Genomic DNA, 55,293 nt, shown 5'->3' on the forward strand with positions numbered 1-55,293 from the left:
ACTTTTACGGGTTTGGCTGCTGCCTAACAGCATCGGATTTTATAGTTTGCAACTTCGAGGTTTTTTTTTTTATATTTTTTTTAAATTCGGATCACAACAGCTGAGCGGGAGATGCGAATCGCGTGATCGAAGACATCATTCAGCTCACTCGTTCACCTCCCGAGCCAGCGAAGGACATGGATACACTGACGGGAAAGCCGACTGATGGGAAGCACTTTCTCTCCGAGTTGAAGTGAGTTTGCTATTCGATGATGGACGGCGGACAGACGTCGAGGACTTTCGCACCTGACTGTGCCGCTTCTTTAAATACATGAGAGGAAGAAAAGTGCTCGGTCCGATGAAATCTCGGGGCTTATCGGGCGGCGGCGGCAGGGCTATGGGGCTCAGAAATGGGGCCAAGAGTCACTCCAAACCCATCTCCAAAATGTACTTCAGATTCATCCTGCTCCTGCTCATTTTCACCCCCAGAGTGGATTCATCGTGGTGGTGAGTGTCGTCTTCGAAAGAGCATTTGCTGTTTTCTTGAACTGATCACCAGGAATTTGTTAACCCATCTATAAAAAAAAAAACATGACACACACATGGCAAACGAAAAGCCACAATATTGGTGGGAAAATGTAGATAAAACGTGGTTTTATTCACTTAAATGTGCACCTCTGTTTTTTTATTTTTCACACTTTTAACTAAATTCTGTCATATATCAGTGTTGGATTTTAGTGTTATGCCATAATGGTTTCCAAAATGGAGAATTCTCTTCTTTATGCTTAATTTCCACCTAAAATATCCACTTTACCAAAAGTTCACCTCCACAAATGATAAGAAACACTTTCATCTCCTTCTGCCTCTGTGTGGGAATTTTCTGAACGTGCTCCGATGGGATTCCCCCCCTTGACATCAATGCAAAATGAGATGTTGAGCACAGAAATGCGTGTCACCAGTGGATGAAGATTGATGGTGTTGCTGGGAATATCCCCTATCCATCCACCTCGCCCAGAGTAAGTGGCAGGTGCAGGCGTTGGTGCATGAATAAATGCCCCTTGATGATTTCTCTTGAGGTTTTTAAAGGCCCGGAGGAGAAGGAGAAATAATAAAAAAAAAAATAAACATGCTGGAGATTTAGCACTCCCTCCATCCTCGCGTCACCTGAGACTGTTCTCAAGTTTCGGGTTACAGGTAAAGAAAATGCATTTGATGTGTGTTTTCTGCATTTGATGTGTGTTTTCTGCCTCTGTCTCTTCCGTTCCTTTAACCCTGGACTCGTGTCATTAAGTGCATTTAAATTGAAAAAGCACCCTGTTTAAATAATATCACAAATGATTCATTTCCCAAGAGAGCCAAAATGCCGTTATTTGTGCAAACCCGTTCTTTCTCATGCTAATACACTATGAATAAACTGTGATCAAATTGTTTAAATTTCTAAGAAAAAGAGAAGGACTTCAACAGGAGATAGCTGGACGCTTTGTGTCAGGGTGATTAATAGTTATTTAAAACCAGTTTGTGTAGTTTGGGCCTGTTTTTAGCCATTGTAATAATTTAGATGAGCGCCACTTCTCTCCCTCTCGCTCTCTATGTGTGTGTCCTCTTGGAAACAGTCAGGGGTCCTTTGGCTCAGCCGGTATGTACAACACACAATAAACACAAGCGGTGCTTCTGTTCTGCTTTACTGCTCAGGCAGATAGTTGCAGTTAACAGGACTGGGAGAGCCATAACAGGAGTGGAAACTGCCCGCTACGTCTGTTTCTGTGTCGGTGGCCAGGCGACACAAATGGGGCTGCGATTAGGGACTATAATGATATCCGGATGGAGAGTGGAGCGTGCAGGCTTAGGGAGGTTGGTTAGGGGGAGCAATGGCGAGGAGGGGTCTGCGCCATCATATGGTTGCTCTGTGAGGCAGGGAGGAAAAAAAGGCTTGAGTGCTCACTTGTACTGTAGATGACCGTCCTCATGTCCCGCTGATAAGAGGCCACCCCAGCGTCACAATGCCGCCAGCATGTGATCCACCTTCACAAAGTTAGAGATTAGGAAGCGAAGGCTTTTCACTGAACGTGAGGAATTTAATAATCTCCGATTCTCAGAAAGACAAAGGGTACGAATGTGAATTAAAACAGACACACCAGCAGGAGCTCCATCCTGACACTACGGGGAAAGTCTGTTTGCTTATTATATGTTGATAGCTAGAAAATGTATATCTGGAGTCAGATGTGAAGCCTGATGCCACTCATATCAGTACTCTGATTATGAAGGTAATGCTAGCAGCCGGATAGCCTAGCACAAACACCTGAAGACACTGATGGTGGAACAGCTGGTCTCTTTCTGTCCAAAGGTAGCTGATGTTGTATGTTTGTTGTTTAAGACACTTATTGGATAATCTTGATACCAACGCATATTCAGTCTGACACATAAGCCTCCATAAAAGGCAAAATTGATACTTGATTACCCTTGATTTTGTACAAACGGCAGTCAAAATCCAAACAGCAGAGGTGAAACACTAAATTTTAGTCCACCAAAAACATTACGGCTGCTATAGTAGAGTACCCACAAAACAGGGCCTAAGATTTTATTAGATCCTCCACGTCTGGTATAGTCCACCAGCTTTCAAACCCCATGTCCCCCATTTGCCAGACTTTCTGTTGGAAATGTGGAGCCTGTGACACTGCAGTCAGATTTCGCTGAACTGAAAGACAAAACCTATGGTCTGCCTTAATACTCCATTCTGATTGGTGGAAGGTTTATTTTTACATTTATTACAACATGTTCACGAGCTAAGACGAACACCATAGGATGCCAAATGTAACACGTGAGGGGAAAAAAAAAAAGGCCTTTGGAACTTACCAATAGTTGGTATCACACAAAGGATCATATCCCACCCCAGCATCTACTCAAGTCACTACTTTGGGATTCAGGGGAAAGTACAGTTGATACTGATTCAGTAAATGGACTATAAGCAAAGTAATGACATTCGTGGTGTCCATAATCAGAAATTACAGGACTCTGCATGTCATCCATCAATTCCTGATAATGAGCATTATTGTTTACATACACCGATCAGGCATAACATTATGACCACCTTCCTAATATTGTGTAGGTCTCCCTTGTGCCTCCAAAACAGTTGTGACTCATCAGAGAATGGACATGGGCCTTCTGAGGGTGTCCTGTGGTGTCTGGCAACAGAATATTGTTAGTGGGGACCTTTGGGTCCTGTGGGTTGAGGGGAGGGGGCCTCTGTGGATCAGGCTTGTTCCAGTGCATCCCGCAGATACTTAATCAGTTTGGGATCTAGTGAATTTGGAGGCCAGGTCAACACCTTCTGCTGTTCATGTTTTTTTTAGTTGTTCCTAAAGCATTTTTGTGTGTGTGCCTGTGTCAGGCTGCATCCTGCTGGGGATGGCTGCTGCCATCAAGGAGTGTCATTGCTATGGGGTGGGGGTGCCTGGTCTGGTCTAGGTGGGTGGTATATGTCTAAGTAACATCCACACGAATGCCAGGTCCAAAACTTTCCCAGCAGAACACTGAATTGTCACAAGATGGTCAATGTTATTTACTTCTCCTGTCAGTGGTTTTAATGTTGTGGCTGTTCGGTGTAAACTTTGGGATTGAGGCCCTCTGGTTGCTCTAATATAACCCCGGCACTCATCATAGCCAATACTTTCGTTTCTGCTGCTTCTATTATTTCCACTGTGCAGTGAAGTAATCAAAAAAGACCATAAACAAACTATATTTCTTGAATGAGCAGTCAGTCTCCACCCTCTCTTAAACCAACTGAAGTGCCTTGCAGGTCTGTGTGCCAGAGTTCACTATGATTGGAATAGTCGGTTGAATCTGTGATTGAAAGCAAATGTGTCTGGCCTCACTTTATTTAGAAAAGAATGGGACGACCAACGAATTAACTTCTCGAACGTGGCTCATTCCGTGTCCCTTTAACTTATCATCAACACTGTTCGCTGGATCTCTGCGTGCAGGTACATCGGCGCACTGGGTGCTCGGGTGATCTGTGACAACATTCCCGGCCTAGTGAACAAGCAGAGGCAGCTTTGCCAGCGCCACCCGGACCTGATGCAGTCCATCAGCGAGGGAGCCAAGGAGTGGATCAGAGAGTGCCAGCACCAGTTCAGACACCACCGCTGGAACTGCAGCACGCTGGACCGGGACCACACGGTGTTTGGCAGGGTGATGCTGCGAAGTGAGTCTGCACATGCGCACCCGGCGATCTGTGTGGTTCTTTGTGCGACCGTGACTGTGTATGTCAGTGACACTCGAGTTAATCATCCTCGTAAATGTCTCTTCTGTTACTAGATAAGCGCAGAATTAATAGGTGTCCCATTAATTCAACTTTACCCTGGAATCCAAACAGAAAGAGAAAGTGTTTTTTACCTTCTCAGGAATGAGGGAAGATTGGGAAAGTGGATGCTCTCTGAAAACAAGTAGCAGATTGAGAGATCCACACTGGTGATGTATAAACAGTAATAGGAGATGTAAATATTTGGGTAGATGTTTCTGGCAGCCAGACAAAGCTTTACTCCCTGACATATCGCCTGTGTTCTGCTTCATTGCGTGAGCAGGAATGAGAACAGGAGGAGGGTGGGACAGCCAGACCAAATAACCCCCAAAATCTCCTCTCGTCTGAAATGAAAACACAGCTCAGTGACGGAGAAAGCTGCCATCTGTGCAAATTAAAAGGTGAAAGGAGAGTCGGCTGGACTGTGATGTTATAGCTGCTACCTCTGTCCGGACCGTCCACCATAAATGGACTGATTTCGGCGCTCTGTTTCACTCGCAGTGAACATGGGCATTAGAAGGAAGGCTGAAATCTCAACATATAAAGTAACAAAACTATGAGTTATGGCGTGACAGTGGCATTTACAACATGAGATCTATCAAATGAATCTGTCTTTTCAAACAGTAATACATTATTTCTTATCTTTTTTTATCTCCCCAGGCAGCCGAGAGGCGGCGTTTGTGTACGCCATCTCTTCAGCAGGAGTGGTCTACGCCATTACCAGAGCCTGCAGCCAGGGGGAGCTTAAGATCTGCAGCTGTGACGGTCACAAACGCGGGCAAGCCAGCGACGACAAGGGCAGTTTTGACTGGGGCGGATGCAGCGACAACATCAACTACGGCATAAAATTCGCCAAGGCCTTTGTAGATGCTCGAGAGAGGATGGTGAAGGACGCTCGAGCGCTGATGAACCTGCACAACAACCGCTGCGGTCGGATGGTGAGTGAGCAGCTTTAATTTTAAGCTTGTTGCTTTAAGTTTGAGCTTAAGCGCTGCTGTGTTGCCGTCAAATTTACCCCCTGAACAGACATAACTGATTATCTGAATATTACAGAAAATTATATTTTAGTTCGGTTTAGGTGGTACATTAAGAGGTTTAAGAGATTTTAAGAGATTTTTTTTCTGTTCAGTTTTACTAAAGGCAGCCATAGTTGCTTTAGAGCAGTGGTTCCCAGTTGGGAACCATGGTTTTAAATTATATAAATGAGTTGCATCTTTACAGAAAAATATATTTCATTTCCAACAGATTAACTTTGCGTACAATGACTGAAACAAGAACAATCAAAAATGCCCAAAATTTCTTTTGAAATTTCTTCTTAAGTGTCCATGTTTAAAATTCAAAAGATATTCAGATTGAAATAAGGCAACAATAAACTGCAAATTCACACATTTAAGGAGCTGGACAAGCAATTTTGGAAAAATAATATAATTCTTTGTAATTTTTATTATCAGTTATAAAAATTGATAGATTTCTGATTAACTACCTTCTTCTGGTGGCTCCAGTCTCAAGTGACGAGATATATTGTTATGAAATATGCAACAAAAAGGTACAATAATCTCAAACACAACTGACAGTTACTGACCTGAGAAGACCTCCATAAAGACAACATGCAATAAAACAACCTTACATTTGAGTTTTTCACTAAATGTAGCATCAGGTTCAACTCTTTGGCTGTTAAAAAAGTATCTGGAGGAACATAACGTACAACGAATGAAGTATGAAGCAGGGCTGATCACATCCACATCATGCCACGGGCAACATCGTAGCTTTAACACCTTGTGACCTCTGACCTCTGCTCTAGGCAGTGAAGCGCTTTATGAAGCTGGAGTGCAAGTGTCACGGGGTCAGTGGCTCCTGCTCTCTGAGAACCTGCTGGCTGGCTATGTCTGACTTCAGGCGAACTGGAGACTACCTCCGCAAGAAGTACAACACAGCCATCGAGGTGACCATGAACCAGGACGGGACAGGCTTCATGGTGGCTGACAGGGACTTCAGGGGAACCACCAAGAATGAGCTGGTCTACGTGGAGAACTCCCCAGATTACTGCCTCATGGACCGTGCAGCAGGTGAGAAATCAATGGACAATAAGGTTTTACCACTGTAACTGCAGAACAAATCTTGTATTGACACTTTCAATGCGTGTAAATATTACATTTTTCGAATTTATATAATTAAAATTATTTATTTTTTTTAAATAATTTTAAAGGGTTAGTTCGCCCAAAACACACGTAAAAAATATTTCCCCATGCTCCCCTTTTGGTACTTGGTCATTGCAAAGATATTCTCTCTCTCTGACTAAAATATGAGTTTAAAAACTAAGTGCTGCGTTACAGCGTTAAATTATTCCTGTGTTGGAAAAATTATGCAATTACTTCCTTGATTTTAAATTACCTATTTTCTTAGCAACTTGTCAATATCAGTTTCATTTATTAACAGCAAAAGTTTACAACAATTGCTTTGCAATCCGAAACAAAAAATAAAAATAAAAAATCAAGACAGTCAAAAGAAAAACAAAGAGGAGGAAGAAATTAAAAATTCTAATTTAAAGAAGACAGGCAGGTGCTTGACTCAATGTGTCATAGTTTTACAAAAATCAATGAGGATCTCGTCCACTGAGGGCTTGCATTCCTTCACAGCTTAAAGTTCAATGATTTGACCTTTAACATCTCCTTTAATTCCTGATGTTTGCTTTGCCTTGTTAGGCTCTGTCTCTCTCCTCCGATCCAGCCCCTTCAGTAGAGCGTGAAGGCGCTCACCAACTCACTGTTAATGGGTTAGGCAAGTTAGCATGTGCAGGGGGACGTGACGGTACCGACTTAACAACTTCTGGTTACACAACTGAAAGGGTAATGAAGGTGTGTTCACTCAAAGGAAAGGCTGGCCTTCCTTGTTAAAAGGTGATTTTAAAAACGCCTATGACCCTCCTCACCACTAATCTCCATTGTATAGGAATTCACAGCCTTGGGATACATGCGGGCTTGTTTTTCAAATCCTTCCTTTGGTTAGTATTAAGCTCCACTCCCTTCAGCCTGAAGGGAATATCTCCTCTTATCCTTTTCTCTTTATGCCCTGTTATTAGACCTGGCATCTGATCTGAGGCTTAGATTTTTACACCTGAGTACATGGCAACAAATGTGTTTGGGTCTGGCTCTATCTGGAAGCCTATACCCTTCTGAAGAGTGTGGGAAGAGGGAAATTTAACTTTGGAAAAACAGTTTCAGTTTTCAGCATCAACATCTCAACTGCTGTTCAGAGATGGTCAACTGACAGGATTAGCTGCTCTGGACATGCATGTCACAACTGGAGGTTTTCACAGATGTAATTAAACTGAGCTGATGTGTGACCAGGGCAACCAAAAGGAAGCCAACCATAAGAGGAACACGTAGTGAATACAGAGTTACTGTATTTACAAGAGAAAAAAGGTACATTCCCACATGAAGAGAAGTGAGCTGGAATCATTTAAAGGCCGCACCTATTTTACGTTAACAATGAATCCAACAACTATGTACACCGATCAGCCACAACATTATGACCACTGACAGGAGAAGTAAATAACAGTGATCATCATGTGACAGTGTAATGTTATGCTGGGAAACTTTTGGACCTGGCATTCATGTGGATGTTACTTAGACATGTACCACGCACCTAGACCAGATCAGGCACCCCTACCCCATAGCAATGACATTTCTTGATGGCAGCAGCCATACCCAGCAGGACGCAGCCTGATACAGGCACACACACAAAAACTGTTTAGGAACAACTAAAAAAACATGAAAAACAGCACAAGGTGTTGACCTGGCCTCCAAATTCACCAGATCCCAAACTGATTAAAGGGGAACTCCGGCGCAAAATGAACCTGGGGTTAATAACACATGTGTACCAAGTTCGACCGTTCTCTGGTATTTGTTTTCATGCATTTGTTTTGTTAGTCAAATGTGACCAGTTTTCTTGCAAACCGCTATTTAGCGTATAACGCTAGCCTTCGGGGCACACCGACACATAAAAAGAATCGCTATTTCTATACCACTAACAAGGCTCACAATATCACCACACTTACACGGTAGCATAACTAGGGTCTCTACATGTAAACCGAAGCATTGAGAACTTTGCAAGTATACAGGCAGTTTATTAAAAAAGGAACACAGTACCGTTCGCGTCCGGCTCGCTTATCCAGGCGGGCGCCATCTTGGGGAAACTGAACTCTCTTTGTTCAGTGCTTCTATGCTCTCAGTGCTTTCTTCCGGCAACAGACAGTTCAGTTTCCCCAAGATGGCGCCCGCCTGGATAAGCGAGCCGGACGCGAACGGTACTGTGTTCCTTTTTTAATAAACTGCCTGTATACTTGCAAAGTTCTCAATGCTTCGGTTTACATGTAGAGACCCTAGTTATGCTACCGTGTAAGTGTGGTGATATTGTGAGCCTTGTTAGTGGTATAGAAATAGCGATTTCTTTTTATGTGTCGGTGTGCCCCGAAGGCTAGCGTTATACGCTAAATAGCGGTTTGCAAGAAAACTGGTCACATTTGACTAACAAAACAAATGCATGAAAACAAATACCAGAGAACGGTCGAACTCGGTACACATGTGTTATTAACCCCAGGTTCATTTTGCGCCGGAGTTCCCCTTTAAGTATCTGTGGGATGCACTGGAACAAGCCTGATCCACAGAGGCCCCTCCCCTCAACCCATAGGACCTACAGGCCCCCCACTAACAACATTCTGCTGCCAGACACCACAGGACACCCTCAGAAGGTCCATGTCGATTCTCTGATGAGTCACAACTGTTTTGGAGGCACAAGGGAGACCTACTCACTATTAAGTGGTCATCTAAAAGTCCTTTCTTCTCTTTACAGGCTCCTTGGGCACAGCGGGCCGAGTGTGCAACAAGTCCTCAAGAGGCACAGACGGCTGTGAAGTCATGTGCTGCGGACGAGGCTACGACACCATGCGCGTCAAACGAGTCACCAAGTGCGAGTGCAAGTTCAAGTGGTGCTGCGCCGTGGAGTGCAACGACTGTGAGGCCGTGGTGGACGTTCACACCTGCAAGCCCCACAAGCGACCCGATTGGCTGGACATAACCTAGCGAGGGGACCTGGGCAGTTTGCAGCAGCCACCACCAACTCGTTAACCTCTGCGCTAAAGACTACGTTTCAGTCGGAATCCCGTAACTGTAATACCTCTGGCTTTCCGTACTTTGACACTTGAGGAGAGAGACTTCACTTCATTGGATGATGGTATACTGGAAATATGTCCCAGTTACTCACCATGTGCTCCTTTAAAAATGTTTTTTAAACAAACATTTGGTTATGAAACAAACTTTGATATAAAATCGTGGAATATTATATTCTGTTGTAAATGCTCCCTTGAGCTAATGCCTGCTTGTTCTATAGTATGTAAAGACTGCATGAGCATAAGAGATCTAAGAGTAATATTTAGTCTAAAACAAAAGAGAAAAAGTAAAAGAGGTTGTTGGGGGATTGTATGAAAACGCTGACATTGTATCATTTAAAATTACATTTAAATCATTTAAAAATATAAACTCGCCCGATGACAGCTGGGATAGGTTCTGACACATTCTGGATGTGTTGTGTCGTGGAAAACTTCCTAATTTCTACCTCTGGTTCTTTGTCTTTGCCTTTAATTTAACTGACGCCTTCAAGCATGTTCAGACCATAGACTGTATAAAGATGGACGAAGGAACTGCTCCTCAAAAGTGAAGCCAAAGCGAGTAGAGCTCCCCCTGGTGGCTGGCTGCAGTATAGGTCATAAGCTCCACCTCCTCCTCCATGTTAGTGGATGGGACTTGGGCCGAATTAAAACACTAAAATACACGTCAAATAATGTTTTTTCAAGGATGGTTTCTGTCATTTTAGGTAGTTAATATAATGCTTGTACATACTCAAGTGTCCATTTTTTTCTGTTTTAGTTAGTTATTTGAAGCTATAGAAGCAGGATGTGACATCATGATGACTACAAGTTGCCAAGCCAACCGCTCGTATTAATTAAACAACATGTGAGTGAGTCTGGCGGAGGTGTGACTCTCGGAATGTACTGTGCAGACTCTGGCTCCAAACTCACAAGGCGGTGCCGCCTGTATCCTCGGGAAAATAGTGTTTAGCCAATGCAAGGAAGTGGGGACGTATTGTCTATATTTATATACAGTATATGGTTCAGACATACAACACTGCAAATAAACAACACAGTCAAGGAGTCATTTAAAGAAAGCTTTTGTTGCAAAATAATGCAAACCTATCTATATAACAATGAAAACCTATCTCAACCTTCCCTGCAACACAACGCCACTCCATAGACCGATCAAATACAGAAAACAACACTGCGGATAACTGACATGAATGCAGAAATCCTACTTTTTCTACCAATTTCAAACCTCCTTGTGGTCTCCAGTCCAATGGATTTTCTCTGAAAGAACCAATGTGTATGATTTAGTCGCTTATAGTGGTGATGTTGCAGATTGCAATCCACTGAGTGGATTTCCAAGCATGTAGGGAAACCCGTGTTGGCCGCATCTAGACTCTGGATCTTCTACTGCCAGTGCTTGGTTGATCTATGATGGGCTACTGAAGAAACTTGGCAGTGCAACATGTTGGACTCTGCAGATATAAAGTGCTCCTTCTAAGCTCCTCTAAAAACAAAGATTTGTGGTTACAGTAATCAGTATGCACTGATATAAACCAACTTATTAATATATTCCAGTTCTGCCCCCTAAATCCACTTCATTACAAAAGCCAACAGCATGTTTTTTCTCTCATTGCATTGTGTCAGAACACTTTAATAATCTTATGCAACTGTGCTTTCAGTCCTTTGTGCACACATCCACTGGCCCTGGGTGGTTTGTGAGAAGTGAAGTGTTTCATGTAGCCAGGCCAAGACGTTGCGAAGAGAGCAGTGAAGTAGCTGATCTCCAATACGACTTTCTAACATCTGGTAATGCAGCTAGACATCGTGTTATGCCTGTGGAGACACAGCCCTCAGAGGGGTTTATGGATCTAAATGAATCTGACAACAAGCCGCGAATGCCGAGAGTCAACAAATTGTTTCAAGTCCACGTAATGAGCGGGAGAGCCAAAGTAAAGCACTTTGAACAAAGCGGAGCGACACACAGAGTCAAAAAGTTAATTGCAAGCGAATGATCTTGTTTTGAATATAAATGAAGAATATGATGGCAGTGTTTTTCTTAAAGATTAGAAAGGTGAAAGCTGTTCACACTGTAGGGGACGATCTGCGGCTGCACTTATTAGTTTTTCGCAAAAATATAAGAATTTTAAATTGCACAGTCCATAAAGCCCAACTACTAATTTTTTCTGTACGTTGTAAAATTGTGCTGATCTGAACTGTAGATTTGGACTAATTGAGGACTTTATTCTGGTCTGTTGGCTCTAATATCAAAATATATTAAATTTGTCAGATGTAAACTTGTTCCATTTCTGGGACCAAAAGGTGGACTATTCAATCAAGACTGCAGCCATGTTTCTTAAACTGTCTTTTAGTCTGTCAGGGTTCAGTCAAACACTGTCCTATATGGCTGTCTGTGGAGGCATTTTCACCTTGGAAATATAGGTCCTAAAATATCTTCCTGGCTCTATATTAAACCTTGTTGATCCACCTTCTGTCACTCCTATTAGAGGTCTTCCGTTCTCTTCAAGCTTATATGGTATCTTACGCTTTAGTCCTGCTTCAGCTATGGCACGGACAGGGTAAAAATAATGCAGCCAGCCAGGTTAGTGTTTTAAAGTTCAGTCAGTTCAATGTCAGGTAATTGTAGAGTAGATTTTCCAGTAGCGTAACAAGACTGGCAGCTGGTAGACTTGGATAGAAAGAGAAAATGGATTACAAAATATTCAAATATTATGTGTAAAGGAGCCCAAAAACATTTTCCCTTCTTTAAATTTTTCGCTAACCAATTATCTGAGCCGTGTCCACAGAGAGTAGATTATAAATACTTTGCTGATCTTTAAATTTGTCATAGTATCTGTGGAGCTTTGTCCTCCAGCATCCAGTCGAAGTCTGTAAAAATAACAAGAGAGGCATCGCAGGCATTCTCTGTCATCATTGTGTTATCAAATGGGCATCTCTATTTAACAGCACATCAGTGCTAAAATGGTCCCAGGGGACAGAGTGCTTTTCAGGGAAGACAGACAGAAGACAGAAATGTTGTAATCCATTCTCGCAGTTTGATATGAAAACAATCCAGTGTCAAGTTCACATTAAACATCAGTTCATTTTCTCCTTATCTCACTAGTTCCCTGTACACCGCCCACTCATACAACTGATATCTGTGATTTATAGCAGTATGGGAGATATACTGATATGTATGCATTGTGAAATTGTCGCTCTCTGGACTATTTAGAAAATTAGTTGAAAATCAGTGGCGAACTGTGCCTGTAGTTTCACTGTTTTCCTTGGAAAAGAAGGTGGGCCCCACGCCCCCATCTGGTGTAATTAAAGAGTTTTACATGGACGCGGAATTGGACTTGACTGTAGCTGCTATAGTGTAGCATATTTATGATTTGCCAAGTGATGTCATGCACATGCTATTGGGAGAAAGAGATCCAGATATAAATCTCAGATATTATGTTAACATACGCGTTTGCATAGATGTAGGGACCGACTCTGTTCGAAGCACGAGCAAAAAGCACCACGTTTTCTGTGTCTGCAGTAGTCAACTCCCATATTTGCAGGGACAGAGCTCAGTGCCTTTCTCAAGGATACTTACACAGGGTACACGGCTATTACCGCACATTGTATGTTTAATGGTCAGATGCATAATAATCCTTAAATTCATTCAGCCAACTCACATGAAGTGGATTTATTGTGTGAAGACAAGGTATGTGGAGAACTGATGAGCTGTATTTGGGGGCAGTGCTTCTACTTCCCTAACCGAACACAAAGATCAGCACAGTAGAAATTATCCCTAACCCAACAATTTCATTTCATTGTCATTTACGCTCATCTGTATAAAAAACAGAGTCATATTTCCATCAATATATTCATAGTTTGAGGTTTAACTGTCGCACTTTTATGGCTTTTTGTGTGCCATTCCTCTGCGGAAAGAATTAGTGTAACAACAGGTTTATCTTAAGTTTTACATTATACAGTTCACAGGAAGGAATATACAAACTGTTTCATACGGCTGAAAATGAGCATTTAAAGACACGCTGCAAAAAGGCAATTCAATCTATAACTACTGTTATTTGCATGAGAACTAATCATCAACTAAATTTTCATGGTCATGACAGCTCATTTAAAACCATCTGATACCTAGCCGGAGACCAGCACAAGCAATGCAGCAGATAATTATGAACTCACAAACTGTATCCACTCGAAAACCCACAAAATAAAATAAAAGTAGAACGGCTTGCGCAAACAATGTCATCTTGGATTGCAGCAGAAGCTTAGCAGATGCTGATGAAGTGTGCATAGACACAAATGTGAGGGTGATGGCTTGTTGTGTGTGTGTGACAGAGCAAATGTTGAGTTTACCATGAAACCTACATCCAACAGAAACAACATGAGCGGACTGTGCGCAGCAAAAACACTAGTGTTTACATCCCAAAAGCAAATATATAATGTTACAATGCCAACAGGAAACCACTCAAAACAACAGCTTGCCTGTGGGGAAATATGCCACAAAACCACTTCAGACTACAAAATACTGAAACATGATATTTCACCATTTTAGACGAGCAGCGTAAAAAGCAAACAACTGAAAAGTGGCTCCATAGGCAGATGAAAGCAAAATAAAAGGACAATGATCTTATGCAAATGACCTGGTTAGCAACAAAGAAGTTGGCAGTTAGCAACAACGAAGCTAGCGGTTAGCAACAAAGAAGTTAGCGGTTAGCAACAAAGAAGTTAGCGGTTAGCAACAAAGAAGTCAGCAGTTAGCAACAAAGACATTAGCAGTTGGCAACAAAGCAGCCATCAGTTAGCAACAAACAAGTTAACTGTTAGCAACAAAGAAGTTGGCAGTTAGCAACAAATAAGTTATCTGTTAGCAACAAATAAGTTAGCGGTTAGCAACAAAGAAGTTAGCGGTTAGCAACAAAGAAGTCAGCAGTTAGCAACAAAGACATTAGCAGTTGGCAACAAAGCAGCCATCAGTTACCAACAAACAAGTTAACTGTTAGCAACAAAGAAGTTGGCAGTTAGCAACAAATAAGTTATCTGTTAGCAACAAATAAGTTAGCTGCTAGCAACAAATAAGTTAGCTGCTAGCAACAAATAAGTTAGCTGCTAGCAACAAAGAATTCAGCAGTTAGCAACAAAAGAAGTTGGCAGTTATGTTAGCAACAAAAGAAGCTGGCAGCTAGCAACAAAGAAGTTAGCAGTTAGCAACAAAGACGTTAACAGTTGGCAACAAGGCAGCTGTCAGCAACAGATACGTTGTTAGCAACAAGGCAGCAAGCAGTTAGCAACAAAGAAGTTAGCAACAAAGCAGCTAGCAGTTAGCAACAAAGAAGCTAACAGCCTCAGAAGTGACACGAGAAAAACATGACCAGGACATCACTGAGGACATGTACATTAGCAAAAAAGGCAGCACAGCTCTTACCTTTGAAGTGTCTCAGTGGAGTTTAAAACCTGTGGGATGAGTCACCTGGTCTTCATGGCAGCCATGATGACAGGAAAACTGCTTTCAGTTTTAAAATTCCTTTGAGGCCTCAACAGAAAGCCATTTCATTTAACCAACTAACTACTCCATAAAACACAGGATCTGACTGTGGGCAGGTGATAAAGTGATACATTAGCTGTATGAGGTGATTTCACAGGGACAAACAAGCAGGAACGGTACTGACGTTTTAAATAGCCCACCTATCCTCAAAGGGTGCATTGGATGCATGTTGCAGCCCATGGAGAGTGTCACATGTGAGTGTATGTCAGATATAATGGACAGTGTGTTGGAGAAAATGACCCAGATACAGTTTTCCATTGTCGCCAGATTGCTAACACACTGGGTGGCCATCGAGAAATATAAATACGTTAACCAGAAACACCTCACACTGTCACGGCACTTTCTTGGGAAAAACCGGTGTGGACGCAGTGAAACAGACACATGGACAGACATAACACACATAGCCTTGTGAGCAGCGGGAGACTTCAGACTTCACATACTGTCTGTATGTGACCTTCAGGGACACACTTGGCACACATCCCAGGCCACAGGAGTTCATTAATTCATCATGCCGGTGAGCTTACTAGGCTGGCAGCAGGGTATTAAAACCTCTTGTTTAGTGGGTCAATTGTTAGGACTGCCTCTTTCCACTGGAGATTTTTAAGTGTGTCTATGTAGGACACCACAACCACAAATATGACACAATTTGTCACTTACACCGATTAGGCATAACATTATGACCACCTTCCTAATATTGTGTAGGTCTCCCTTGTGCTTCTACAACAGTTATGACTGATCAGAGAATGGAAACGGGCCTTCTGAGGGCGTCCTGTGGTGTCTGGCAACAGAATGTTGTTAGTGGGGGCCTTTGGGTCCTATGGGTTGATGGAGAGGGGCCTCTGTGGATCAGGCTTGTTCCAGTGCATCCCATATTTGTCTAAGTAACATCCACACCAATGCCAGGTCTAAAAGCTTCCCAGCAGAACATTGCATCGTCACAAGATGGTCAATGTTATTTACTTCTCCTGTCACTGGTCATAATATTATGCCTGATCGGTGTATATGGCTTTCCCACCTCAAATCATTTGATAATTTTACTTTTCTTGAACCCCTGTTGGCTGTAAATGTTTCTCACCTTATCATAAAATCCAGATCAAAGGAAACTGTTGCTGTATATACTCCGTGTCTTTTACCCTTCACTTCCTTTATTCTTTTCCCTTGATGCCATGGAGGTCAGCGAGCAATTCAAGTTTCTACATGCAGCGAGCAAACACTTGAGGTCCAGCCAACAGTCCTCGACAGCGATTTTCATTACAGCTGCTCGCCACTTAAGCATGAGTGCATGAAGTATGATTATGCCACCAGAGGTTCACTGGAAACATGCCACGTAAGAGCATGTGCTGATGGTGGCAGAGTGGTATAATCGTAATGATGGAACACAAGGACTCTTTATAAAGCAGCAGCAGGATACCAGAGGGTGTTTGGAACAAGATTCAAACTCTTATTAATATAGATTTTAAAAGACAAGGGAAATTATATCTACTTTACAGGGGACAGCATTAATATCTATTACTGTATACTGTTAGCTGTTAGTTGTGCTTGCTTGTCCTGTTTCCACACAGATAAAGTGTCTTCTGTACAGGCTCATTCATTTAGAAAAGATATTTTTAGCTTTTTGTTTCACGTACAAGAAAATAAACTAAACATCACAATAAAATCTAAAATAAGAATCACACATGGAAGGAAACTGCACTGAAACAGTAATTTATTGTGGGTTTTGCTTTCAAACTCATTCAAGAGTAGTTACAGCTGTTCACACATTCTCCTGTCTTCAGCACGTAGTCTTACATTTTCTATTTTATACTGCTACAGAGTGCACAGGGTGAAATTTAAAACAGTGTCATCCTACGTTTTATTTCGGTAAAAATCCAAATTCACAACATACTGTACCATAATAACAAGCATTACATAATAACCAGCTTATCACTTTACTATTTTCTCACAAGCATGTTTTCTATTACTTTGTTCCTTGTAATTCTTGTCAGAGGTCGGTCAAACATTCTGTAAAGTAATGACACTTTTTGAAGGCATATATGAATCAAACTGAAGCCGTCGAATCTGAACAGAGTCGCCTCTAAATTTCCAATCGGAACTGGAGGTGAAATAAATGCCAATGTTTGCGATGTAGTAAAAAGGCACTTTAACATCATCGCATTTTCATTTTGTTGTCAGTACATCTAGAAGCGCGAGCTCTAGACAGTCGTGGCCACTGATGAGTGTGAAAGTATAACATGCTCATGTTAAATGTAATAAAACCTGTTCATGTATTAAACTGCTGGGATGGTGTCACATCACAAAACCACTGTTAAGTGGTGTAAAGCGCGGTTTATACCTGTGCAGGACATGGACGTGTAACCTACGCATGTAGCCTGTGCCGGTGCGAGCCATTTATACTTGTGCACTCGTCAGTCTGGCTCGCTCTGTAAAAACACCACGCAAACAGTAGTCGGCACTGAGTCTTTTTTGCCAGTCGGGTTAATTTCTGTTCCTACTGTGTAGGCCCGTGGCCCATAGCGACTAGAGATACAAACATTTATAGGACTCGTCCTCCCCAGTTAACCTTTCCTCAATGTGTTCCATCTTGATCCACAACAATCAATTTGAAAACTGCGGAGATGGAAAAGCAGCTGGAAATACTAAAGCGGAAACGCGCTACTACCAAGCGGGCCAATCACAGCTCTTGCAGTCTGCATCACCGTCACACTTGGTTACATTTCTGGAGAGGTGCATGTCAGGCTATGGCATTAGGATCTGTCCAGTAGCTGGGCTGTCGCCATAGCTACGGCGTCAAATTGATGCACAAGCGTAAACTGGGCATAAAACTGGTACCTTCAGCATTTAATTCACTACATTCTTCTCTGTTTTACTGGACATGTGTTTCTGAGAAGCTATTGCACTGATTCTTAGATCAAATGGCGTCAGTATCACATGAAACAGAGAACAGCAAATCTTAAATCTCTAAATGAGTCTATGTATATCACCAGGACGTTAAATTGAGCAACTTAATATGCTCTCTGTGTGTTTTGAGAACTACTGAGGGTTAATGCCCCTCAGTGAACTTATAAACAGCTATAAAACAGTATATTTAAAATGACTGTAATTAAATAATTTATAGCTTACATTTGTTACACTGACTATGCTGTGAAATTCTCGGTGGGTTTGGTGCCTCTGTAATTTTTGTTTGCCTCTTGACCAAGACGTTGACTTATGGAGTCCATAGTGCAATCAGCATAATGGTTGATGCCATGAGAAGGCTAACTGTGGCCGGTGACGAGTCCATTTACATTTTGAAGGGGTGGGGCTGACGGTTGCCCCAGTGATATAGTGCCGAGGTGTCATGCCTTGGTAACAGCCGCTGAACTGCAGAGGCGTTGTATACACTGCAGCCACTCTGAGACTGTAAATCAGCGCTCTGCTTTTAGGAGGTCTCATATCTGCCGCACTGGATGACTGTGGGGCACAGAAATATAATCTTTTTAAATTCACATAATTACGCTGAGAAAGGAGAAAGGATAAGCTGCATCCATAAACATATCTTCTGTGAGATAAATCCTTCATGTGCACATTTTGTTCTTCACTGGTGAAAACAAATTCATCTGACAAGGCTGTAATAAGAGCATAGACGGCATGCAGGGTTTTCGTGGTTTCATTCATTGTTGTGAACAAACAGGAGGATCGCCTCTGACCAAATTTAGAGCCGGGCTCTGTGGGATACTGAAAAATTTCGAATTTCCCCATGCTAACATGATGACAAGTGAATGACCCTGCGAAATTGCTGCAAATGGTATTTTACCAAATGTGTTCTTGGAAAAAGTCTGGCTGCTGGAACAGTGTGGGAGAGCATCTTAGGAGTGCTATTGATGTGTTGATACAACCTCAGCCAACATAATCAGTAACAATGCAGCAAGTGGACAGTAATGCTGAAGACAGGAGAGCAAACACTTTTTGTCCCAAGGTTTGGAGTGGTACTGGTGTGTGTATTTGTGTGTGTGTGAGAGTGAGTGTGTGCGAGATGGGGTCAGATCCGAGTCAGCTGGTGCCAAAAACTGGACGGCATGAAGCTTTCCATCTTGTCTGCGAAGAAACCCAGAGGTGCAAATAGTGTGCTGAAGAACTGGAAGGGAGAGAAAGCAGAACAGACCTCCCGTTAAATGTTTGTAAAACTTCTTCCATTTTAAGATCATGTTTAATACTCGTTCAGTCACAGACCCCGTCCTACAATCAAGCAGCGTAATGGAACTCTTACAGTCTGAGGTGAAATTATTTATAAAGTTAAAAAGGATAATACAAAAATCTTAAAGAGAAACCAGATCATTGTCATCCAGCTCACCCCATTTAAAAGTGATTGATCTGTAATTGTGACTTTAATGTGTTTGTGGCGACACAATATTCGCCTCCTGAGCCTGATTGGAAAAAAAGTCGACAACATATTTAGACAAATGATCCAGAAGCTTCCTCCAACACTGCCAGAGCTACAATAATTCAGTTTGTAGAAACAGTGCTGACAGCTCAATATATTCACATGATCTTAGAATAAACTTTATATTTACACGTCAGCACACATTTATGAATCAAAATCCAGTTTCACTCTCACTAAATAACCAAATGAAAGGCGAAAGATTATTGAGCATGAGGAAGTCTGTAGTTTGACCTTTAAAATCAGGAAATAAATCTTATTTAAGCAACACTGACAAAAGGCAAACAGCGATTCAAAAGCAGAGTGACTGTCATCCTTTAAATCTGACAGGATGAGCATGAAAGATAAGTAAAAATATGTCTGCCTTGTAATTTTTTTTACAATATTTTCACCATCCATTATTTGTCCCACATTTCCCCCCAAGCACACAGTCACCTAAAGCAACAGCAGACATGCAGCCGTGTAAATAAACAGGTAAACACACTGCTGTGGTAAGTACACCCTTGAGATAATGAAACTTTTCAAATGAGTTGAATTTGAAACACAAGTAAACTACATTTATGTTAGCATTTCATAAAAATTATACAAAGGAAAGTCTCCTGCATATCATCTTACCTACTCCTTCATTACTGAACAGGACTTATTATTTAAGATGCACACCGATCAGTCATAACATTATGACCTTCATGGGCCTTCTGAGGGTGTCCTGTGGTGTCTGGCAACAGAACGTTGTTAGCGGGGGCCTTTGAGTCCTGTGGGTTGAGGGGAGGGGACTCTGTGGATCATCCCACAGATATTTGATCAGTTTTATTTCAATCTAGTGAATTTGGAGGCCAGGTCAACACCTTGTGCTGTTCTTCATGTTTTTTTGAGTTGTTCCTAAACCGTTCTTGTGTGTTTGTCTGTGTCAGGCTGCATCCTGCTGGGGATGGCTGCTGCCATCAAGGAGTGACATTGCTATGGGGTGGAGGTGCCTGGTCTGGTCTAGGTGGGTGGTACATGTCTAAGTAACATCCACATGAATGCCAGGTCCAAAAGTTGCCCAGCAGAACATTTCATTGTTACAAGATGGTCAGTGTTATTTACTCCTCCTGTCAGTGCTCATAATGTTACGCCTGATCGGTGTAAACTTTGGGATTGAGGCCCTCTAGTTCCTCCAGTGCCATTCTAGCACTCACCATAGCCATATGAGCATAATTTGTGCATAATTTCTTTTCTGCTGCTTCTATTATTTCCACTGTGGAGTAATCAAAGAAGAACATAAACAAACTATATTTCTTGAATGAGCAGTCAGTCTCCACCCTCTCTCAAACCAGCTGGACACTGGAGTGCCTCGAAATTCTGTTTTGACAATTACATTGTCACAAGATGATCAATGTTATTTACTTCTCCTGTCAGTGGTTTTAAGGTTGTGACTGTATTTCTCTGCAACACACCTGTCGTACTGTATATTCAAGTGTCCAGGGACTTTTACTTTGTTAAGGATATAAAATGAGACGCCTGATAAATATAGAGAAACTCAACGACTTATGTTTGTCTGATTAACAAAAGAGATTATGCTTGTGTCTTACATCTAAAAGTAAAGTGGCGATCTATAAGATTTTTCTTTTTGCTAAATACTTAAATAAGTCCTTGCAATTCTAGTATAACGAACTGGGATATTTGAGACTGTCACTTTAGGATGTAGGTATGTCTATATTATGCATATTATAATGATTTACATAAGCTAGTAACTGCTCGTAATCTTCTAAATTAATACTATAAGAATATAACTGCTCATACTGTTTGAGGTACAGTATGCTTGATTTTAACAGTCTCATAAGTATGTGTATCATCGGTGAGGCATCGTTCCTGTCTGAACATTACGCACAAGAGGCTCAGCGTGCCTGCTGTAAAAATCCAATCTGCGCCCAATCTTTCCCATAACAAAAAGTCAAGAGCACTAGATGTTCCCTGCGGCCTTGTTTTTGCTACGAGTCCATGAGTCCATGTAAAGACAGGCCCTAATAAACAGGCTGAGCATAAACAAAGGATTAGCCAAAGTCAGGAGTTTGCCAAATGAGTTAAAAACAGATAACACAACACTTCTATAATAAATAAATATAAAAGAGAGCAACGCACGCATTTATGGCTTCTAAGTCTTTATGGTTGTTTAAGTTTGCTGCAGAGATGAGCTTGAACTGCTCAGCTGTTGTCACTGATAGCTTAAGTTGGTATACAGCTTGTTTTGCTAAACATGGACTTTACAGGCCTTCAACTCCCATGAGCCTCCAGTGCTACTGACAGTGATGGAAGGCTGCAATTACTACATGGGTGGAGAGGTTCAGGTTACAAATATAATGCATACAAAAATGATTTAAAAAAAAAAGATCTGAAAGGAACATGAATGGATGAAACCGCAGTTAAAGTCATAATGAATTTGTGAATCAATCTGAAGTCACATCAACCCAGATGACATGGAGATGAGCAGTGATGGTACTTACTGCTTTGGCAAAGACACCCATGAGCTCAGGGAACTGATGTGTGAGCATGGCCAGCATGGCAGTAAAAGAGCAAAGGCCTGCTGTGAAGAGGATGAAGAAGGGAAGCTCTTTCTTTGGGTACACCGACACCTCATGGAAAGCTTGAGAAAATATGAGAAATCGCAAAAAGAGAGAGAGAGAGGCCGGGAGATTCAGTCAAAACTAGTGCAGATAAACATTTCAAAGAGAGATAGGCCACCATACTTACAGGGCAGTAGTTCCCTATCTGCTGTTTCTGTGCATCCTGGGTAGGGGTAAAACAGGTGGCCCTTCTCCAGTGGGTAAGGAATTATCCGAAATGCTGCAGAGACAAAGATGAAAACAGGAAGTTGCATCAAGCTGACTAACACACCGCAAATGGACTAAATTTTCAGTAAACCGGGATACTGACGTCCTGATGACATGTAACACTAATATCCTTCTTGGGAGGGTTGATGATCTCATTCACTTTATAATCACAAGTTGGATATTTATTAATGTGCTATGCAAACAGACCTGACACATTTCACTTCCTAAAAAAAAAAAGCTGCTTCTAGGGAAAATGGTTCGGTTCTGTAATTGTGTAATGTCACGGCTGTGTGATAGTACTGTATAACTGTGACTTGAAAACTATTAATATTTAAGAGAAAGAGAGAGAGACATCGATAATAACTGATGCTGGGCTCATACTGCAGTAGTTTTAGGTCTATTTATACATGAGTCACCCCTTCTGGCAATTGGGGGATAAATCTGATCTGAGATCTGATAATCTGGTAATGTGAGGGGTCTAAAGATCCTCAGGAGACTCCTGTAGTCTGACCCCATCCTAGTGTAGTGGTAAAAACAGAAGAGGTAGAACTGATACGTACTGCCCTCCCAGGTGCAGTGTAGTAGGTTTAAGGCTCCTTCTGCTCTCTTCCAGTGCTGCAGGTGGAAGAAAGCGTATGCTACTGCCTCGCTGTCACCCCTCTTCAAGATGTGCTCTGGAGGCAGGATGAGGCTCTTCATCTCTAATAAGTACTAAAGACAGGAAGTGGGGAAAAAAACACAAGACTTCTGTTCAGTGCATCTATCATTGTGCCATTGTACCATGGTCAAACAATGACAGAATATGAACTCAGACAAGGCAACTTGTCAATATTAGGAAATAAATGTTAGCGTGGTCTTGCTTTGTCTTTGCAAAACGGGATGTAGGAAATGAGTCTAAACTATTTGAGTTTGGTCTTCAAAGTATGCCCCCTTGTGGTCCAAAATCACTAAATGCAGCTTTAATGGTTTCATTCACATTATCTCGTATCTCAGTCAGTACTTTATTTACTCTGCCGTGTTGTGTAATTCCCATGGCTAACTCCCTGCTAACTGAAAACATATTTTCTTCATGTGAGGTATTTGTTGAGAGACTTATTTTGCAATTGTTCAAGGTGGGAGGGAATAGCTTTCCAAAGCTGTGTGTGTGTGTGTGTGTGTGTGTGTGTTACGGTACAGTACATTCATTCCTTAAATGTGTAACATCCCCCGCTCACCCCTCCTCTCTTTGTCTACTGTGTAAGTTTGTCCCAGTGAGTCATTCGGTTCACTGTGCTGACAAAGGCCCACATCCTAGAGTTACAACCTATAGAACAGAAAGTTTATCTGAAATAACACAGAATAAGCTTTTATAGATAACAATGTGAAGATATAATCTTTCTGCATTAACTAGGTTTTGGTCATTTATGGATGCACCAACCCGACATTCTATTTAATTTATCTCTGCGGTGGTCAGTGTGGTAGGAGTCTGTGTTAAACAAAACCCATGTGCAGGGCTGAGGCCCCCTGGGCCAGATTCCCAGGCGGCCAGCTTCACAGCGCTCTGGGTCTCAGACTGACACTTTGGGAAGGTTACCCCACAGCTAATCCCGTCTAATCCTCTCCATGGTCACGGGCTCAGCCAGCCATCCATCCATCTATCCAACCAGCCGGACCATGCTGCTTCTCCCATCTCCCCTGGCCTTAGCCCCCCGTCTACACCCTCGCTGCCTGGCTCTTTATTGTCTTTCTCTGATTCGTCGTAACATAGCTTTAAAGTGCTAAACAAGAAGCCTCGTTTCCATGTCCGCACTCTGACATCGGTTACCTGGCAATTTTCCAAACAAACTCCTATTGCCACAAAACTAATCAGAGCCTTCCTATTCTCTTGTCCCGTGCGTGGTTGCAGCTCATTACGTAAAGTTTGTTCACAAATCCAAGTTTTAACGGTTCGATCACTGCAAACTGAACAACTGAAATGCCTGACACGGACGAATGAACGAGTCGGTAAATGTGACATAGTGACTGTAAAGGGTTTTGATTATCAATAGGTAGAGATTCAAAGTATAAACACAAGGCTATTTACCATTATAATTGATCATACTACTAAACTACTGTATTTTATCTCTCAGAAGTTGAGTCAAAAAAGCATGCAAATAAAAAAATAGAAACAATTCATTAACACAAATAAAACACGCACTCCACAATCTCCAGAGTCTATCCGTCAGTCTTTATTATTCTCACTTCACTGCCCCTAGCTCAATGCAGTGTCACGGACATATCCTGTCCCTCACCACCTCACGAGCCTCTGAATGTTATGTATGAAGCAGGCAACCACCAGGAAAAAACTCCAGTGAACCTATCTCGCCTGTCTTGTAGCCTTTTGTGTTTCCATCCAACGTCCTCTATAGTCTTTACGAGAACAGGCTGCTAGAGACATCCAGAAGCTGCCTGTTTGCGACTTCTCACTTATCCTGTCTGACTCACTTAAATCAGGTATCTCTGCTCCAGCCAAGACTCTTGACTGTCTGCTTTCCTCTTCAACTCAATTCCGTCTCCTTTATTCGGAGAACAAACATTTTGCCAACACCAGTGGTGAGGCAGTTGACCAGCCAACGACTCACACGGGAGCAGAACACAACTGTTAAAAATATGCATATCATTTTGTGGAATACTTTAAGTTGGCAGGACATGTGCAAGGCCCGTTCTTACACTCGGGATTTTATGATTTTAAGAAATTATAAGCGAATCAAGATGTTCTTGGATATTTTACAAATAACTGAATATTTTACAGTTTTATACACATTTCTGTCTGATTATTAATCTGCTGCTGATAATGAGCGGACATTATATGGCACACAAGTAGGCCTGGGTCCTCTGTGTTTTAAGATTAACCATTTAGAGAGGCTGGCTGCTCAGCTGTCCTTCCTCGCATGCCACTGCATTAGACCTGGTGACACCTCCATCGCACCCCCCCACCTCCCCGCTCTGCGGTCTGCTTCTCCACTCCCTGTCGCCTCTTTGATGAAGGGATAGAGTTTCATGTGTTCTCCTTTTATCCCTGGCCAGTCATAACCCAGAGCATAACTCATAAGCTTCCTTCTGATTCTAATCTGCAGCACTTGGCTGTTCACAATGGGTCACACAGGCAACAATGACATCAGCCTTGTAGTAGCTGTGTAATTGTTGAACAAACGCACGTGTACAGTGAAAGAAGGTAAAGGAAAAACAGGTGCTGGCTGCAGAAATACAAAGACGAACGCTAACATTTAAGTAAATGCTGATACTGGCTGGTGGATATGTTCTACAACTGGAAAGGAACGTAGAGAAAAACTCACAATATTTGTCCCTAAGTGGGCCAATCCTCAAACGCACCGCGATTCCTACAACGACCCCCTTTTTGTTGTCTGTATCAAACCTCATCCATCTTAATTCGGAGCAAACCCAACACTGCTTTTCTGTCTCAATTTACAAACCTAACTGCCAATTTCAGAGGTACGCTTAGAAGAAAAACTGCCTTTCTGAGCCTTGACAGGCAATCTAGATGAGAGAACGTCAACCAGAATGGGGTGAGATAAGAAACTGCCGTCCAAAGTGGAGCAAACGGGGCAGAGTAAATGGGATCGGGCCAGGCTGACTGCCTTAAAATGAGCGTGTATTAACCAAAATGGTTGTAAATGTAAATGTAAAGCAGATTTAGGTAGCAGGGATACTCGATCAGCTTTCCGAGCATCTGGGAAGCTGTCAGTTTCCAAACCGCTGGCTGATAGAGATGCTAATTGGAATAGACGGACAGACGTAGAAATGGGTGGAGGATAAATAGAGGAGGACAAGAAGATGAGGAGGAGAGGAAAATAGAAGGGAGCAAAAGAGGAGGAAATTAGAGGCAAGATGGAGAGCTGGAAAAAGGAATGGGGTCGTGTGGGAGGAGGATGGTGTGCACTGAAACAGCTGCGGGACTGAAGTGTGTGTGTGTGTGTGTGTGTGTGTGTAGGTTTAGTGTGTGTACAGCCTTTTGAGCAGTCTGAATGAACTCATGTGATGCAGCCTTGCATGATACTCATATATAATCTGCTTGGCATGCTTGATAACACACCCACCACTTAATGTACCATTTAATGCTTTACTGAACAATGCTCCCTCAGTACTCCACCTGTTCAAGGGAGACCGAGGTGAATGGGTTGGCTCTGAAGAGACGACAATTTCAGTCTATCAGTAGTTACTTCACAATTTTCATCCAGAAATCAATGGATGTCATAAGATTTATGACAAAAATTTGAGCCACCACCAGGACCCTGCTTTCCAGGGTCTTTGCAAGTGGTAAGCAGTTTGTTTTTGCACATATGTACCTATGAAACCAACGAATAGTATCATTAGATGGATTAACTGACAGTGAGGTCTGTTCTCAGTCATCCAGGTCACGGTTAATCCAAAAACACTTGTAGAGTTTCTTGAAGACATTTCGCCACTCGTCCAAGTGGCTTCTTCACTTCTAAAAGACTGGTGGGGAGATGGGGTTTAAATAGGCACGTATGTCAGAGTACCATTCATGGGAGAAGGAAGACAGGATCAAACAGTCTCCTCCAACGACAGGTAAGTATCTGGTTGTCAACAGACACTAGTCATGTGAGTTTCTGATGGATAGCACCCACAGGTGTTCCTAGTCAAACCCCAACTCCCCTCTTATTAGCATTTAACTGTAATTTAATTTTTGCTTCTTCTTGAGGTTAAAGACAGCCCGTTCACACACAGTTACACACATTCACACCTGGAGGCTGCCCAGTACAAACAGCGCCTGATCTGTTGAGCAGTTCCACTTGAGCAGTCGGGGGTTAAAGCTGTTGCTTAAGGGCACCTCAGCGCTGGTGATGAGGGAGCGACGAGCGCTGCTCTTTCTCTTAGGTTTAACCGGCAGTTCGAACTCTTTTTTTTTCTCCGCGAGCACGTTTTCTGTAAATTGGTCCACAGCTGTCCACCGATACGATCACAATGGCTGAGAGGTGAAGAAAAATCCACTCCGATTCTCAGTGTAACTAAAGCTCCTTCGGGCATACTCTGCATGCTTCAGCTAAGAGCAGCCCTAGTATTTGTTATGGATTCCCTACAGCAACACAAACAGACATAAGCGAGGTTATTTAGTCACCTGTGATGCATCTTGTGTGGCCTAAAACTGTTTTTTTTTTTGTTTTTTTTTTATTCCCCCTTGTTGTCAGTGAAGCTACAGTTCTTGCATGAGCCACTTGTCACATTGGACAGTGAGGTCAACTGAATAGTATTTGAAAGTTGCATCTTTTTGACAAAAAGAGTGAATTACTATTGAAAAGGCTTACCAGAAAAAGTAATTTCACTTAAACAGGCTGCTGAAGCATCACATTGACTTAATGCAAATTGTTAAATGCATTTGCACGCAGAACACGGAGCTTTTCTACGGTTGATTACATTGAAAGTGCTTTATGAGGGGAACTATGAACAGTAGGAATTATTATAGCAACCAGATTTAGTTTCAGTGTTCATATGATGCAGATGCTTGTTATTTTATGACACACTTGTAAACCTGTCCTTGGAACAACAAAGCATTTATTACTTGACAGTAACATGATGGTGTGATCTGGCCGCGGCATCTCTTGCATTAGAAACTCTCCCAAAACCTTACCCACTGTTCAGAAAACTAGACCAAGACCTACACGTGAGAAAGACCCAACGCACCAAATCTGCGTTTGGTGACAACAGGCCGGCCCGTGTAAAAAAGGCCGGAGCCACAGGTGCACTCATCATTCAAGACATGCCAGACAACACAAAGCGACACCCCCTCCTACCCCACTGTTACATTTTCATACCCAGCGCTCGGGCATGTACCGGATTCCAGAGTCAAACGCTGAAAGACGAGCCTTCCACTAATCCTCCATGAAAGGTCTGTTAAAATTTCATAATGTCATTTAGCCATTCAGCTAAATTCAAAGAAGTAACTCTGACAAAGCTGGCAGCGGTGGTTACATTCGGGCCGTCTGTTTCGGCTCAAACGGGGGATGAGAGGGGGATAAGGGAACATGAGAGGATAAGAAACGGGATGAGGGTACGTGATGAGAGGAGAGAGGACGGCTGCCTCTGGGCAGGGCGGGGACAGAGCAGTCGGAAAGACAATGAAGATGAGGGCCCTCACTTTAAAATCAAAGCCTGGATCAAAGCGCCAGGCGGACGTCTTCCACCTCCATGCACACAAACACAGTGATTCTCTTTCTCTTGGAAAAAAAGAGTCACACTACAAAGGCTAAACTGGGACAAAAGAGTGCTGCAACTTGTTGTGTATTAATCTGTGTGTGCATGTGTGACACCTAATCCTGTGGGAACTGACGTGAAAGCCCAGAGAGATGCGGCCCCCTTGTTTGGCTGCACAGACACTTCTATGCCACATTGTGACCAATCTCATATTATCATGTCGCTGATCCAAATATGAAAATCAAACTAAACCCCTGCTAAAAACAGACAAAATAAAAAAACGTAAAACTTATCAAGAGCAAGAATTGCGAACATTGACACAAGCCAGGATTTTGAGCTGATACTACGGGGGAGACGATAACATTTATGTCTGAAGACCTACGCTGACATCTCCTGGTAGGCCGGCAGCACGTCCAGGAGAAAGGCTGCTCTGCTTGTACAACCTTATACAGCCAACATAAATGTGTGTTTGATCGTCTGACTGCTTAACAACCTGTTTACCTGCTTTGACTGTTTTGACTGCATGCGGCCTTTAGTCACGCCACAGTCACTAAAAATACACAAAGTGTGATAAGCTAAATTAAGGATGCCTCGGTATCATTTAATACTGGCTGATCCGATTACCAGTTGAGTTTTTAAAATATTTTCTTCGTGCATATATTTCTTTTTACAAAATTTCTACCCCTAATGATTCATAGTTTTTTTGTTTTTTTTAATCTTACTTGTATCCTCCTAGATCATGTGTGTTAAGTGCAACTGTGTTTAGTAATAAACTAAATGAATAAACTTCAAAATGAATCTAATTTAGGCCTATATTCTTGACAATTGAAAACAAAATACCATCCTCCAAGTTCCCTAAATATTTCCATTTTCTATTACAACAGTAGAGGCTACTTTGTGGTTCCAAAATAATAAAAGATAAAAAAATAAAAAAATAACTAAAATAAAAATAAAAATACTGGCTCTTATAACAAAAAACAAACAACACTCAGAGCTGCACAGTTTTAATAGAAAAAATAAAAAACGATAAATAACTAATAAATAGCACTGCGGTGTATACGCTGTATACTTGAAGAGAAAATCTATTTTGTCAAATATTTCCACACAGCAGGAAATATACACCAAAAAATATCAGCCACAAAGAAGGGGAAAGGCGTGTGTCGAGGTGAACAGACGGGGTTTTTATTTTAACTTAAATGTTAGAGGACTTTTAAATGTTAACAGACGATTATTGAGTTAATAATTTATCTGGAGAGTTACCATAGAAGTTAATCGCAAATACCATATGTAAAGGAGGGATTACTGACCCACTGACAACTCAAGTTTATTATTCATTTATAGGTCAACGTCACACGACAATCAGCAGGTCTTGAACATCCACAGCCGCTACGGAGACGAAACACTGACTGACCTTTGGCACGTGTGGGTTGAACTCAACGGCTCTGTGTATGGCCTCCACGGCGTTCATCTCTGCTGTGCTCAGCCCTCGCCTCGACGCTGCTTCTGGAGAGAACCTGAGGCAACACGGCTCATGTGAAAGACTGCCGCTGCATTTAGTGCAGACAAAGCTCAAAGAGACACAGATACTGAAAGTTACGTGAGGCTAGCGGTAAAAGACGATATAAAACACGGGGTAACATACTTATCTGATACAGCCCGAGCTTTCAACAGTGCGGATGTGTAGCATATAGTGGCTGACTTTGGCAAGCTGATATCTGAAATGGAGGCAGACGTTGTGTTTATACGACTAACGTGATACATTTTTATTCAAATTCAATCGTGGGGTGATGATGCTGCGTAAGTGTTGATGAGCTTGCCGAGTCTTACCATCGTATTTCGCAAGGACTGCTTGGACGTCAGCGTACGCCTGAAGCTCCAGAAGTGCCTCCAAGAGGTTTTCGTGTATATTTAACATTCCCAACAATGGGAACTCCTTCATTAACTGTAGAGAGATAACACATACTGTACTCCCACTGTTTTATACACACTACATCTTACACCTAAGCCACAGGTTGTCGATGCCCTGACATGTTTTTTTTTTTAGAGTTTAGAACAAAAACTCACATCTCTCATCATTTTCACAGCTTCTTTGATCCGTCCCAACTTGCGCGCACACATCGCCAGTCTGCGTTTAATGTACACGAGTAAGTTGATATCTTTTCCAGCTGTGGGTCGCAAAGAGAACGTATGAGGTGTTTGAAAAACAAAACAGGCTAATGCAGCGGTTCTGAAAAGTCTTCTGACGTGCTCCTATTCGCAATACAAAAAAAATATTCTGCATCCCCCTGACTCAACAAAGTGTATCAGTGATCAGTGATAACGGACTAATATGACTAATAACAGATGATGCAAGTTGGATTTTAGTGAAATTAAGGTTATAAGGTTCATCACAACAGCATCATTTAACTGAATAATAGACAAATATGACAAATATGGGTCTGCTTTACTTGTAACCACACCCACCGCTGACGTGACGTTGCAGAGTAGTGCACAAGGAAGCGCTACACAACGATACAAACAAATACTGTACATTCATATCTATCCTCACCTATACTTAATGCTTTTTTGAAGAGACGTTCAGCTTCTGTGATAGTTGTGGCTTCTTCCTCTGCTAGAAGCACATAAGCTGCAGCGCATCTACACACACAATGCAGAAGAAAACAATATTTATTTTGCATGGAAATATAACGTAATCAAGGCAATAAATTGGCACTGCCCAGAAAAAAGGCTTTTGACTAAAGCAAGCACAATCAAGAAACTTACTATTAACGTATACTGTATCTCTTGGTCTAATGCATCAGCCAATATATCGGTACGGCTCTCTCAAATATTAATAAACGATACAACAATACAATACAAGTTTAGCTCAGACTCTAAACTGAACACACTTCTTCAGAAACTGCTAATTTTATTCATTATATAGAGCTGCAGCACCATACTTCCTGTCTACACACTTTTTAACATTATACAGTGATATATAAATCCAATAGAGGGTTAAATCAATGCAAGCCAAAACTGACGACTTTGTACTTTTATTTTTCTGTGTCTGTGCTTCAGGAAGGTTAGAGATTCGTATGGAGTAAGAGTAGAACTCACTCGTGGTTCATTTCTATGGCCTGGTAAGCTGCTCTGATCCTGGCTTGAGGATTTCTCTCTCTCCAGGCCTTCTGCATCACTGTAAGAAGATGATGTACTCAGGCTTATTACAGTTGTAAACTCAGAACCTTGACATATTAAATCACAGGACTCCACAACGTTTAAAAAAAAGGACACTTCAGTCTCGTCTTACATGCATTTTGCATTCGTTTTAACATTTTACTGTGGTTTTTTTTTGTACATCATTGTAACTCACCAGCATCCTCTGGCCTTAACTGCTGAGTGTCTCCTGTGAAGAAGGTCTGATGGTCTTGAGCAGACAGGTTCATATCATAGTATGTTAAAGGTTCCTTCCCGGTCACCCAGGTGTATCTGTAGCACACAGAGTAAAAATATAAGCTACCGTTTTATGGTCTACGGGGAATCCAACCAAACTGAATCCGTTTTCTTGCCCCTAAGAAGAAAACGGTACATTCACGACACTGAACATCTTTACATTTAAACATTCGCATTTTTAAAAAACAGCTCAATATCCAAATCTCACATCTGAACCCTGCGCATACCTGTTATATTCTGCTCCTCTGAAAAGATTCAAAGGATTCCTCCAGACCTTGCATTCTACCAAAGGGAAGACACTGTTGTTAGTGATCATGGTATTATTCATAGTACTGCTGTCACAGTTTGCATTGAAAGACATATTTACCTGAGACGCTGGGTCTAGGCTCTGCCTCTCCGTTAACTGACGAGAACAGACCAGTTGTGGAGCTGCTCTCCACGCCACCCAGCAGAGGACGCAGATGGCTCACGGACACTTGTTCGATGAACGAGGTCCCATATTTACGAAAATACCACCACTCAAATATCTGTAGTGAGAACACATGTGGTGGCAACATGCTTAAAGTTATAGTTATATATTTGTTATTAGGCCACAGAACCAGTGGTTTGGAAGCTTCAAAAAAACATAATGTAACTGCAAATTCTGCCTAAAGAGTCTATAATTGTGCCTCTCGCCCGATGACAGCTGGGACAGGCTCCAGCAGACCCCCGCGACCCTTAACAGGATTAAGCGGGTACAGAAGATGAATGAATGAATGAATGAATGAGTCTATAATTATACTGACAAGAGAGCATGATAGAAGATGTTTTATTCTGCGATCATTTCCTTATTGTCTGTAAAAAATGTTGGTCACATTTCTGTCTGAGCAAACCTTGCTAGAATAAATCTGTCTGATTATTTCTCAAGCGATTCACATTTATTCATTAACACCCACTTGCCAGTTAATTAGGTACACTGGTGAAAATTAACGCATTTTAAAACAGTCCTGCACCTCATCCACTCTCACGACTGTTATAATGTTCAGTTCGTGCTGAAACTGCGTCAGGAAGGTGGTAGTTTAACTGCATGATCGCTTTGGAGGATTGTTGCGCTGTTAAATTGCATTGAATTAAACATAAACGTGTTTCTGTTATTTAGCTGAGACCACTGAATAAGATGGGGTTGTCGACGCAACACAATACAATTAAATAGTAATGCGAACACACGCAGCATTCAAAATAAAAACACAGATGAATCAGCAGCTCTCTCAGTTATTTTACAAACGCTGAGCACCGTAAGCTTTATGAAGCTAAGATTTAGTGCAGGACGTTTATATTAGAATGCATACGTTTTCACTAGCGTACCTAATGAACTGGCAAGTGAGTGTATTTGCCCCCTTGCAATGGTACGCGCTCGATAAGCCATAGTTCCTTCTGATCCTGAGCGCAGCAGCTCTTTGATTACAGTAATACATGTAATAGTTGCACCCATGTAATGACCTAATAGTAAGACGTGCAAAAGTGGAGCATCAGATTCCAATATGTAGTGTGAGAAATGAAATAAATGAGGCGGTAACTCACAAGGATGAGTCCAGAGATGAGGGAGGAGGTTCCAGTGAGAGCCACATAGAACTTGGGGGTCAGTGTATTTAGAAACACTGAGGCTGAAAGAAAAAAAAACATATATAGACATTTTAAATGTGTGCCACAGATTAACCAGAAATGTTATCTGCAATGATAGCAGATAAAATAATAATAATAATGGTCGTGGGTTGTGTTTAGCAGGTGGCACTCAGTATCTCGCATATCTTACCCACAAGCAGCAAACATGGCAACACAAATTATCTCTAGTCTTTATAGTACACGCTACGGTTTGAAAAAAAAAAAAGTGCAGCCAGCATCTGCCAGAAGATAATTATATCCTCGACTTACACCGAACCAGAAATGTCACTCTATTTGCGTCTCAGTCGCTCAGACAAGGAGCTGTCAAACCTGCAGCTCCCGTTTGCAGCCAGCTAAAGATCAGATAGCCCGGAGGCTAACAATAGCTAGCTAGCAGCAGCCTTAATTCACCTGAGGTAAGAGTTTCCTGCAGTTTCAGCGGACTCCACAGCACGTATATCATAATCAGCACCATGCCGAACCAGATGACGCACACGTAAGTCCATGACCAAGAGAGCCAAGACTTCAGTTTCTCTGTAAATCCGAGAGACTGGGGATTACTGCCAGTGGTGTCCTCCATGTTTCTCCGGATGTCTGTAAACAGAGGAGTCACGTGATCACAGAGCGCCGCTTGAAATCGCTGCAAAGGAAACTCATTTCCGGAGGCTACAGAAAAATGATCGTGTGTGTGTGTTTTGGCTCACGCCGTTTGCTCCTCGTTTAAAACAAATCATATATTAACATGGGTTCATTTAATTGCCTCGCAGTTGAGTCTGACATAAATCTCAGCGTCTACATTGCCTAAGAGCTGAGTAAAATTGCCACAAATTAAATGAACAATGCTGACTGACTATATAAGGTCTCAATCTAGCAATCGAACAATCATTATTATTGATTAATCAAGTAATGATTTAATTTAGTTTGACAAATACCAAAAATATCCAGGCTCATATTTCTGTTCCCCCAATGGCTATAGTTTAAAAGCATAAAATATATTCAACATGTAATGTTTTGAAGCAGAAATGACAAATCCCTTTTAAAGAGTAATGGCAGATATACATATATTTCAAGAACATTTGTTTATTATACTGTCTTGCTATGATCGATCAATATTTGACAAGGATATGGTTGTTTTGACATGTAAATAAACCCTATATCTTTAAATCTTTAAGCTAATACACAGTGATCACTATTTAAAAACAAAATTTGTCTCCCTTTAGAGGAAATTGCAAGCTTGACAGATGTGGACCTCAAGCTCCCGGTACTATTTGCTGACATTAATCACCTCAGCCACAAATGTGGGAAAACCTCAGCCAGGATCTTCCACCAGCTCATTGTAGCGTGAAGTCCTCTCTGCGACCACAAGGTGGCGTCATTACACCATTAAAAACATTCACTTCAGTTTTCATCTACTAACTGCAGGTGGAGACAATGTTCAGTTTTGTTTGCTTCCTTCTCACATTTGTTTTCTTTACAATATTGTAAAAATCCATCTGTTGTGTCATTTGAATGTACTCTTTTAACTATTCCACATAAGACATTTAATGAATATGTTTTAGAATCATTTGTTATAATCTGAAATTTCAAATGCTGTGGCCGTGTTAAAACAGCCAGTCACGTCAAGTCAGTATATAGTCTCTAATTTACATACCCAAAGAGGTATATACACAAACATACACAGTTCACAAATGCTGTTTTCATAAAGTATTAGAGTATTATATTTTTGTATGCACGGTTCCTGCAGCGCTTCTCACCTTGTGTGATTGACTCACATCTCCTAACCAGGCAGGAATAAATGTGATTTGTTGGAGTGCGTTCCTGTTGGAGGTTACAGCCAGTGAATGACAGAGAACCAGATTTGGACCTACTTACACATGCCCTTGGGTGTTTTCTGCCTGATGCTGATGGACAAGAACACGCAGGGTTAAAGGCCTGTCATATAAATCAGGTACAATCACTTTAGAGGCGAAAACATGCATGATGCCACTGACAGGGAGGGAGAGTGGAGGAAAGGAAAAGAAAAGAAGAACAGGGCAGGTTTGCAGAAGTTGTATGGTGTGCGTAGCTCGACCCGCGTGTTTGGATGCATTTTCGGGTGAAATTATATTTCTAAATATCCTCTGCTCTGTGACTCATTCACTGATAATAATATACATGTAGCTTCGAAGACAGTAAAGACGTAGCACCTTCTTGTCACTTATATGGTTAAATATCAACAGTAGTCAAATGAAGTAGTTACTGCAGAATTCACAAATGCATCATAATCACATATTTTATTAAAAAGGATTCATTGAAATGTTCATTCGATGCAGAAGACAGATTCATTTTTATGTACAGTAAATTGTAAACAGAGAACACAGCATTGCAAACAATGGATGGGTATCTGAGCACAAAGTGCAGCACAACCTGTACACGGTCAGCCAGTGTACAGGTTCAACCATGCAGAAGCAATATCTCTCATCATTCTGCAGTCACCTGTATACTTAAGGTTCATTTACAATTTCACATCTGGTATCCATCCAGCCATTCTGGACTCCATGTTCTGTTTATGTAGTTTCTTTCTTTTCTCTCCCCAAAGCTTTTAAGAGTCCTCTAATCATACATAATTGATCGGGGTTTTCACTTAAATGCACTGCATTTCTCACTCTCATTATTACTTAAGAGGCTGCTCTTTAAGGCTCGAAAATACCTACCGTTCTTTCAATCAGATTGTCCACAAAGCTGGCTGTTTAAACAAACGAGGATGTATCAGGAGAGGAGAGTTATTTAACGATATGTTTTGGAGCATTTTGGTGTGATTACATTACGTCATTACTTTACATACAAATTTTAATTAGGCCTGCTGGATGTCAGTGAAACATCAGAATCTAAGCAGTGATTTGGATGCACTGTCATTTTACTGAGTGATAACGTTTGCTTTGAGTACTGTAGCGCGATGTATGTGCACATGCTATTTGACTGGTCGTTTGTCAACTCTGCATTTGGTGGTCCCTGCTGATGGAAAACTTCAAACTTTATGAAACTGGTTCTTGTCTCCCACACTGCTTTCTCTCTGTGAGTTTATATTACTTGTCTCCATTAAGGGACTCTCCCTCCACAACTCATTTCTCTCAAAACACTTCATTTTCAGAAAATGTGTGTTCTTTTTTGCATCAGGAGACCATGCCGTTTGACCACATCTGAAAGCAATGGTGCCGCAGAAAAATGACTTCCTCCATGACAGGCTCAGAGGCCACAGAGCAGCATTTCAACATATTTCGCTGTAAATCTATCAAGGAAAATGGATGCATACCACTCAGACAGCAGCAGACATGCCGTGTAAGACTTTTGACTCACCTGGTGCGCTCTTGTCTTTAGAGTAGAACATTTCTTTTAAACATTTGAATCAATAAATTATGAGCACAGCAAAGTTCAAATTTTAATAGAAGGAAATGCAATGAATCTGTCTTGTGAAACATTAATTATCCATTTGAGTGTCGAATAACACCTAAAAAACACAAAGCACACGTAACATAGGAATAAAAACACAAAACATGGAATAGCAGCATGTGTGCTGCAAGCCGTCTCACATCGAGTATACACCAGGCTTTTCACTGTATACAACTCCAGCCAACTGTAAATATAACTGGAAGAGGCAGAGATGAATAATACATAAGAATTACCTTCATGCAGTCAGGGTCCTCATTTTTAGTAATATCAAAGGCAAGGGGCCACAGATAAAAAAAAAAAACAACACACAGGAATTGTAAGTGAACAACGGTGCAGCAATAGTTGCAGGAGCTTTAAAGGTGTTACAGTAGCCTACTTTCAGAAAGGTGTTAAATACAGTGCAACTGCCAAAATGACAAGAGTAATGGAAGTCTTTGCATCAAAAATTAGAGCTGCATGCACGGAGCAAATCCTGCCTCTTTAATGTTAATAACCCTGCTTGTGTTTGTACTGTGAGAGGACATGTCTGACGTCATTGCAGCTTGAGGAAATGTGTTCACATTCTTTCTTTTCTTTCCAATGTTTTCTTTAGAAAGGAAAGCTTGTCAGTCTCGTCAGCAGTTAAAATCCGAACATATAACGTAAACTAAAGTGTAACCAAAACAGCACAAATTGAACGTAAAACATGAAACAGGGACTTGTTTCCATCCTCCAGTGCGCTCATGAATCACCCTGTCACTGTCCTAATGGGAAATGTGCTGTTAGTAGAATGTGTAGTGAACTACTTGGTTAGTAGGTTGAGAAGGCGTCTGTGACGTATTGAGTTCATCAAACATCAAAAAGACTTCTTTTTAATTATCTGAACGTGAATCACATCTTCCTGTCATTGCTAACGTTTTCTCCGAGCTTTAGGCTATGCTTGTTATTATAGACTGGTGTGATACTGTTGATCTTATTTCTGTTGTTAACTAGATGTTTAACAACAACTACTATGTAAAATAATGACTTTTTGTGACAATACCTTTGCCCAACGGCGATTTATGCTAGGCTTCATGCTAATGCTACTGCTAGCATGGTGCTCAGCAAGACAATCCTAGCATGCCGATGTGTGGTAGTCATTACATGGTGCAATTTAAGAGTTAACATTCAAAAATAAGATTATGCATTTATGTATTTGATCATGAAGTAAAGCGAAAATTAAAATTTTGACCTGATAGTGGAGCTAGCTAAGATAGATGGATCCAAGATGGTTTGCAATTTTACCTGAAGGGACACTAATGTTTCCTCCGAGCTATGTGCATCTTATTATGGACTAGTGTGACACTGTTAATCTTATTTCTGTTGTCAATTAAAGGTTTAAAAGACAATAGGAGAGAACAACTAGTGAAAAATGCTGACTTTTTATAACTATGCACAACAGCGATTTATGCTAGGCTTCATGCCAATGCTACTGCTAGCACGGTGCTCAGCAAGACAGTCCTAGCATGTGTGATAGTTATTAACATTGAAAAATAAGATGCATTTGACTGTGAAGTAAAGTGAAAATTTTAATTTTTATGTGATAGTGGAGCTAGCTAAGATAGATGGACTGACTGGATGTCTGAACTAGGGTTGCCAACTGTCCCTTGAAAAACGGAATTGTCCCGTATTTAGAGACAAAAGTACGCGTTCCGTATTGAGCTGAAACAGGACGCACTTTGTCTCGTATTACCGTGAGAATCAAAAATAGTGTGTAAAATGTCAATGGAATGAATGAATAACAGGGCGCTTTATGTGAACATTTACGATAAACTTACTAGGCCGTCTCCTGCTCTGTGACTGATGAATCCCGCTCATCTCATTGGTCGAGGTACTGTTGCTTGCAAAGAAGATACCGGAAGACAACAAAGCAACAACTTTACCTCACACTTTATGTTTGCACTTTTCATATTGCACTATTACAAGAGGAATGTTATGCTTTCTATTGTTTTCTATTAATTTATACAGTTTTAAGTTAAGCAGGAAAGGTTTCTGTTTTGTTATTTTGTATTAAAATAAATAGTTGATTAACAATTTGTTTTCCATGTGTTCATATCACTCAAAAATATGCATCTAATTAAATTCAGGTTTGAGTCAAATCGTTTCTCACTCACAAAAAAGGGCTAAGAAATTTACCACACCAGGAAGGGTGAAGGCAATCAGGTCGGCCAGCCCTGCCAATGAGGTGTCCCTTGTTTATTTTTCATTGAGTTGGCAACCCTAGTCTGAACCAGATTTCATGGCGATACGTTTAATAACCGATGAGATAATTCACTCAAAACGATATATTGTTAGTAGTCAACTGCAAGTGGTCCTTCAAGGAACTGCAGTTGTGCCACTTGCACGTTAGCTTCATGCTTCAGGTACAAAGGGTGCAGCTTGTTTGAAAACCACGAGTATCACTGTAGTACGAGACAAAGTCAGAGCAAAAGACAACTGGATATTTTTTGAGATGTTTCAGTCTGGACCAAAAGTTGGCCAGACAAATGCTGCTAGCATGGGTACAACGAGCATAACTAGGATGAGTGTTTCCTCTTACCACAACAATAACACCCTGTGATAAATACAGCAATTCACTGACTCACAAAACCTTCAACGTTTCATTCAAAGTACCTGAGTCCATTCACTGAGACTGGTGAGGTTTGACTGAAAGCATGTGCAAGAACACAACTGTATTTGGGTCTCTGTGGTTTAAGTCTTCCATCGGAGTCAGCAGGCCTTGAATGCAGTCGCTGCTGTTGAGAATCATGCAACCTTTATGGGATGGTTTCAAAGATGACTCACAGACAAGCTAATTTTAGAGAGCTTTGTGCTTTAGGTTCGACGTGAAGTATACAATTATGAAACATGAAACAGAGTGACACAGGCAAAGAGAGAGGCTCACTCAGCTGCTGTGCACAATGAAGAGTCACACGCTCAGTCGCAGTGGAAAAAAAAAAAGGAAGAGAAAACAGCCTTGAATTTAGAAGTATGTTTTGAATATTTAGATGTGCTTGACATGATTTACACGACTGCAAAGTTCTTGACTGCTCAGTAGTTCTACTACATTTTTATGTAAACTCGACAGCTTATGTAAAATTTCAAATGTGATGACTTTGATGGATCTCTGTGGCCTTTAGTGACAGTAATTGAAGGCAGATGTAAAAAAGACCAACCTCAGCCCCCACTCCAAATGGCAAGTGGGAGAGAAGTGAAATGAAACTTAAATAATGCAAACTGAACACTTGAAGTGAAATCAAGAGTCCCCCCACCCATCAAGCAAGATATGTTAATCAATAGCCACCACAAGCAAACAGTTGGAGCTAGTTTATGCAGTTAAAGACAATTTTTTATTAGCTACAGGGACTATATTATTGGACTGATTTGTTTGAAACATTTTTATTGTGAATCAATCGTGTAAGATCATTTTTAGTGTTATAATATTGGCCATCTGGCAAAAGCCTTAAGGTAAAACTGAACCTACACCCCTGGTATACTGCATATTTAGCTGCCGTTTGTAATAACATAGTCCCAAATTATTTGACTGATTATTATTTCCAGTACAATCATATTAAAATATAAACTGTAGAGATCATGCTTTTTTGCTAGGGATGGTGTGTGGTGCCCGGTGTCGTGAGACAACGTGTGAGCAGCAAGTCATTTCAAGCATTATCAAAAACGTTTTTTTGTTTTTTGGTTTCCGGTGTCATTTCACACCTTGTAGCCTAGATGGTGGACCGCCCACCCCTGACCTTATCCTTAAACCCCAACCTTCTCGCTTGTCATTTGAAGTTGTGCAAAAAGGTTAAGATGTATGGCACACCAACTTAAAATGTGCCGTCCCATTTGCACACGCAAAACCGAAGATTAGCGTATCGATTATTTGCAAATACAGTTTTGAGATTCAACTAATGTTTTACACAGTATGATTTTTAATCTTCGCTGCACATTGCGCCCGTCACAGTTAAAACTCCCTAAGACGCCTTAATGATGTGAGGACTGGGCTCAAGTGTGGAAGGAGAAACCAAAAGGCTGCTTAAATTTAATTAAATTATTTATTAGCCAGATGAGCTGGCTTAAAGTGACCACATTATTTTAGCTTCCACCTCCACATTATAAAACAGTTTAAGGGTTACAGTCCAAAATGTGAACTGAACTTTGGACTGAAGGTGTCATTACAAGAAGTTGTTGCATTATACTGCGGTTTGACCTTTATTAAAGTTCCAATTAATGTGACAGTGTTCATTAAAATTTCATGTGTTAGTCCTGTGGGCTGCAATAGACCCCTATATTCCAGTGAGAAAGAAAAGGGGATAAAAAGGAATAATGAACCTTTTTATAAATTCTACACATCTACGAGCTTTAGATACATCATTGTAGCTACATTAAAATACAACCCTTCCTGGCACTCTATTGTCAGCACATGGGAAAGTATGAGAGAGAGGGCTATTGGATACTGTCGGAAAACAAATACCAGATTGAACCCCAGCTAGTTTCACTGCTTAGCGCCTGACCTTTTGCAGCAAAACGAGACATGTTAGTGTCACCTGGAGAAAGCACCGCTGATTAACACGGCTACTCCCGTGTCTCTGACGTCACTGCGGATCAGCGTTACCTGGCCACTGGTATTTGTGGTCGAATACCAAATCAGGGTTTAGGAATAACCAGATTCAAACCGACAGCGGGAGGGAGGGTGGTTACCTTTCACATTCGTAGGAGTCTTTTTCTCTTACATGAAACTAAAATCTGGGGCAAAGTAAAGATCACGCGCTTCAAGTCCAGCGATAAAATCTGTGTGAAGCGTCTGTGAGCTTAGAAGAAATGTTCCACTTGTCATTTAAAAAGTGAAGACTATGGTGAAGGACAAATATTTCTTTCATAAGAAGGTAATCAGTGCTTTAAAAAGTGCTGCCTTGATTAAATCAAAGAATTGCGCGAGAACACATTATATAATCAAGCCTACGTATATCACATAACGACAAACAATACAGTTCCTTTTTTTGAAATAGTGTTCGAAAAACTTTCAGCTCAAGAACCAAAGAAACATAAAAACCTATAAAATGTACAGAAAATGTAACCTATACCAAAGAAGATTTATTCACCTACCTCCTTTACAGTAACTGTCCACTGTGTACAAATAACAATTACTGATCTAACTATAATGAACACCATGATCGTCTCTGAAGTGTCTCTTGAACCTCCCGTGAAACCCATAGTGAGGTTGTGACATGTGGCTTGAAGACTGCTAACAACACTGATCAGCTCCATCTGAGCTGCGTAAAGCTGCGACCCATTATAGACAGAGTAACACATTTTCTTCCGCAGAGTAAAAAGCAGTATAGGTTCCATCTTTGAAGTGCTTTTTTTTTTTCCTCTTTCCTCTTCTGTGCCCATTTTGTGATTCACAGAAGCTGTGCATTTCCAAATTCCCTGCCATCTGTATAAATGTGATACCTCTCCTTAGTACAATGAACTGGAAATGGAAGCTGTGTTTCATATAATCCCCAAATCCATCCAACTCTCACATCCTATCATGCAAATTTGGTGCAGTTTGAAGAGAATCCGGTCTCCCAACCATATGCTTGAGCCTTATAAAAGATACAACAATTTATTATGCATGCATTGCACCAGGCTTATGGTAATAAGGTATTAAATTAGTGCTGGACATTATTGCTCTTCTATATCACTTTTTTGCTCAAAAAAATGTTCATAAAAGTCACAAAAAAAACAGAAAAGGGATGAGGTTGTCAAACGGATTCAAGGATAGAATGACATTAGATCATTCAGATAAATTCAGATGAAAAGTCTCAATGAGCCAATGTTAGCTTTGTCGCCATGATTCAAAAACAGGGGCACTGATGTAAGGAACCACCAATTTTCCCAAATGACTCTGGGATATAATGAGCTTTCTTGTACTGCCTATTCAGAGAATTAATTCACTGCAACTTAAGCTGTGTTAAACACGTTCCACAACATTTTACACATGAATCAACATTAATTAAAGAAAAAGAAACTGAGCAACAGCTTCTAGTTCCAATATAGTGGATGGTCACCATAACGTAAAACATGACAACTTAATTCAACTTTAAAATGCCAGTTCTCTTCCTGCCTGAGAAATCCGTTCAAAGTCCACTGTGGAGTTGTTACCTTGGTAATAAGGACCAAAATGAATGCTAATTTTCATTATGGTTATCATGAGAAGGAGCCGATATTGTAAAAATGTTATAAAAAATACTTTGCGTGGAATAATGATTAATTACAAATGTGTTTTCCCTCAAAAAGTTTGCCTTGTTTACCTTGAAAATCCTCAATCATTCATTTCAAAAGTTGTACTACTTGACACAAAATGTCTCACTTCTATTTCATTGAAAAAGTAAACTCTCCCTTGTGCCGGAGGCTTTAAGTTTCCATATCAGTTGCATACTGGACCAGTACTGACTTCTAAACTAGTCACCAATCCCACTTGTACGTGCAGGTTTCAGATTTATGGTGAGCACAGAGAAAGTTTTCCCCTTTGACAGATCAGTTTGAAAACTTTTGACTGGAGGGGGAATAAAACTGAATCTGTGTTGCAATACAAACCCAGAGTTACAGCTGTACCAGCTTACTGAAAATTACAGAACAAAAAAAAAAAATGAGTTTGTTGTTAATGCTATGCTAATAGCATTTCTGTTTTTGTTTTTAGATATTCTCAATTCGAACAGTGTACAGCAGTATACCAATAAAGTACACTTCAGAGTTTTGATGTGATTTACCTTGACATTACAAAATCTATATACTGACAATAAGCTGATTTCACTAAATTTCCTTATGATGACGTTTTTACTTGTTTTGACTAATGCATGGACTGTAAAGATAAAAAATAATGTCACCCACAGGTTTTCTGAGGGGCAGTTCTGTGTCCAGCCTTTGTAAATTTGGGGGAGCCTGAATTCACCTAACTCCTGGCAAACAGGAAAAGAGGAGAAGCTGAAACCTGTCATTCAAAGCAGCCGCGCCCTAAATTACACGCAGCTTTAGTATGGATGAGTTATAACAATTAACAATTTATTTTTTTTTTTTTTTTGGGGGGGGGGGGGGGGGGGGTATTTCTGTTGTAATATTGGGGATTACAACATGGGTTTCAATAAGGATTCTTTCAGCCCTTCACGTTTTGTCTAACCTTTTGCACCAGATGGTTTATTACACAGATCAATCTGGGGAATGGTCCTTAGAAACTGTTTGTAAGAGGACAGGTGCTCAAATAAAACCTTGGTCACTGGCGTAACCATCGTTCTATCACATAAGCTCGCTGAAGACGAAACACATTGATCTGAGGAGACATCAGTCAATCAATGACGCTTGCTACGTACCTAGACCAATTAATGACATCTTCGACACACCTAAAGCTCACACCCATACCTGTGGTTCCTCACTGGACAGTAAGTGGTCGACACCTTTGTGGCTCAGTCGCAAGCTCGTAGCTTGAAATCTGGCAAGATGTTCTCAGGAGCTCCTGAGAATCCAAATGACTTGGTAAGACAATGTTTTGTCAGCGGCGTCTACATAAACCATGTCGTCCTCAAAACTGAGAACTAAGCTATAAAATGCAAAATGGTAAAACATGTTTTACAATACAGTGTTTCTGTTCCATGATGGGCCAACTGAATCTCATGAAAACCCAGTGTAGTGTGATGGAAAACGGTTCTTGTGTAATAAAAGCACAACAGTGTTAAAAAAAAAAAAATCTGTTGATGTGCTTCTTATGGTTATAAACCACCAAACAGTCACAAGACTGAAACAGTTGCCTTGTTTATTGCGCCGAAGTGTGATTTTTTCTAAGTTTCGTATTTCACCTCTAACTCTCAGTTTTTCATTACTTGCCCGGGTGCAGGGTGTTTCCCGTGGAAGAAAGCAACAAGCTTGAACCTCCTGAAGACACAAAGAGAGAGGGAGAAAGTGATTTTACCAGAATTTGCGAACTTACAAATGCACAGTATCTGAAATAACATAATGTTTGGTGATCAGCATAAAACTATTTGTATGTAGAGTATATGTGTTTGCGTGTGCGGATATATGTATTTTATAGGCCAAGGTTTGACTCAGTGTGAAGCCACTCCCTGTGTTATTTTTTTTTTTTTGCATGAATGTGCAAAATGTGAGAAAACACCCACACGCTCCTCACTGCCCATAATGCACCTGCCTGTTTTTTTCCTCTAGCATAAACAACTGCCCTGCGGCTGTCATTTCCCATGGTACAGATACACAGTGTGAACTGGTGTAATGCAACGTTGTTATTACCCATGCCTTACCGCACCATTATAAATGCCGCCACAGCTAAATCACCATTAGCTACTGTTGCCGCCACTGCTGCTATTGTTGTTGATTCTGTTATTGCAAATTTGTAATGCATCGTCTTCGGGCCATAAATCTTGCACGGGATTACTGTGTATAAGTCGTTTGTACGGTCTTGACTCATCAATCAGAGTGAGAATGTTTGTGTTACAACTGCCACTTTGTATGATGGATGAAGATGGGTGTTTTTGTAGCTGTGGTAGAGGATGGAGGCTGTCTACGTGCGTGTATGTGAGCGAGTGTGATAGTGCGCAATGTAAGCGGTGACACTCATTATTCCATCTGCAGCCAAGAGTGATTGAACATGCCACATATTAACTGTCTTTTCCTCTTAATCCCATTGTGTTCTGCAAGATTAAATTTGAACACTAATAAATGCTTTTTAGGACTAATTAATGTTCAGCACCTTGCCAAGAATCATCTTCTTCCTCTACTAATTCTAATTGGTCCAATTAATCATGCAAAAGGTAATTAGCATAGTTTGATGTGCAGTAAAGCCACTCCGGTGCCCATGGGAGGATTCGAAGGGCTTTTGTTTCTTGATGCAAACAGAAAATTAGTCAAGGGTGGTGCGCGCTTGATGCTGCGGCACAGTGCAACACAATACTAATGAGTGCGTTCCATTGTGAGGGTCTTTACAGGACTGACAGGCATATTCATACCCAAGGCAGATGTATATTGGAAGTGAATGAAGATGACTGCTTCTGGCTGCCTGAGAGATCTGCACAGTGTCCTGGAGATTTACAGTAAGAATGGCCATTCACTGACATTCAGACTCACAGTGAGGCGTGCAAGAGCTGATTCACTGGCATGCATAGATTTTTTTCTAAGCTCTCCCGCTGCAGTAATAGACATGATGCATTGATCTAGATGCTATTTCTACATGCAGGTTGCTCTGCTTTTTCAAATCAAACTGAAAAAACCAGAACAAAACTATTTCAGAGTAAAATTTTAATTATGACATTGTGTATTTAACCTTGGAACTAAATTAAAAGCACAAACAATATGCACATTATGAAACACATGAGAAATATGCGCAACGGCAGCAGCTTTTGTCCTTAGCGGCACATAAGAGCTACAGCTGGTAATCCAGATGCAAACAAATGTGTCCGCCCACCACCACACGGCAAACTGCATCACCTCCAGACTGACTGACAAGTATGTATGCGCTCCGTCAAATAAAGGCGCTCCCTCAAACAAAACGTGGTTCCTCATTTTCTCCATAGCAGACCCAGTTCAGCTCAACGGATAACCTGTGTAACACCTCGGCTGGTTCTGCACAATCACAACCGGCCCAAGAATGGCATTTAAGCGGGAGGACAAAGCGGTTAGCGTTTTATTAAAAATATCTCTGCAAAACAGAAACGGCACACGCTCATCTTCACACACAAAATGTACATGTGGTGGAAACAGTATTTTTTTTTTTTTTACACACAAGCACAAAATTACGGAAACAATTGTTAACTAGGCAAGTGAAAATGTTAAAATGCTGCCTTTCACAGTAACACTAGATGTCACTGAACTATAGAGAATGTATAAAATGGGTTCAGTTGAAAATTGCACCTCTTTAGTCGCAAATGTTCTGTTAATTCTTTTGGTTGTGTATAAAAAATGTAAGCAGTGATAAGTTACTGTCTAAAACAGTTTGATATGAACGGCTCAGCGTCTGATCAGTTCAGACCGATCAGATTTACTTCCTGAACATCTGTAAATATCTGTAGAGCTGTTCTGTCCAATAAGGTGCAAGTATCAAGTTAGTTTCGATTCACTGTGTCTAATCGGGCTAGCTGGTTCCTTTTCACATCATTAACAGACCTGTGCGTTCAGAGAAAGGGCATATTTAAGCAAATATTTACATCCACGTGTCATGTGATTAGCAACGGTAGCCTTTTATACCAGGAAACACCAGGGACTGCCTGATGATGTTGCAGGGTTTTCCACTGTCTCAGCTGTGTGGCTCGTGGTTATTCTGAGAAGACTGTTCACCGTGCAGCGAATCAAAAACAATATAACACGTGAGAAAATGGAACCTGTACTTCACCTACTGTGATTTCTTATTTTATTTGCATGCAGCTCTGGTTTATGAGAAAGGTCAAGCCAATAAAAGCCACGCGCTTTCTTTCAAGCTAGGACCACTCACTTTGAGAATACTGTACGCGTCGTCTCTGGAAGGAGCGGGGTTTTTATTTTTACAACTACATCTCTTTAAAAAAAGTACATTGTGTACAACTGTGTATTGAGTACGAGTGACACGACCATACGTCTGTCCATATGTGTATTTGTTGTCCTGCGACTTCTGTGCGTCAACGAATCTGAAGGCTTATGGATGAAATATGCTGACTGGTGCTGTCAGTTGCGGTTGCAGATCGTGTGTTATATCCTTTTATTTCATTGTTGTTGTAGTAGTATGAGCAAAATATGAAAAAGCAGGGTGAAATCAATTTGGCCCTCAACACATAAGTAACACTGTACCGTGGTGAGCATTTGTTTTGTCATTTTTTTGTCTTGAAGTGATAAGACTTTCACGTTATCATTCATTAACCAAGCATCACACTTAAAAAAAACCTCATTTAGAAACTGAATATCAGTTCGTCATCAGAAGAAATACCAAAAGCAAAAATTCAGCAGTTTCCCTTTTCCTTTTTCTTTTTTTTTTTTTTTTTGCAATTCATCTACAATTCAGCTCCCGCATATTTCTTATCATCTCTCTTATCATCTGCACCACAAAAAAATAAATAAATAAAAAAATCTATGCACAGTAAGGGTGTCAGCGAAAATAGTTGGCCCTATAATACGATCCTACAAGCCGAGGTTGATTATGATAGTGAAATTGGCAGCGGAGCGTGGACTATCCCCCCGGTGATTTTCCAGCTCATTTCACGGGCCATCTCTGGGTCCCGATCCCTGGGACTGGGTTGACTTGGCCCCGTCCCCCCCCCCACCACCACCACCACCGCCACCCCACCGTGCTACCGATGTCTTGATTGCTGTTCCGTAGACTTTCACGTGTCAGTGCAGCAGCGCCGAGGGGACCTGTGTGAAGGAAGTGATGCAACCACAAAGACATGTAAGAGCGGCTTGAAAAACACTAACACTGTGGTCCACTGACCTCAACGGAAGGAAAGAGACAAAGAGAGAGAGAGAGAGAGAGGGAGAGGGAGAGAGAGAGAGAGGCAGACACACATGGAGGGAGAGAGAGTGACTGTTTAATAGGTGGTCAGAGGGCCTAAATGTCAGGTGGTGACAGTTTGGAGCATGAATGTCAAACAAGTGTTGAAGATATTTTTGCACGCCTGCGGTTTTGTTTCTCATGCATCTGACAAACCTGTAAGCATAACGCTGTGCATGACACAGTCGGTGCACGAAGGATTTAAAAAAAAAAGGAAAAAAAAGTCGAAGCTAAATCTAAATTCTGACCCAAACAGTGACAATCTAATTGCCGCTGCCAAAATATTAGATTTAGATTTACTGTTAGATAAGTAAATTAGATCAGTAGCTAAAAAAAAACTGTCTCGGTAAATGATGCTTTATCTGTAAGTCAGGGCCATTAGCAGCCCTAGCTTGAGTCGCCTTGGGCTCTGTAATTAACTCCGCTCAAGCGCAGCTAAAGATTTTTGACATTTTTTCTAGTCCAGAATTAACTGTCAAAGCAGAGGGAGAAAGTAACCATCTTGTCACATTGCGTTTATCTGAGGATTGCGGAGCATTGTCCTCCTCTGTTTTTCTCCCTCCCTCACTCTTTCCCTACGCGTCTCCCTCACTCTGACACTCTCTCTCACACACACACACACACACACACACACACGCTCCCAACCTGGATGTAATTTCAGTAATGTTTCATGATGAACGAGATGATGGAAAGTGTGACTGCACCTAATGTTTTGAATGTTTTGGTGGCGCCATCATCAGGTTACATTACAGAGCTAATTGTGAGGCGAAATGCATTCCTTTTGCTTGTACATTCGGGCGCAGAGGTCTGATGCTCGTCTGGATGAGGTTACACGACACAAAAATAAAACCTCTTCACGGAAAAAAAAAAAAAAAAAACTCTCACGGAGGAGTAAAACTACAAACCGTAGTTCTACGGAGGTTGTGTGGAGCCGCCGATTCACCTGAGAAACAGAAAAATGAGAGGGCTGATGTGGAAAGGCCCAAGGTACCGTAAACATGTAGCATGCTGCATGACAACTCCCAACCCACCCAGCAACTGCCTGGTTTCCAGTAAAGAATTACTGTATTTCTGTATTACTGCACTGCAACCGCTATTAGTGTTTGATGTACGATTTATCAGGAACAAAGGACTTAGTGCAGTGCCACGGTAGTTTAGGTGGATTACACACAGATAAAGATAATTAGAATACCGACTGTAATAAGCTTATTAAAACATAATAATTAAGCAAATACACGTGGTGATAGGCTTCAATGTGAAGGCAAAAACAAATCACATACAGAATGTAAATGTGTTTTAAGATGTGTAGAAGTATGAATAAGTAAAATAGTTATTGTACATTTTACTTTTGGACTATACACCAAACAGGCATAACATTAGGACCACCTTCCTAATATTGTGTCGGTCTCCTTTGTGCTTCCAAAACAGTTGTGAGTCATGAGAGAATGGACATGGGCCTTCTGAGGGTGTCCTGTGGTGTCTGACAACAGAGTGTTGTTAATGGGGGCCTTTGGGTCCTATGGGTTGAGGGGAGGGGCCTCTGGATCATCCCACAGATACTTGATCAGTTTGGGATCTAGTGAATTTGGAAGCCAGAGTTGTTGTTCCTAAAGGCAGGCTGCATCCTGCTGGGGATGGCTGCTGCCATCAAGGAGTGTCGTTGCTATGGGGCGGGGGGTGCCTGGTCTGGTCTGGGTGGGTGCTACATGTCCACACGAATGTCAGGTCCAAAAGTTTCCCAGCGGAACATTGGATTGTCATTGTTATTTACTTCTCCTGCCAGTGGTCATAATGTTGTGGCTGACTGGTGTATAATCCTGTGTCATGAATTTTTTTCAAATGATCTCAAGACAAAAAAAAAAAACAAAAAAAAAAAACAACAGCTCTACACTCCTGCATAACAGAGCAGGACAGACTGTGTGCAGAGCATGCAGTACTCATTCTTGGCAGCAGTTCAGAAACAGGCAGTCAGTGAAATGAAAGTAGCTGCAAAGTAGACAGCAATTTCTGTTCAACACCACCGTTGCATAAGACCGTTTCCAGACTTTTCAAGAGCTTTTTAATGATGGTAGCTGTGATCTTAGACATTGCCCACGCAAATTACTCATTTGGCACATAATAGACCACTGCTGCTAAGTTTCATTTATTGAGAAGATTTTCAATCATTCCATCATCCTGTACGGTCACAATGACTGGTTGGGAGGTTATGAAAGCCACACGATAATGTCTGTCTAGCCTGAGAGAAATACCACCAAAGGAAAAGTCACAAGTCAATATGGTGCAAATTCCCCCTGATGAACACACATTAAACCAATCACTATGCGTTAGCATTTCAGTCGTCCACAGACCATTACCCGGTGCCGTAATTATACCACATATTCCATATATTACTTTGAATGAAAGAATGCCAATTACAGTGCTTTCACTCTGTCTTTCACTGGGCTGCCTGATGCCTCCATAAAAGTCTGTGATTAAATTACTCAGGGGAAAGCACTTACATTTTATATGACAACCCCTGACGCATCGCTCAGCTACGAATTCCCCAACCAGCAGCAAATCTTCTAAGAGGCTCTGACTGCGGACAGGTGGGTCCAGATGACTGAGAGAGACAGACAGACGAGTCCTTCCAGCTTTATGCTTTATGCGATCATTCTCCGTCCATTCCTATTGATATAGAGCTAACTTACCTGCCATATATTATGTCTCATCTGACAGGAACATTAGGAGGAGCATCACTTTATTTCTGACCTACCTCCACCAGCATTCAGGTTTTTTTTCTTTCTTTCTTTCTACTTATAAGAAACACAATCACGTTGTAGGACTGCTGTATCTGTACATGTAGGGGCTCTCCGGAGAAAATCATAACTAAACAGAGGTTATTCAAAACTTTTGATGTAGTACAAGTGGTGATACCCACCGCTGCTTCTTTCAGTTGAATACAGTCAAAGGCTTAAAATACATATACAGTAACTACATACACCCACACGTTTCACTGAGGCTGTAAATTCCCTCATCTGAGACAAGTGACTGCTGCAGACAGTAGGTGTTGAGCACTGGACATACGCACAGTGAGAGAACCCTGTTCAAGGCACACAAAACAACTTTACATAACACTTAATTGATAGTTTGTTCAAGAACCCGATCTTCCTTCGGATGTCAGCGTGGACATGCAGCGTGAATAGCAGGGCTCGAGATATTTCAGCAATTTTTTCACAGCAGAGAAAATCCTGATGTTGTTCAAGTCGCGCTGGAATGTGAAATGTGAGTTCTGGGAAGGAACGGGCCAGACAGACACAGAGGCCTTTCTGACAAGCGATCAAACCTTAACTTGTCAATCACGTCACTTCTCTGTCAATAGCTATTTAATCCTCTGCTGAAAGCTGGTAGGTGCTGGATCTAGATGCCGACAGAAGGTTAAAGGTGAGGTGAGTGACAACCCCCCTCCCTCCCCGCCCATGCAAGAGGTTTTTCCATCGCTGGTGCATAGTTGGCTGAAAGGTAAGGATTCTAATTGTCTCATTGTTTTTTCTGAAACCAGCCGTCTGAGTTTTCAATATCAAAGCTGTAGCCGCGCTTGTGACAGTGATACAGATGAAAGTGATACTGAGGGGAAATGCAAAATGCCTGTTATCAACTTTTGCAGATGGCATAAAATGTCTTTGCCCGAGAGCAGATCCTTCATGGCTTGCTTGCCATCTAAAACAAAAAACAAAAAATGCCTTTTTAAGCGTATTCCATTATACTGTGCCCGTCTGAAAAAGGACAGAGACAGCTGAATTCAATTCACCATTATATGTGTGGGTATGAACAAATCATAATGAAATGAGCACAGCGGAGACAATGCACTTGTTTTGAACAAAAATACATTTGAGCTTATATAAGCCTTATCATCTCCATGACGACGGCTTTGCCGGCTACATGGAGTTGTATTATTTGTGTCTAACCACAGCAACGTCTTCCAATTGAATTAAGCTGCACCTGTGCACATTATGGATGGAAATAATAGACTGAAAGCGACTGTTACAGTGAGCCATTTGTTGACTAGATGTGAGCATGAGAGCGAGTTTTTGTTGCTTGCTCACTGCAGAGAGTGAGTTTTTTTTCTCTCAGACAACTAAAATGGTTCGTTAATGAACAACAGTGCGAGACTAATTATCCGATAAACGAAAGTGATGGCGAGATAGCAAATGGTTCATTTTCGCAGTCTCATTTTACAAGGTGCGATGAGTGAAATGAGTAAAAGTTCTTGTTTTAAAACACCTCTGAGCTGCTTATTTTGCACGATCCACTCGCCACATTTTGAATAATCTCATTGCTCATTGCATGCTAATAGATAAGAGGTGGTTGCTTCCCCGAAACACCACCACACAGCACAAACTAATTAAAAACGCTCTCAAACCTGCTCGATGAAACGTTTTCCCGTTTTGTGTACCGGTGGGACATAATCTAAACGCCGTTTTTGTGGAAACAGCACCAGAGCTGAAATGCATACAAAGAATGTCAGTCGAGAACCAGCAGTAACACTCTCTCAGGCATCTCTCTGTACGCCGACTGCTCTGCTCTAATAATTGAACAATGTTATCCCAGCTCTGTCAATACATTTTTTAGAAGGATGACGGTCGTGTACCAAAAAATATTTATGGTTATTCCAGCAATTTGTAATATATATTTTATACTTATTATCACATTATAAATATATAAGATATATAATATTTGATCAGCGGCCTGGTATAATAAAATGCGACAAACGGAAACACAGAATTTATCAGGCCTGACTTAGCACTGTACTTTTTTTCCCCCATTTACATTGTAGTAAAATACTGTAAACTTTCAAATTCAGAGCTAAAATTTCAGAGCTAAGTACATCATATGTAAAGCAGTCTGATAATATACATCAATCAGGCATAACTTTAGGACCACCTTCCTAATATTGTGTAGGTCTCCCTTGAGCCTCCAAAACAGTTGTGACTCATCAGAGAATGGACATGGGCCTACTGAGGGTGTCCTGTGGTGTCTGGAAACACAATGTTGTTAGTGGGGGCCTTTGGGTCCTATGGGTTGAGGGGAGGGGCCTCTGTGGATCATCCCACAGATACTTGATCAGTTTGGGATCTAGTGAATTTGGAGGCCAGGTCAACACCTTGTGATGTTCTTCGTGTTTTTTTTTTTGAGGGTTAGGTTTTTTTTTACTTGTTTCTAAACTGTTTTGTGTGTGTGTGTGTGATGGCTGGGGGTGGTACATGTCTAAGTAACATCCACACGAATCCCAGGTCCAAAAGTTTCCCAGCAGAACATTGTATTGTCACAAGATGGTCAATGTTATTCACTTCTCCTGTCAGTGGTTTTAATTTTGTGGCTGACCGGTGTATATTGTCATGATGGCAAACATACGGACATCCGAATTCTTTTGCTCACTATGTGTGGCGATGCATCACTACCTTGCCAGCTACCTTGTCGCCTGCTTCGCTAAAGGTATTTTAGAAGTCACCCAACTTCTAATTTTTCAGGGGTCTGTTCTAAAAGATCCTGACCTTTCATTTCATGTGCAGGACAGAAGTTGAAGATTAAGTTGAAATGAAAGCGAGCCGTAAATAAATACTTCATTTAGTATTTCAAAATACTAAATGAGAGAGAGAATGGAGCCACACAGTGATTAAAGTAAGTTAAACAGAGGCCAGTACTAATACAAATATAATCAACTAAAAAAGCAAACAAAGCAAAATATAATACAGTAAACTCAACTATAACTCAACTGTTTCTTAGAATGACATCTTAGCTGCACATCAAACAGTGACAGGTGATATATAGGTTTCTAATAGCAGAAAAAAACATAATCTACAATTTACAAATTTAATTACAAACCAGCAACGATTAAAATCGTTCTTAAATTACTCTTATGGTCCAACACGGGTACTGTGGTTGCAGATAAAAGACACTTGGTGTGCTTGTCCATTTGATCTGACAAAAGGCCGAATATAATGTCAGTTAAACTGTTATGGAAATGTCCCTGTAACGATCGCTATAGCAACAGGATGTTCAACTGCACCAAACCAATGGTGGCAACGGAGACAACTCATGAATAAAGAAATTAAGAAATGCAACAGGAAGGGCCCCTTTGCAGTGCTGCAGTTGATTAAATCAGATTTAGCCATTACCTACAGCACACTGATTGTTCATCTAGTAAAGGAAAGTCAGCTCTGCAAGCTCTCCGGTGCCGACATTAAATATGACTACACAAGTTGACATCTTAACTAGAATTCAAACATCGCTGCTTTCTTTGGTTTCGTTACTCACGGCTGAGACAAGAATTTCACATGCCGTCAGAGATATCTCACAATATAAGGTGAAGGCTGTTTTACTAAAATAGACTCACGGTAACTGATAATACCATTACACATATTGTACTTTTTAAAGCACGTGTGGTCTGTTGGAATTAAACTAGCGGTGAACACACAGTCATAATATGTCCCAGTCATATTTTATGATACAGGCTGCATTGTCGCTATCATTTTAAGAATACCATGTCCAGAATGCTGTGAACATGCTGCAAATATTGTCGTATGTTATCACTTTTGTTATCTGACTGTTTATATGTTGTAATGCCTTTGCGGAGTAATTCTTTTTTTTAATCCAGACCACAATTCATGTATAAAAAATGCATCAAAAATATGAGTCAGTTACGCAATTAAATTTTCAAATAATAATTTCTGCCCTAATACTATAGTATAAACCGATCAGCCACAATAATAAAACCAGCGACAGTAGAAGTAAATAACATAGACCATCTTGCGACAATACAATGTTTTGCTGGGAAACTTTTGGACCTGGCATTCGTGTGGATGTTACCAGACCAGGCACCCCCACCCCATAGCAATGACACTCCTTGATGGCAGCAGCCATCCCCAGCA

At 41.2% G+C, this 55,293-nt stretch overlaps 2 protein-coding genes across 3 annotated transcripts; one reads left to right on the top strand and one right to left on the bottom strand.

Annotated features, from left to right (window-relative positions):
* Positions 1–337: 337 nt before the first annotated feature.
* Positions 338–9,613, top strand: LOC311486331 (protein Wnt-2b-A-like; the record flags this gene model as incomplete). Its single annotated transcript, XM_084542144.1, has 5 exons — positions 338–486; positions 3,960–4,180; positions 4,937–5,214; positions 6,078–6,342; positions 9,128–9,613. The coding sequence occupies 5 exons, from the start codon at positions 338–340 to the stop codon at positions 9,355–9,357; spliced, it is 1,143 nt and encodes a 380-aa protein (XP_084398270.1). The 3' UTR covers positions 9,358–9,613.
* A 9,198-nt stretch (positions 9,614–18,811) lies between these two features.
* Positions 18,812–34,194, bottom strand: LOC311487002 (suppressor of tumorigenicity 7 protein-like). 2 transcript variants are annotated; one of them, XM_084543081.1, is made up of 15 exons: positions 33,868–34,194; positions 33,376–33,458; positions 32,183–32,342; positions 32,043–32,097; positions 31,736–31,851; positions 31,480–31,558; positions 30,932–31,020; positions 30,448–30,548; positions 30,211–30,325; positions 30,026–30,098; positions 29,795–29,897; positions 22,752–22,902; positions 22,112–22,204; positions 21,865–22,004; positions 18,812–19,078 (listed from the first exon to the last, which is right to left on the bottom strand). In XM_084543081.1, exons 1-15 carry the CDS (start codon positions 34,034–34,036, stop codon positions 18,983–18,985), a joined length of 1,623 nt encoding a protein of 540 aa, XP_084399207.1. In that variant the 5' UTR covers positions 34,037–34,194; the 3' UTR covers positions 18,812–18,982. The 2 variants fall into 2 exon arrangements, with proteins under 2 accessions (XP_084399207.1, XP_084399208.1); XM_084543082.1 differs by having other exon boundaries at positions 30,448–30,596; positions 30,914–31,020.
* Positions 34,195–55,293: the final 21,099 nt, after the last annotated feature.

The sequence above is a fragment of the Chelon labrosus genome (genome assembly GCF_963514085.1).
Source record: "Chelon labrosus genome assembly, chromosome: 4".
Lineage (NCBI taxonomy): Eukaryota > Metazoa > Chordata > Actinopteri > Mugiliformes > Mugilidae > Chelon > Chelon labrosus.

Excerpts from the sequence above, each read along its gene's own strand:
- LOC311487002 (XM_084543082.1), bottom strand. The coding sequence starts at position 34,036 with ATGGAGGACACCACTGGCAGTAATCCCCAGTCTCTCGGATTTACAGAG. Across the intron at positions 31,852-32,042 it reads AGAGGAGCAGAATATAACAG|ATACACCTGGGTGACCGGGA; the intron begins GTATGCGCAGGG and ends TGTGTGCTACAG. Across the intron at positions 19,079-21,864 it reads TGGGTGTCTTTGCCAAAGCA|TTCTTCAGCACACTATTTGC; the intron begins GTAAGTACCATC and ends TCTCCCTTCCAG.